Here is a 72,089-nt window from a genome sequence, read left to right as displayed (position 1 = left end):
GATGTGTGATGGTGTGGGGGTGCTTTGCTGGTGACACTGTCTGTGTTTTTTTTAGAATTCAATGCACACTTAACCAGCATAGATACCACAGCATTCTGCAGCGATATGCCATCCCTTCTGGTTTGCGCTTAGTGGGACTATCATTTGTTTTTCAACAGGACAATGACCCAACACACCTCCAGGCTGTGTAAGGGCTATTTGACCAAGAAGGAGAGTGATGGAGTGCTGCATCAGATAACCTGGCTTCCACAATCACCAAACCTCAACCCAATTGAGATGGTTTGGGATGAGTTGGACCACAGAGTGAAGGGAAAGCAGCCAACAAGTGCTCAACATATGTGCGAACTCCTTCAAGACTGTTGGAAAAGCATTCCAGTTGAAGCTGGTTGAGAGAATGCCAAGCATGTGCAAAGCTGTCATCACGGCAAAGGGTGGATACTTTGAAGAATCTAAAATCTAAAATATATTTTCATTTGGTTAACACTTTTTCAGTTACTACAAGATTTCATGTGTTATTTCATAATTGTGATGTCTTCACTATTATTCTACAATGTAGAAATTATAGAAATTAAGAAAAACCCTTGAATGAGTAAGTGTGTCAAACTTTTGACTGGTACTGTATGTTTCCCTTTACAAATCAGACCCGACCTGAAACTGTTTGTACGTGAACGAGCATTAAAACTCTGCCTGGAAACACTCATCATTCCCAGGCAAAGGCAGTTTCTGAAAGAAAAAAACTATTGCAAATGGGAATTCAATGTTCTATATTTAGGTTTTTCCCAACCTAAATATGCTGCACTGCCCGCAAATTTTGCAACATTGTCTAGTAGCCTTTGTATACTAAATTCATTTTTACTACAGTTCGTCTGTTATTCTACTGTACATTATAAACCGGATGCATAGAGTAAAATAAGCTACTTGAAATAATAGCTATATATATTATATTATACTGGGGCTGATTAAATGAGAGATGCATGGTATTTTGCTGTTGGCTAAAGCTTCCTCGGGAATATAAACCCACCATGGCCAGAAAAGGTGGCGAGGAATTCATTCTGCAATGGTTTAAAAAATATATACATTATGTTTACAAATGTAATATTGTCTACTTGAGACATTTAAAATTACAGTAGGCTAGTCAGATGTAGGATATTCAGCCTAAAAAATGTACCTGGAAATGGTGAACCATCTGTTTTAGGTTAAACTGCGCTCTAGATCGGATCACATAGAGAAACATACTTAATAGTGTCTCTATTTACTACTGTGAAGTGGGTCCAATTAAATGAGAGATGGGACATTGTAGGCCTATAGGCTACTTCCCGTATTAACCAGCCGTCAGAAAAAGTGAGCAATTTATTCTGCATTGATTATGGAAATTTAATAGGAAGTACAGTACATGCCTATTTCTAACTATTTTAGAATACAAATCGAAAAAAAAACATTGTTAAATTTACCACATTTTTCTTTATTATGAATAAGCGTCATATCCACTGTCCCCACAAAATACTAGGCTACTTGCCTACTCGCAATGCAGTACTTTAACTGCTAGAAACTGTGCGTAGGCATGGTCTAAAGATTGCAAGAAGCTAAGCACATTCTCATGTCAAGTTCAGCTTTTTTAAAGGCCATCATTTGCGTGAACTGGCGCATGTTTTGGGGTCTATTTAGTACAACGTTAATAAATGAGGCCCCAGAGGACTGTCTCCTCCATACACCCAACACACACCCTTTGTCAAACGCAATGCTATACTCGGTTGACAGGCTGATCTGCAAATTGTGATGCAGCTTGCCTCCCTGCATGCTCCTGCCTGACCTGATGAGAGAGAGAGAGAGAGAGAGAGAGAGAGAGAGAGAGAGAGAGAGAGAGAGAGAGAGAGACATAGAGAGAGGCAGTGGTGAGAGAGATCGCTAGGCCAGCCTGTCACAGCAACAGCGCCCGGCTGTCCTTGGCACAACTGTGGTCCCCAGGCAACTGTAAAACATGTACACACAATACATTGCATGTCTCCCTCAGATTAACACATGCTGATCCACATGATGGATGGTGAAGACTAATTTGTTGTTAGTGTGTTCTCTTCACCAGGGGAGCGGGGAATCGACCCAGCACGCTTTGTCCCTGACGACTCCCTGGAGAACCAACTGTGGCCAACGCCTGCTCTCTTATGCAGCCTCTGGACGATACCGGATTATGATGTGAATGAGGCGCACTCACCGCCACCACTGACCTTTCATTCATTTCTTGGCTCATTGATTTAGCTATCTAGCCATTTCAACTTACAACCATGCAGCTAATCTATAGCTCACATGTAGAAAAATAATGTTCAGATAAGCAAAAGAGGGTTAAGCCTGTTTTTGTGCAAGAAAGATGTCTCTGTTGTGGGGAATGGCCTGAATAAGGATGAGGGGAGACTCCAAAGGATAAGACTACACAGCAAATTTGAAAGTGATAATTTAACAACAGGTGTGTTAATGTTAACACTCATCCAGTATTTATATAGGTTCACTCTCATCAGTGTTAATGTAACACTTTTTGTAATGTTAATATTGAAACACTCTGAGTGATATAACACTTCAGGTGTTGTTCAAATGACGCATGGGAGTGATTTTTTTCAACGCTCATCTAGTTTTTATACAGGGCCACTCAGTGTAATTTAACACTTTTGGTAGTGTTTATATTGAATCACTTGGAGAGTTAAAACATAACACTTCAGATGTTGTTCAAATGACCCATGGGATTGTTTTTTCAACAACCTCAGTATTAAGCAGCGACACCTTTCAGTGTTGAGGATCAACTCTAGAGAATGCATCCTGTAGGTGAATTGACACCAGGAAGTATATCAGTATATCACAGGCACCTCAGAATGAAATCAGTGCATCACAGGCGTATCAGAATGAAAATCTGTGCATCACAGGTGCATCAGAATGAAATCAGTGCATCACAGACGCCTCAGTACATGTACTAAGAAGTGACGTGAAGTGACGCTGCCAACTCCTCGCCACCAGTAAAATCACTCAGGGAAAATGCTTTCATTGTGATGTCTCCCAGTGATGACCTATAGCAAATTGGTGTTTTTTGGCAAGGGACTTAGAAATGTTCTTGAAGTTTTTGAGATGGATCTCAAAAACTTTTTTTCAACTTTTGCCTAAAATGACATATCCAAATCTAACTGCCTGTAGCTCAGGACCTGAAGTATATGCATATTCTTGATACCATTTGAAAGGAAATACTTTGAAGTTTGTGGAAATGTGAAATTAATGTGGGAGAGTATAACACATTAGATCTGGTAAAAGATAATACAAAGAAAAAAACAAAACTTTTTGTATTTTGTTTTGTACCATCATCTTTGAAATGCAAGAGAAAGGCCATAAGGTATTATCCCAGCCCAGGCGCAATTTAGATTTTGGCCACTAGATGGCACCAGTGTATGTGCAAGACAATCTTAGGGTCATCGTCACAGTAACCCATCTGAGCCTTAGACTTTCCTATCAAACAGAACTGGCAAAAGTAATGATGACTGAAGGACTGTCATGAAGTTGCCCTCTTGGGTGAGGATCATAGGCACGAGACCACCCCCCCCCCCCCCTCACCACAGTTTTATAATGTCGTAAATTCCATTGCATGTACTCTCTCCCACTCTGCAGAAACGGAAGTTGAAAATCCCTTTGTTACTACAGAGAGAGATTTTGCAGTACTGTATCATCCAAAAGTGGAGAATGAAAAAATATTTCTAATATAAAGAATGTTGGAAATGGTAGGAGGGACTTAAAGAACAATCATGTTAAATTCGTTACTAATTTGTGATGTAACTAAGGACAGTAGAACAACATAACTGTGTATATTTCTCAGTTATCAGATTTACATCTAAATGTTGTGGAAATTATATGATTAAACACAAAACGATTTGTGTGCCAGTTCTCTTCCCTCCTGCTCATAGCGGGAGATGAAGCGGTAACAGTAGGGAGGTCATATCATTGTCCCAGTCTGAGGGCAAGCAGCAGCAGCAGGGAGGACATATCATTGTCCCAGTCTGAGGACAAGCAGCAGCAGCAGGGAGGACATATCATTGTCCCAGTGAGGACAAGCAGCAGCAGGGAGGACATATCATTGTCCCAGTGAGGACAAGCAGCAGCAGGGAGGACATATCACTGTCCCAGGCTGAGGACAAGCAGCAGCAGCAGGGAGGACATATCATTGTCCCAGTCTGAGAGAGCAGGAAAAGGAAAACATCACATAAAACAATATACAGTGGCAAGAAAAATATGTAAACCCTTTGGAATTACCTGGATTTCTGCACACATTTTACATCAAATTTGATCTGATCTTCAAGTCACAACAATAAACAAACACAGTGTGCTTAAACTAATAACACACAAATTGTTTTATTTTTCTTGTCTATGTTGAATACATCATTTAAAAATTCACAGTGTAGGTTGGAAAAGTATGTGAACCCCTAGGCAAATGACATCTCCAAAAGCTAATTGGAGTCAGGAGTCAATTAACCTGGAGTCGGTTGGAATATTATTGCTATTTTACGAGAAAAATACCATAAAAATTGATTTTAAACAGCGTTTGACATGCTTCTAAGTACGGTAAAGGAACATTTTGAATATTTTTGTCTCGAAATGCGCTCGCATGTTACCCTTTGGATAGTGACCTGAACGCACAAACAAAACGGAGGTATTTGGACATAACTATGTATTATTTGGAACAAAAACAACATTTCTTGTGGAAGTAGCAGTCCTGGGAGTGCATTCTGACGAAGATCAGCAAAGGTAATACACTTTTCTAATAGTAATTCTGAGTTTAGTGAGCCCTGAACTTAGCAGGTGTCAAAATAGCTTGCCGTGATGGCTGAGCTATGTACTCAGAATATTGCAAATGTGCTTTCACCGAAAAGCTATTTTAAAATCTGACATAGCGATTGCATAAAGGAGTTCTGTATCTATAATTCTTAAAATAATTGTTATGTATTTTGTCAATGTCTATGATGAGTAATTTAGTAAATTCACCGGAAGTTTTGGGTGGGAATGCATGTTCTGAACATCACATGCTAATGTAAAAAGCAGTTTTTGGACATAAATATGAACTTGATTGAACAAAACATGCATGTATTGTATAACAATGTCCTAGGAGTGTCATCTGATGAAGATCATCAAAGGTTAGTGCTTCATTTAGCTGTGTTTTTTTTTTTTTTTACATATATGCTTGCTTGGAAAATGGCTGTGTGATTGTTTTTGGCTATGTAGTCTCCTAACATAATCTAATGTTTTGCTTTCGCTGTAAAGCCTTTTTGAAATCGGACAATGTGGTTAGATTAACGAGAGTCTTGTCTTTAAAATGGTGTAAAATAGTCGTATGTTTGAAAAATTGAAATATTGCATTTGAGGTTTTGTATTTCGCGCCACGTTCTTCCATTGGATATTGGTGAGGCGTTCCGCTAGCGGAACCCCTAGATGTAAGAAGTTAAATAAAGGTTACATGTGAAACATGCCTTGAGCAAAAGAGATCTCAGAAGACCTACGATTAAGAATTGTTTCCTTGCATAAAGCTGGAAAGGGTTTCAGAAGTATCTCTAAAAGTCAGTCGATAAGACAAATTGTCTAGAAATAGAGAAATTTCAGCACTGTTGCTACTCTCCCTAGGAGTGGCGGTCCTGCAAAAATGACTGAAAGCGCACAGCGTAGAATGCTCAATGAGGTTCAGATGAATCCTAGAGTGTCAGCTAAAGACTTACAGAAATCTCTGGAAGATGCTACATCTCTGATGATGAGTCTACCATACGTAAAACACTAAAAAAGAATGGTGTTCATGGGAGCATACCATGGAAGAAGCCACTGCTCTCAAAAAAAATCATTGCTGCACGTCTGAAGTTTGCAAAAGTGCACCTGGATGTTCCACGGCGCTACTGGCAAAATATTCTGTGGACAGATGAAACTAAAGTTGGGTTGTTTAAAAGGAGAAAAAGATTGAAAAAAAAGGCACAGCACACCAACATAAAAACCTCATCCCAACTGTAAACTACAGTGGAGTGAGCATCATGTTTGGGGCTGCTTTGCTGCCTCAGGGCTTGGACAGCTTACTATCGACGGAAAAATGAATTCCCAAGTTTATCAAGACATTTTGTAGGAGAATGTAAGGTTATCTGTCCGCCAATTGAAGCTCAACAGAAGTCAGGTGATGCAAAAGGACAACAACCCAAAAGACAGAAGTAAATCAACAACAGAATGCCTTGAACAGAAGAAAATACGCCTTCTGGAGTGGCCCAGTCAGTCCTGACCTCAACCCGATTGAAATGCTATGGCATGACCTCAAGAGAGTGGTTCACACTAGACATCGCAAGAATATTGTGGAACTGAAACAGTTTTGTAAAGAGGAACGGTCCAACATTCCTTCTGACTGTTGTGCAGGTCTGATCCGCAACTACAGAAAAAGTTTGGTTGAGGTTATTGCTGCCAAAGGAGGGTCAACCTGTTATTAAATCCAAGGGTTCACATACTTTTTCCAACCTGCACTGTGAATGTTTACACAGTGTGTTCAGTAAAGACATGAACAATTATAATTGTTTGTGTGTTATTAGTTTAAGCAGACTGTTTGTCTACTGTTGTGACAAAAATGTTATGACCAATTTATGCAGAAAACCAGGTAATTCTAAAGGTTTCACATACTTTTTCTTCCAACTGTAGCTGAGTTTGAAACATTGCACTACCCACGAGGGAATCCACTTACTGGTTTCGCTGACTTTCTCTGGCAGTTTTTCTGCAGACTTCAGGCGACGCAAATCGGTGGTCGTAGTCAGGGATTTTTCCAGTTTGATGACTTTACACTTCCATACAGTATCCCACTTTTCAAGGAGCTTAGAGGATGTTTCATCGTCGAACATCAGCAAAAAGTTCTGATAAACCTAAAACAAAGTGGATCAACTCAACTTCATGACCAACACAAAATCATGTTCTCAATCAGCCTGTAGTTCTGATTCCAAGACATAGTTCATACTACATCACTAACCGATACTTTGATGTCCAGAAACCTGGGAAAGACTAAGGACATCTGTGCTTCTGTCTGGACTATAGACTAGCTCCTGGCGATACTGGAACACCTCCTTCATCTTCTGATAGATTTGTTTTTCATCGGCCGAGTGGACAATGAATGATATAGCCTCCTTGCAAGCATCACCAACAAGCTGGTGGTCCAGGTAAGTCTTCCTCCTATGGGTTGGGCCTCCCGACTGGGGTGAAATACTCTTCTTGATGGGTCGTAGGTCTTCCTTGATACTTTCTTCAGACGATAATTCTTATATCCTTTGCCCATGTCAGGATCATAGAAATGTTCCTTAGATGTGGGAAAAGGTGACCAACATCGTAGTAAAATGGTTATTATTTTTAGACTTGATTATATGACTGTTTGATGCCCCTTTCAGTCCAAAGAACAAGTGTCCAAATATAAAAATATTAAAGCAAGCATGCTCTACCAGCACTTACATAGCCTTTGGCGGATAAAGGATCTCTCAACAAAGATAAGAGGGTCAAAATTCCAAGAGCATAATGTTCTCTCTGTTGACAAGTGGGAAGCCTCCTGCTCAAAAACAGTAAAGCATACACATGCCAAATATGTTTAACTAAAGTTTTGTTGATGAAGGTACTCTATCTTTCTACAGTCTCATAATGATGCCAAATAACATTAATGTATAGTTTGATTGTTTTGATCCATTGTTTGTGGTCAGATTGGCTAATGAGAAGCTTACCCATGCATCTCTTTCATGTGGCTGACTAAGATGGCAATCATCTCTCTCTTGGTTCTGTGGTCCAATGTTTTGGTTGTCTGGTACTCATCTAATTCGTCTTGCCCACCAGTTCTACTAGTCAGGGCATCTCGGACCATCTAAGACAAGAGAAAAGTTCAACAATTTAGGGTTGGTTTATGCTGTCGGAATCTCCATGAAGAGCATACACAGAAATGGGATTACCAACATCCAATATCAGTTATCATTATACATCTTTTGCTGCTGCAGAGTCGATGGCCTCATCTCCTAAGGTTGTGTTGGCCTTTTTAGATGGTCTTTCTGGAGATCTCAGGTCTAAATCACTTGACGAGAAGGATAATGTGTCTGTGGACGAACTAGGTGTCGAACAGCCTGCAGAAGAAAAGTCTGAGCACAAACAATGGATCAAAGCAATCAATCTATAAATTCATGTTATTTGATATCATTATGTAAGACTGTAGAACCATACCTTCATCAAGATCTTTGATTGTGAGGTACAGGTCTGGATGGTCCTCCATCGGGTCCAGCAGGACATTCTCCTCCACCTCAGTTTGTGATCATCAAAAACGTGTATTTTTGCTGCAGAGGGCAGTCCAAACCTATTTTGGACTACAAAAAAAGAGACCAATCAGAATACAAGGAGATAAGCCACCTAGGGGGCAACAGAATGGGTCTGACCCAAAACAAGCCCAAGGGTTCAATTAAGAAAATCCATCAGACAGTTCACCTTGATTGATGACATCATCATAAGAGAACCCAGGCTGCAACTTCATGAACTTCTTGCATGTTTGGTATTGGACCTTTACCAACATGTTACACTGCACTCCTGCAAAATGCAATTACACACAATGTCATGTTTAAGTTACATTTGGTTGCAAACATTTTATGGTGTAGCTGTACGTATAGAAACAGTCACACAAAATGCCCCCTTATACCCTCTCCCCTTTGTCTTCCCTACAGTGGATCAACCATTTGTTCCAAATGCCACTTTAATATTAACAGGTGTCTGCCTGCCTGAGGATCTGGGGCTTGGCAAGGCAATATTCCACTGAAATCAACCAACCAAACTAGCTAGTTATCTAACTAGCTACAAACAGTTACCACCACCACTCAAATCTACAGGAAAGAAAGTGGCCAATACATTTCAAGCCGTATTGGCTTGAATACAATGTTTGATCTGTGATTAACAACAAGCACACACCAAAGACATGTTAATCTAAATGACAGAGGACAACCCTATCATGTTAATCTAAATGACAGAGGACAACCCTATCATGTTAATCTAAATGACAGAGGACAACCCTATCATGTTAATCTAAATGACAGAAGACAACCCTATCACGTTAATCTAAATGACAGAGGACAACCCTATCACGTTAATCTAAATGACAGGAGACAACCCTATCACGTTAATCTAAAAGACAGAGGACAACCCTATCACGTTAATCTAAATGACAGAGGACAACCCTATCACGTTAATCTAAATGACAGAGGACAACCCTATCACGTTAATCTAAAAGACAGAGGACAACCCTATCACGTTAATCTAAAAGACAGAGGACAACCCTATCACGTTAATCTAAATGACAGAGGACAACCCTATCACGTTAATCTAAATGACAGAGGACAACCCTATCCCGTTAATCTAAATGACAGAGGACAACCCTATCACGTTAATCTAAATGACAGAGGACAACCCTATCACGTTAATCTAAATGACAGAGGACAACCCTATCACGTTAATCTAAAAGACAGAGGACAACCCTATCACGTTAATCTAAATGACAGAAGACAACCCTATCACGTTAATCTAAATGACAGAGGACAACCCTATCACGTTAATCTAAATGACAGAGGACAACCCTATCACGTTAATCTAAATGACAGAGGACAACCCTATCACGTTAATCTAAATGACAGAGGACAACCCTATCACGTTAATCTAAATGACAGAGGACAACCCTATCACGTTAATCTAAAAGACAGAGGACAACCCTATCACGTTAATCTAAATGACAGAGGACAACCCTATCACGTTAATCTAAATGACAGAGGACAACCCTATCACGTTAATCTAAATGACAGAGGACAACCCTATCACGTTAATCTAAATGACAGAGGACAACCCTATCACGTTAATCTAAATGACAGAGGACAACCCTATCACGTTAATCTAAATGACAGAGGACAACCCTATCACGTTAATCTAAATGACAGAGGACAACCCTATCACGTTAATCTAAATGACAGAGGACAACCCTATCACGTTAATCTAAATGACAGAGGACAACCCTATCACGTTAATCTAAATTACAGGAGACAACCCTATCACGTCTGGCCACATGCGCTAGCTAGCTAACATTAGCGCTAAGTTACAAGATGTTGAGGTCGGTGTTGTAGCTATATAGCTAGCTAGCTATCAAACCATTTTGGACCAGACAAACATTCTTAGTTATATGCGTTTTGAAGAACACATTTTTAGATATTAGCCATGTTGTTACATTCACTTCCTGGCTAGCATTATACTGCACCAAACGAGGCTCAAATTGATCAGACTAGGTCACACCCCAATTAACACCATGCACCTGCTGCACCACTAATGTTAGTTGGCCTTGTGAACTCAACATGCACATGGTTGAAATCACCTAAAGGTACAGCCTAACTCTGATCCTTTTGGATTTCGATTAATTTTCTCAAATGTAATAGTTTACAAATTTTTGCGAACTAATGAAGGTGAAACAAAGTTCCCGCTAACATTTAGCTAGATAGATAATTAATCTAGCGCTAATGTTAACTAACCACGTTAGCTAGCTAGCAATCTTCTAAAATGAAAGTTATCAGATGTAGCTATATCTACAAACAAAGATCTCGACAATTCACTTAGCCAATATGACAAGTTTGTCCACCAGTTACCTTATTAAAAAATGAACATATTTCTTACCTTTCACTGCTGCCAATCCAGCTACCCTTGCACCATCGGCAATTAGATGAAAAGGAAGTTTCAAGTTAAACCTGGAAGCTCAATCAACACTGCTCAGTGCCACTGCCCTACCTCTGTACAGTAACTCTCCCCTGGGAGTTATATTAGCACAGATGGTGTAAAAACAACTCAACACCTCTTAACACTAAAAATGTAACACCAAGAAAATGAACACTTGTTAACACTGGACAATTTGCTGTGTACTGGAAATGTAATATAGAGAAAAGAGGGTAATTCTCACATGTATTTTACTCTACTTTCTCTATTGCAGAACAATGATCTAGAAGCTAAAAAGCTAAGCTGTCACAGAAATGATGGAAAGTAATCTCCCTGTAGTGACCCTTCACCAAGATCTAAGTAAACATGCAGGCCAAGGTCATAACATAAACACCTTAAGGACGATGACGGGCTTTATAATGATGTTCCCCAAATCTAATAGCATTTCTGTACGAACATGATAAACAAATTACATCAGGGGTTTGCTGGCTGTACTTTACAAGATTACGGTGAAAAAGCCCAGAGGCTCAGGGGATTCAAAGGTCAGTGTTCCCGCTGGTCCATAAAGATTTGGGAGACTGGTTGCTTTAGTGCAATACAGTCCTATAGCCTAGCCATGGCTGTTTTCTGTGGAAACTGTTTCATTTCTGATGTTGGAAAGAGAGTCCGAATTTCCAACTGAATTTCCAATGAACATGACAGAAAGTGTCATACTTTACACAGTGTGTTTCAACTGTATATTTCATGTTCAGTTTACCCTGTAAAAATGAATCTGGCATGTTTGGTGAAAAGCGACCTGAGACAAGCTCCACGGCCAATTTAAACACTGTATCCTGAGATTGAATCAAATAAATATGGGAGAATGTTAAACTCTGGATAAATGTATTCTAAACATGTTAACCTCTCTAATGGACTTGCCCGCACTTGTATGGCTCTAGCACACTGCAGTTTACATGCAAAACATTCCTACTGTAAATGTGTCTCTTATTAAATATCTCCAAGGGAAAATAAGTGGGTTGTGGTTTAAATTACAAATATACTGAACAAAAATACAAAAACCACAACATTGTAAAGTGTTGGTCCCATGTTTCATTATCTGAAATAAAAGATCCCAGAAATGTTCCACACGCACAAATTCTATCAAATGTTTCTTCTTTGCCAAGATAATTGATCCACCTGACAGTTGTGGCATATCAAGAAGCTGATTAAACAGCATGATCATTACACAGGTGCACCTTGTGCTGCGAACAATAAAATAAGATTTTATCCATGGCAATTTCAATGCACAGAGATACCGTGACGAGATCCTGAGGCCCATTGTCGTGCCATTCATCCGCCGCCATCACCTCATGTTTCAGCATGATAATGCACAGCCCCATGTCGGAAGGATCTGTACACAATTCCTGGAAGCTGAAAATATCCCAGTTCTTCCATGGCCTGTATACTCACCAGACATGGCACCCATTGAGCATGTTTGGGTTGCTCTGGATTGATGTGTACGACAGCATGTTCCAGTTCCCGACAATATCCAGCAACTTCACACAGCCATTGAAGAGGAGTGGGACAACATTTCACAGGCCACAATCAACAGACTGATCAACTCTATGTGAAGGAGATGTGCCACGCTGCATGATGCAAATGGTGGTCACATCACGGCCCTACCTTTTTATTAAGGTATCTGTGACCAACAGATGCATATCTGTATTCCCAGTCATGTGAAATCCATCGATTAGGGCCTAATGAATTTATTTCAATTTGCTGATTTCCTTATATGAACTGTAACTCAGAACATTTTTTTAAATAGTTTCATGTTGCGTTTATATTTTTGTTCAGTGAGCCAGACAGAACTAGGTTTACATAGAGAGAAAAAATGGTCTCTGTTTGAGGGCAGAGTGACGACATTGTAATGATCTGTGTTCGGCTCAGATAAGAGTTTTCCTCCTCTCAGAACACTCTTCAGTTGAGGAGAGATGCTCATGGTGATGATACATGGGAAATGAACACAAAGGATGTGTACATCAGGAAGGAGACCACAGATCTCTGGAGATAAGGTGAGTTAACATTAATGCCAATTGGCATCTTCATGGAATGAAAAAGATGTTTCATTATGATTAACAGCAATGTTTCATGTTAGGAAAGTTTATTAGATGAGCTGCCTACAAAATGTTGGCCAAATGAAAAAAAGTTATTCTAAGAATGTGAGAAGGAGAGATGATTCAAAGTGGCTGAATTGTAACAGATCCAAGTTAGAAATAGCAAAAATGTGGATACACACCTCAACATATAATGTATGGGCCATTTTTATGGTCAGGAAAATGAGTACTGTATGAACATGGAGCACACAGAAGCTAAACAGAGGTCTGAGCATATATGAACTGTTTTGAAATGTGCTATTGTTTCAGTTATGTAATGGACTAACTTACAAGTCATGGCAGTACTATGTTTGTCTTGTCAGAATGAATCAAGGTTTACTAATGTTAGCATTTTTACATTTACATTTAAGTCATTTAGCAGACGCTCTTATCCAGAGCGACTTACAAAGTTAGCAGACTTGAGTGGTTCAGTTTCTCATTATTCATGTCCAGTATTTCACTTTTCCACTGTTAAAAGTAATATGTATGACCAGAGAGAGCAGGAAACACTCCTTATGTGGGTTCCAGAGGCTGGTGGGGGGAGCTGTAGGAGGACAGACTCATTGTAATGGCTGGAATGTAATTAACGGAACGGTATCAAACACATCAAACATATGGAAACCACATGTTTGACTCTGATCCATGAACTCCATTCCAGTCATTACAATGAGCCCCTCTTCCTATAGCTCCTCCCACCAATCTCCACTGGTGGATTCTCATGTGCTGTCTCTTTTTTCTAAGGATGTTGCAGTTCAATGATCGTTCCAACACGTGAAAAAACATTGAAAAAGACAGATAAAACATTATTTCCCTCCAGTTTCCCAATGTTCCTGAACACAACCGAGGGTCTCTTACCCACTGAGGGCCCAGACTCAAAGCTGGACTGGACCGAGTTGGACACCTATAACTGTACCAACTACACAGCAGCCTGGGACTGGCTTTCCTCCTACCAGCCGGTCTACATGGTTCTGCTCAGCGTGGTGGGCGTAGTGGCCAACGGTCTGGTCCTCTGTGTCTTCTGTTTGCAGAGGAAGCCATGCACCGTGGCTGATGTCTACCTGGGCAACTTGGCAGCTGCAGACCTGGTCATGGTGTCCTGTTTACCCTTCTGGGCCGCCACCATCGCTAACAACTACCACTGGGAGTTTGGCGAGCCCATATGCAAGCTGGTCAATGTGGCCATCTCCATGAACTATTACTGTAGTGTTTTCTTCCTGGTGCTGGTCAGCGTCGACCGCTACCTGGCTCTGGTCCGGCCCATGTTCCAAAGCCGACTGCGGAGGACGGCCTGGGCCAAGCGCATCTGCCTGGGGATATGGATCGTGGGGTTCCTGCTGAGTCTGCCCATCCTGGTCTTCCGCAGGGTGAAATACGTGGCCAAGGCTGGGGTGATGGCCTGCGTCCTGGCCTACCCCCATCCGGACTGGGAGATCCAGCGCAACGTCACCAATAACGTGGTTGGGTTCCTACTTCCGGTGATAGTTGTGTCATACTGCAGCCGCCACATCGTGACCAGTCTGAAAGACGGTCAGATCAGAAAAACTCCCGGGGTGAGGTCAGAGAGGAAGGCCACACAACTGGTCCTGACTGTCCTCATGGTCTTCCTCATCTGCTGGACGCCCTACCAGGTGGTGCGCTTCCTGGACACGCTGGATTACTTCCAAGTCACGCCAGGATGCCTCTGGGGTCACATTCTGGACATTACCATACAGCTGTCCACCTACCTGGCGTACGCCCACAGCGCCATCAACCCTTTCCTGTACGTCATTGTGGGGAGACAATTCAGGAAGAGGGCAAAAGAAGTGTTCGGGACAATGTTAAAATGCAGGTTGTCAGATAAATATTTCCTAACGGTAAATTTCACCTCCAGTGGAAGACTGGCCACTCAAAGGATACAATGTACACAACTTATGAAACAAACTGTGACATGACAAGAGTCTGTCTGGATATCCGTCTGTCCTCTGAAAGAACTGATCCAGACTGAAACATTTCATCTTCAGCTGGTTTTGCTTATTGTAAATATGTTCTGTCTTGAAACTGAATGGATCTCTGCCAGTTATTGCTGAGAAATCAAATGAGGTGAAAAAGTGATCAGGGATACACAGCTGACTTCTGTCTTCGTTTAACTTGTAATTACCGGCAGACATCTGTTCCCAATCATCAGGAGGTTTATTTCTGCAAATAGTCAGTTTGGCTGTCTACAATATTTGTTAGCTTTATCTAACTCCTGTTGTAATTAATTTGTTGATTTATGTAGAGTTATTATGAATAGCTACAGACTCCATTCGGGTTCACGATCCTAAAGATTATTTATGTGGTAATGATGGCACTAAATAACAACTGTCTGGTGTAGAAGATTCATCTAAATGTGATCTAGGAAGTATTTTATTGTCATAGAGCTCCTTTTAACTTTGATAGAGCGTGCTATTATGTTACATTATTATCCTAGAGAAGGACTATGAATGGGATATGCTGACTAATTGAAATCTTTTAACTTTGATAGAGCGTGCTATTATGTTACATTATTATCCTAGAGAAGGACTATGAATGGGATATGCTGACTAATTGAAATCTTTTAACTTTGATAGAGCGTGCTATTATGTTACATTATTATCCTAGAGAAGGACTATGAATGGGATATGCTGACTAATTGAAATGTAAAAGGTAATATTGTCTTTTGAAAAGCTCATGTTACTTTTTCTTCTTGGACACTAAATTGAAAGAGGTTATGGTTTAAGCTTCACTATTTCTTAACAATTCTGCTGAAAATATGTATGTATTGCATAAAAATGACTTTTGTATGTATCAAAATACTGTTCACTATAATGTGATGCTATAAATAAATCCATGGCGTGTTTGAGTAAACAGTGCTCTATTTCTCAGTAGTCTATGTGCACTGTTGACACAGGCTGGTATTTAGTCCTTTGTCATCCTGCAGACAGGTTTTCTACTGCATACCCCCGTTAGCTCCCAGACAGATGGACAGGTTCTGCACAGATTCGGTCAGGCCACTGTAAAATGGGCACACTGGCTCTGCCAATGGAAGCCATTAAACATGGCCTTAAAGAAGTCTAACAGAAACTGGCACAGATTGCCATGCATGTTTGGGCATGCGTAACATTTTGAGGGATAACCAAGCCATTCAAACCACTTCTAATCAGGGCGGAATACTGTTTAACTCAAACAAATATATTTACATTAAAGAAGCACAACACCCCATAGACATATAATGGCATCCAATGCTCTGGTGCTCATTGTATGAGAATGTACTGAGCTACTCAGATAAGCAAACTTCCACAGTGTTCTATGTTACAATAATGGTGAGGAGGCGGAGCTGTCCATCAATATGCCTATGATTAGGTTCTTATGTTCTTCACATGCTAAACAGGACGATACTATTCTCCTATGCCCCCTTGGGGCGACACACTGGCCATTAACATACTGTATTATAATGTACAAATAATGATGTTGGAAGAGTCTGCCATGATGCTGTCATTAGAGATGCAGTCCTGGAAATAATAACAACCACATTATTGGGGCTCGCTGTGCTTCACAGCTATGGGTTTATCAATTAGACTGTTATGGATGGAACTCATGAATAAAATGAGCTCCCTCAGGGCATCTAGTTGTATTGGGTTATAAACTGGGTCGTGTTCAGTAGTTAAAAAAAACGTGTTGAAGTAGAGTGAAACGGAGCGGTACTACCTGAAAGTGTCCAATAAGAATGCAGATATTTGTCTTCTGTTGCAAAATGTTTTGCTACGGAATGCGCCAGCCATTAAGCATGACCCTGATGTCAACCCAGAGTACATATATTCTTAATTCCATTCCTTTACTTTAGATTTGTGTGTATTGTGTGTATTGTTATGAAATTGTTCGATATTACTTGTTAGATATTACTGCACTGCTGGAGCTAGAAACACAAGCATTGCGCTACAACCGCAATAAGTCTGCTAAACACGTGTATGTGACCAATACAATTTGATTTGATTTGATGAGTGGAGATGGACTTGGATCTGACAGCGGTTCTGAAGGTAGCCTCCAGAGATGAGTATGTTACCACAGATTGCACTAATAACTACATTGAAATGCACTCATGAAATGAACAAAATAAATTCTGTGAAAATATCAACTATGCTATAAAGGATCATATTGAGATTACTTAGTGTTGACACGTTAACTGCATGAAGGAAAACAAGGCGGTGTTCCTTTTTGGCATTTTAAAGGTCAAAACACACATAGGGACTCACTACATGAATTTACAAAATATGTCTGTTTATATAGCATATCAACTCATATCGCAAATGTTCATAACTACTTTCATAACATTTGTATGTATCAAAATACTGTTTACTATAATGTGATGCTATAAATAAATCCATGGCGTGTTTGAGTAAACAGAGCTCTATTTCTCAGTAGTCTATGTGCACTGTTGACACAGGCTGGTATTTATTATGGCAGCTCCTAACGGTGATATATGGAGCACTTTGCTTGCACCAACAATGGGCTTGTTTCAGACCACACTGTGCTCGCAATATTTCTGGCTACAGTATTCCCCTCTATGAACCCAACCAAAACGTTGTCCTTATTCGATAAAATGCACACACAACTCAATGTCAAAACAATACATTTATCAGCCTAAATCCTCTCAAATGTTTCCCCTTCAAAGTGAATGTTATTCCAAAAATGAGAACTTGTATGAGCATAAACAGCAAACCTGTGGGACTCACTCTCTGACGCAATCCATGAAACATGCTCCGAATTCAATGAACCTTCAGAAACATCTCACTGTCCTCTGAGTTGGAAGCTGTTTAAAGGATGTCACGGAGAAATGATCAGAAAGTTCTTTCTCGTTTGTCGTCCTGCAGGCAGGTTTGCTACTGCATGCCCTCGTTGGCTCCCAGACAGATGGAGATGTTCTGCAAAGGGTCAGTCGGGCCACTGTAAAATGGGCACACTGGCGCTGCCAATGGCAGCCATTAAACATGGCCTTAAAGAAGTCTAAAACTGACACAGATTGCCATGCGTGCTTGGGCCTATGTATAATTTTGAGGGATAACCAAGCCATTCAAACCACTTCTAATCAGGGCGGAATACTGTTTAACTCAAACAAATATATTTACATTAAAGAAGCACAACACCCCATAGACATATAATGACATCCAATGCTCTGGTGCTCATTGTATGAGAATGTACTGAGCTACTCAGATAAGCAAACTTCCACAGTGTTCTATGTTACAATAATGGTGAGGAGGCGGAGCTGTCCATCAATATGCCTATGATTAGGTTCTTATGTTCTTCACATGCTAAACAGGACGATACTATTCTCCTATGCCCCCTTGGGGCGACACACTGGCCATTAACATACTGTATTATAATGTACAAATAATGATGTTGGAAGAGTCTGCCATGATGCTGTCATTAGAGATACTGTAGATCTGGAAATAACAATAATAATTATTATTATTATTGGGGCTCACCGTGCTTCATGGCTATTGGATGTATCATTAGGGGTTCAGCAGAGAAGCTGGTGAAACCCTATTATATTTGCTGGTGTTCATTATTATTATACAGGGTTCTTCCCCCAAGGAAAATAACATTCAAATTATCGTGAGATGATAAGCCCTAGACCACCCCAACTTGGCATGATGGTAAAGGCACATGGGCCACACCCTCTTATGCAATACCATGCCAATTGGCTACATGGTGGAGCTATAACAAGTGACTGAAAATGCAAACTTTGAAAGTTCACGCCACTCATCCATTTTGAGCTAGAGTCCTGTTTTAGTATGTAGGTCCCTCTCCTCACAAGGAGCAAATTTGCCTCAAGGACCCATAAAGTCCACCATGATACATTTTCCACCATTTAGAATTTTGTGAAAAATACTTAAAACGCTACTCCTCTGGCAACGAATTACCGATCTGCACAAAACATGATATCTGTCATCTAAGGACCAACGTCTCTCAACGCACTGTTGTTCGGGCTAGTATGTCAAACAACATGGCCGCTAGTCACCAATAAACATTCACATGGGTGTGATCTCGCACAGAAAGGCCTATACACCAGTCACAGATAGTTGTATTGTAATAAAACTTAGTACACATGTTGCAAACAATGTCAAGACTCAACATATGCAAGCACCTTCATATCGACCATACGGTGGCACTGTATCAGGCACATTTTTATCTCTTGATCTGTGAAATTTGGCACACATGCTCAAGGATTTAAGTCTAGTTAAACTCTAAAGTATGGTTAAGTTTGGCCACATTGTGGCGCTGTTGGACAGGAAAAAAACATTAATGTGAGTTCAATGGCTCATAGCGGCCATATTGTTTCAGCTAGAGTCTTGGAGTCTTGGAAAATGCGAATGAAGATGTTCATCCATATATGCTATTTACCAAAATGTGGTGCCGAGCCGGTCCAGCGGTTCAGGAGAAGACCACGAGCCGGTCCAGTGGTTCCCGGGAGAAGACGACGAGCCGGTCCAGCGGTTCCCGGGAGAATACAACGAGCCGCGCCAGCGGTTCAGGAGAAGACCACGAGCCGGTCCAGTGGTTCCCGGGAGAAGACGACGAGCCGGTCCAGCGGTTCCCGGGAGAATACAACGAGCTGCGCCAGCGGTTCAGGAGAAGACCACGTTTTAAGTAGTCAACATCATTGAAAATGGTCCAAAATACATCAAAGCATATTACATTGAATGATAAGTTTGATTTTGAGCTCTGATTTGGCAAGCGTGATAAACAGTGCAGAAGTAGCTCATCCTAGAGCAATGCAGAGCTGACAACTCACGCATTCGCCGTGAGACATGCATTTGACCCTCTTCTCACGGAGCACCTCTTATATCTCACACATTGTAAAGTAGTGCTTTTATGTTTCTAATTAGTCCATTCTATATTCCGCGTGTTAACTTTTCAATTGTGCTCCAAACTGTTTTGAAATCGGACCATCTGTGCCTGAAGTGGAACCTCTATCATTGTCCTGTCTTGCCACAGCACCGTGAAGAGCGGCACTCTGAAGCATTTGATTAGTCAAGTTATGTAAGGGATCAAGGGGATTGGATGCATGTTTTAAAGAAAAGCCCCTCAAGATTAGAGAGGAACTTAATGGCAAGAGAGAACGTTCTCTGTTGAGTTTAGAAAAACTTGAAAAAGAGCAGCACGGTAGCGTTGTTTTATCTACAATGTTGTCAACAAAATTACATTGCTGTCCCTATTGCAGAATGCAGCCTTTCGACAGCATGTACTATAGATTATTTATTCTACACTTATTAGTCCCCTCGTTTGGTGATTTGCGTTTATGCTGTGACAACGAAAAGGCAGCAGACAGATCTAGAGTATGTTTTAACAGGGAAGTTTGGTGACCTGACTTAATTTTGTCAAACAGATTGTGAACCCAAAAGTGTACGTTTGATTCTGGAGGGGGGACAATAAATAGAAACATCATTTTGTTAGGGTGTAGGGGAAGATTTATGTCATCATGTCTTCAGGAGATTGTATTATTTAGTTACTTTATTTAGTCTGATCAGTGGAACAGTTATCATTCTTAACAATGGGCTAATATATAGGGTAATTACTGTGCTTGTCAGCAGGAACACTACTGTTATTCTCCACACTTATTTTAGCTTTAAAACTAAAGTTCTGTATAGGGGTTGTGCCAGGGGGCAATGAAGTTCACATAGAAAAGCTCACTCCAAGCTTTCTTCAAAAGTTGGCAGCCCTGGCAATGTGTCCAATTTGTCCTGATGGTGGCACCGTGGGCACACAGCTGAACCCCGGCAACGCTGCTTGCAGCTTTAATTCAGACTGTTATGGATATAAGACATGACTAATATGAGCCACCTCAGGGTATGTAGTTGTATTGGGTTATAAACTGGGTTGTGTTCAGTAGGTTAAAAGCGTTTTGAAATGGAGTGAGATGAGGCGGTACTGCCTGAACACTACGGTGTGCCCCACTGAGCATGACTCTGATGTGGAGATTGACTTTTTATTTTATTTTACCATTATTTTACCAGGTTAGTTTTTATTGAGATTAAAAACCTATTTTGCGAGAGTGATCTGGCCACAAAAATATAAAAACATAAAAATACAAAGCATGACAGTTCACAAACGTCCGTTTACACATTGAACAGGCACATTTGATTTGGGAGTAGTTCAGTAGGCAGCAGTTCAGTAGGCAGCAGTTCAGAAGGCAGCAGTTCAGAAGGCAGCAGTTCAGAAGGCAGCAGTTCAGTAGGCAGCAGTTCAGAAGGCAGCAGTTCAGAAGGCAGCAGTTCAGAAGGCAGCAGTTCAGAAGGCAGCAGTTCAGAAGGCAGCAGTTCAGTAGGCAGCAGTTCAGAAGGCAGCAGTTCAGAAGGCAGCAGTTCAGTAGGCAGCAGTTCAGAAGGCAGCAGTTCAGAAGGCAGCAGTTCAGAAGGCAGCAGTTCAGTAGGCAGCGGTTCAGAAGGCAGCGGTTCAGAAGGCAGCGGTTCAGAAGGCAGCGGTTCAGAAGGCAGCGGTTCAGAAGGCAGCAGTTCAGTAGGCAGCAGTTCAGTAGGCAGCAGTTCAGAAGGCAGCAGTTCAGTAGGCAGCAGTTCAGAAGGCAGCAGTTCAGTAGGCAGCAGTTCAGAAGGCAGCAGTTCAGAAGGCAGCGGTTCAGAAGGCAGCGGTTCAGAAGGCAGCAGTTCAGTAGGCAGCCACCAGAGGTCCGTTGTTACCAGAGATTGCACATGATTGAATCTCATGAAAGAAGCGAAATAAAAATTGGTCAATAAAATAACAACCATGTAATAGGGACTGTTTAAATTCCCAACTCATATCACAAAAAAAAATCATAAATAATGGAATTATTTTCAAAACTGCTTTTCACTAAGGACAGCGTAATGGTATATATGTTTTGGGGCGTTATAATCAATGGTTTGATCATGAACAGGTATTTAAATAACTTGAAATAGAATTTCACAGGGCCTCTGTATTCACTTGCATTCATAGCTCTGACTTCACATACCACCTCAGGGCAGTCTGGCCAATCAGGCTTTGGCACATCTGGAGTTATATATATAATGTACTTCTCCATTGTATACTTCTCCATTATTTAGATAGTATATGCTGCCCCCTAGTGCTTACAGAGTACAATAGCACAGTCTATAATGACAGATCTAGATACCACTCATTCATTTATTGATTTGTATTTATTCAACCCTTCTTTTACCAGGTAAGTTGAGTATACAAAACATTAGGAACTCGTTCCATGACAGACTGACCAAGTAAATCCCTGTGAAGGCTATGGTCCCTTGTTGATGTCACCTGTTAAATCCACCTCAATCTGTGTAGATGAAAGGGAGGAGACATGTTGAAAAGTATTTTTAAGCTGAGAGGGTGAATGGGCAAGACAAAATATTTAAGTGCCTTTGAACTGGGAATGGTAGTAGATGCCAGGTGCACTGGCTTGTGTGAAGACCTGCAACTCTGCTGGGTTTTTCAGGCTCAACAGTTTCCGATGTGTACAAGAATGGCCCACCACCCTAAAGACATCCAGCCAACTTGACACAACTGTGGGAAGCATTGGAGTCAACATAGGTCACCATCTCTGTGGAAAGCTTTTGACACATTGTAGAGTCCATGCCCCGACAAACTGAAACTGTTCTGATGGCAAAAGGGGGTGCAACTCAATATTAGGAAAGTGTTCTTAATGTTTTGTACACTCAGTGTATGTGATAAGTATGCATTTACATACTCACATATAGACTTTTCTTTTAGACATATACACATAATCTATATTTGGACTCATAAGACGCCATTCAAGGATTTCCAATGCAAATTCTAGTGGACTAGCACTCCTGAGCTTCAGTTGCATAGGATTTCAACAGGTTTGCTGAGGAGCTTGTGTCTATCTGACCACCACCATTCCGTGGAGGCAGTGAGCTGTTGGACACAGATATCGCCACAAAAACACTATGATTGGCAGACGACTAGGCTCCAGTTGCCTTGGTAACAATATGCAGATGTCTGGCACATCATCACAAACAGATTTTTAGAGCTGTGAAAGTCATTGCAGCTTGTTGTCTCTGTCTCTGCCACCTTGGGTGTACATCTTCCCTCAGTGTAGCGGAAGAGTAATATATAGTCTAATCGATTTCATATACTATCCCTCTCTTTTCAGATCTTTACTGGGCCTATGAAGTAATTTATAATCCAATGGGGGTTTTGTAATGTACAGGCAATGTGCTGGAGGTTCAGTTGAGTATTTCTTATTCTGTGGTATAGCTTTTGCAGTTACTTTGCTTCTTTTTGTTTATCATCCAAGGACAGGAGTCTCCTTACTTAATGGCATCAAACACAAAGTATATATATATATATATATATATATATATATATATATATATATATATATATATATATATACAGTATCTGAAGACAAATCCTGAGTCAGACCTAAAGCCCTGTTTAAATCCACTCCTCTGCTCCAGTCTCCGTTGCTGTGGGCTCCTGAGTTCCTTCTCCTTCATTATTGCAGTACAGAATCCCCAGAAAAGCCAGGTCTGAATTGGATGTTGTTATTAAGATGGACAGCCTGCGCTGTTTTTTGTCTGTTTTTGTCAACAACCAAGGGAGTGCCTCAAGATGTGTAAAACCTCCATCTTAACCCCAGGGTAATACCTCCAGCCTAACCCCATGGTGATACATCCAGTCTAACCCCATGGTGATACATCCAGTCTAACCCCATGGTGATACATCCAGTCTAACCCCATGGTGATACATCCAGTCTAACCCCATGGTGATACATCCAGCCTAACCCCATGGTGATACATCCAGCCTAACCCCATGGTGATACATCCAGCCTAACCCCAGGGTAATATATCCAGCCTAACCCCAGAATAATACATCCAGCCTAACCCCATGGTGATACACCCAGCCTAACCCCATGGTGATACACCCAGCCTAACCCCGTGGTAATACATCCAGTCTAACCCCATGGTAATACATCCAGCCTAACCCCAGAATAATACATCCAGCCTAACCCCATGGTGATACACCCAGCCTAACCCCATGGTGATACATCCAGTCTAACCCCATGGTAATACATCCAGCCTAACCCCAGGGTAATATATCCAGCCTAACCCCAGAATAATACATCCAGTCTAACCCCATGGTGATACATCCAGTCTAACCCCAGGGTAATAAACTTAGCCTACCCCCAGGGTAATACCTCCAGCCTAACCCCATGGTGATACATCAAGCCTAACCCCCTGGTGATACCTCCAGCCTAACCCCATGGTGATACATCCAGTCTAACCCCAGGGTAATATATCCAGCCTAACCCCAGAATAATACATCCAGTCTAACCCCAGGGTAATACATCCAGCCTAACCCCATGGTAATACCTCCAGCCTAACCCCAGGGTAATACATCCAGCCTAACCCCAGAGTAATACCTCCAACCTAACCCCAGAGTAATATATCCAGTCTAACCCCAGGGTAATACATCCAGCCTAACCCCATGGTGATACATCCAGTCTAACCCCAGGGTAATATATCCAGCCTAACCCCATGGTGATATATCCAACCTAACCCCAGGGTAATACCTCCAGCCTAACCCCAGGGTAATACCTCCAGCCTAACCCCATGGTAATACCTCCAGCCTAACCCCAGGGTAATATATCCAGCCTAACCCCATGGTGATATATCCAACCTAACCCCAGGGTAATATATCCAGCCTAACCCCATGGTAATACATCCAACCTAACCCCAGGGTAATACCTCCAGCCTAACCCCAGGGTAATATATCCAGTCTAACCCCATGGTGATACATCCAGCCTAACCCCATGGTGATACCTCCAGCCTAACCCCATGGTGATACATCCAGTCTAACCCCAGGGTAATATATCCAGCCTAACCCCAGGGTAATATATCCAGCCTAACCCCAGGGTAATATATCCCCGGGACCGGGGTAGTGAAAGCACAAACAGGTCTGGGACCGGAGAAGGGAAAGCACAAACAGGTCTGGGACCAGGGAAGGGAAAGCACAAACAGGTCTGGGACCAGAGAAGTGAAAGCACAAACAGGTCTGGGACCAGGGAAGGGAAAGCACAAACAGGTCTGGGACCAGGGAAGGGAAAGCACAAACAGGTCTGGGACCAGAGAAGTGAAAGCACAAACAGGTCTGGGACCAGAGAAGTGAAAGCACAAACAGGTCTGGGACCAGGGAAGGGAAAGCACAAACAGGTCTGGGACCAGAGAAGGGAAAGCACAAACAGGTCTGGGACCAGGGAAGGGAAAGCACAAACAGGTCTGGGACCAGAGAAGTGAAAGCACAAACAGGTCTGGGACCAGAGAAGTGAAAGCACAAACAGGTCTGGGACCAGGGAAGGGAAAGCACAAACAGGTCTGGGACCAGAGAAGGGAAAGCACAAACAGGTCTGGGACCAGGGAAGGGAAAGCACAAACAGGTCTGGGACCAGAGAAGTGAAAGCACAAACAGGTCTGGGACCAGGGAAGGGAAAGCACAAACAGGTCTGGGACCAGGGAAGTGAAAGCACAAACAGGTCTGGGACCAGGGAAGGGACAGCACAAACAGGTCTGGGACGAGGGAAGGGAAAGCACAAACAGGTCTGGGACCAGAGAAGTGAAAGCACAAACAGGTCTGGGACCAGGGAAGGGAAAGCACAAACAGGTCTGGGACCAGGGAAGGGAAAGCACAAACAGGTCTGGGACCAGAGAAGTGAAAGCACAAACAGGTCTGGGACCAGGGAAGGGAAAGCACAAACAGGTCTGGGACCAGAGAAGTGAAAGCATACCCAAACACATTTCAGCCCCATTTGGAGAAAAAAGCTAATCAGATGCTTGATTGAAGTGTGTATGTATTTAGAAATATTGAAATTAACCTGAATATGTTTGTATGTGGTTGCATGGCTCTATTGAATGTCTTAATTATTGATTAGATGGCAATGGTATGGTCCAGGTGAGATCCATACTGGGGGAATAGATGGGTTGGTGGACAAAGTCACGAAAATGATGTGCTCCCATCGATGGGGGCGGAATCAGTGCTTTGTTATGATTTTGAATGGTCAGAGAGCTAGTAACTATGACAAGAAACTGCTATGTGAGGAATTGTAGGTGGCTCGTTTCATCAAGATGTATCTTGTTTTTGATACCGTGTCTTGTTTTGAGATGTTTTAAATGATTTCATTTCAATGCTAATATGGCTAAAAAAAATTGCTAGGTAACTAACCAACAACTGTAACAATGTATTTGAGAGACAACAAGTGCTCATTGTGCAAATGTATTTATGTTTTCAATAAACATGTGGAGACAAAATATAGTTGACATGTTGTCAACAATCTAAGCCAACACCGTCTTTTTTGCCTCGTAGTTGCACAAGCGTCAGTTTTGTTGCTAAACAACCAACCCGTCTATAGGCCAAAACGTATGGCTGTTTGTTTGTCCTGTGAATAAACTTTCTTTATTTTCCTGGGTAGTCACCTGTTGAAGCATCCCACAGGAAGGAATGCTGTTTTGGATCTGGGACCAGGCTAAGAGAATAATGCATCTTTTTTCTTTTTTCTCTTCCTCATTCATAAAATGGATTTAATTTAATGGTTATCATTTTCCACAGGAACTCTTGTGGTCACAGCCCAGCAGTAGCCACCAAGTGAGTTGGATGGATGGATGTTTTTATTCTCCATTGTATGTCCTTCTTTGTTTTGCTGTGGATCTCTCTCCATCTCTCCCTCCCTCTCATTCTCTCCATCATTGTTCGTATGATGTTCTGTGGCCCTCTCCCTAAACGTCTCTCTCCCTCACTCTTTCATCCCGCTGACAGTGGCTTTTTGTCTTTGATATTTTTTTCCCCCTAGAATCTATTTCCAAACCACTTTCTCTAGTTTTCTTCTTCTGGCTAAGCTTCACAGAGGACAGCTCCCTTTGTTCAACTATAGATGAGGATGAGCCTCTTTTAGTTTCTATTGATTTACCGTGCAAAGAGAAAGACCTCATCATCACCTCCTACTCACACTAACCTCCATATACTGACAGGTAGGAGAAGTGATATATATATTCGCCCACGGGGGGTACAGGGGCCCGTGTCCCCTCAGACTTGTCCTTTTTTAATATATCTATATATATATTTTTTTTTTTAAGTGTTTCTCTGTAATACTACTAGCTACCTAGGAATTTAATGAAGTGGCCCAGATTGGTTCCCAAACTCCCAACCTCATAACTAGCTACCAAGAAGCCATTTCAGGCTATCAATCAAGTTAGAGTAGCTAGCTTTTTTAACTATCTTAGCTGGCATGTCTGCTGGCAAGGTTGGTAGATGGTAAGCAATAAATAAATGTACTGAATAAGACTCCTTCCAATCTTTTACCCAGATTTTAGCAGAGATGCAAAGAAGCATATTTAGTATGCTTTGGGAGGATACAGATAGCTCAAGAGCTTAGATATGCAGAAAAATGTACATATATATATATATTATATATAATTCATTTTTTACAGAAAATTAAGCAAAAATTATTATGCCTCTAGATTGCTGGAAAAAAATGTTTCAAATGTTTGAAAAATGCAAAATTGTCCAACCACCGGCAGATACCTGGCTCGGCCTGTGGCCTCTACTTTACAAACACGTGACCATCCTCTGTCAAGCCTCTCTGTCATTTTTTCCCGTTAACGTTACGACCGTGGAAATTGTTGATTCTAAAGGAAAGCTTCGTCAAGATTTAACGCAAACTCTCAACACTTACATCACAAAAAAGAGAAGAAAGATAACTTCATTTTGATTGGATTTCATTTTTTGTGGAATTGAAAAAAGTTATACTTTAATGCAGTTCAAATGTTTACAAATTAGATGCGGTGAAATGAAAGAAAATCGGAAAATGAACACTCTAGAAAACAATGTAAAGTGTGTTTAGATAGATGTAATCTAGAGCCATGCATGTTGATTTTTAATCCAAGGGTATCCTGCTATTGACACACTTGTTGAATAATGCAACAGAACGTGACAACAACAATAATTAATGAGGCAGTCTAGACAGTGCAGGTGAGTGCAGGTAGGGTAAATAGAACAGGTGAGTGCAGGTAGGGTAAATAGAACATGTGAGTGCAGGTAGGGTAAATAGAACAGGTGAGTGCAGGTAGGGTTAATAGAACATGTGAGTGCAGGTAGGGTAAATAGAACAGGTGAGTGCAGGTAGGGTAAATAGAACATGTGAGTGCAGGTAGGGTAAATAGAACAGGTGAGTGCAGGTAGGGTAAATAGAACAGGTGAGTGCAGGTAGGGTAAATAGAACATGTGAGTGCAGGTAGGGTAAATAGAACAGGTGAGTGCAGGTAGGGTAAATAGAACAGGTGAGTGCAGGTAGGGTAAATAGAACGGGTAAGTGCAGGTAGGGTAAATAGAACAGGTGAGTGCAGGTAGGGTAAATAGAACAGGTGAGTGCAGGTAGGGTAAAACAGAACAGGTGAGTGCAGGTAGGGTAAACAGAACAGGTGAGTGCAGGAAGGGTTAACAGAGCAAGTGTTTTGTGGTTGCAGCCATGTTCCTCCTCTTTATGTTAATGTTGTCATATATGCAAATACACCCAGTGTGCAAAGATGTTGATGGAGAGGCAGGCGTGGGGGGGTCTTAGTGAGATTGAGACTCTGGGCGACCCTACCTCCATTACCGAGCATACTACTCGCCAATGTTCAGTCATTCGTGAATAAACCTTACGAACTCAGAGCGAAGATCTCCTTCCGGAGGGACATCAGATTCTGCAACATACTCTGTTTTTCTGAGACCTGGCTTTCCTCCGACATACAAACGGATGATATACAACCACCGGGTTTGACAGTTCATCGAGAGCATAGGAAGTGAGCAAAAGCGGAGGGCTCTGCTCATTGACCAATAACAAGTGGTGCGATGGAGGAAACGTACAGGAACTTCTGCTCTCCCGACTTGGAATACCTGGTCATCAAATGTCACCCTTTTACCTTCAGAGAGAGTTCTCAGGGATTATCGCCACGGCTGTGTACATCCTGCCTAAAGCCAACACCAAAAATACTCTCAAAGATCTTCATTGGAGCCTGAACAAACTGGAGACTGCTTACCCAGAGGCAGTATTAATTGTTGCTTAAACAAAAGTAAATTGAGAACTGTGCTCCTGAATTACTATCAAATAAATGTACTGTCCAACACTCGTAGATTCTATGCTGGACCACTGCTACAAGCCTTTTCGACACGGGTATAAGGCCATCTCCCATCCTTCTTTCTTTCTTTTCTGACCGTGACTCCATTTTGCTCCTCCCCGCCTATAAACAAAGACTCAAGAGGGAAGTTTCAATGGTCAGGTCTGTACAATGCTGGTCTGACCAATCAGAATCCTTGCTCCAAGACTGTTTTGATCGTGTAGACTGGAATATGTTCCGGGTCACTCTGGGGATAACATCAATGAATACGCTGACTCAGTAACCGGATTCATCCAAAAATGCATAGATAATGTGATACCGATATTGTCTTTCAAAACTTACCCGAATCAGAAACTGTGGATTGATGGCAGGCTTATCAGGAACCTGAGGGAGAGACCAGGGACAATTGTATGGTTAAACTGTACAAATACGACCTATGCAGATTGATCAACATGGCGAGACACAAGTATAGAGACAAAATGGAGGTACAATTCAGCGGGACGGATACGAGGCGTATTGAATGTCATGCCGTGGAACCCAACACCGCCTTACCGGACGAGCTAAACAGCTTTTTCTCACGCTTCGAGCAAAATGACTCTGAGCTGCCGAGGAGAGCCCCTGAGGACAACAAGGGTTATGTGCTTACGGTCTCCAAGGAGGACACTTGGAGGTCATTCAAACTTTAACCCTCGCAAGGCTGCCGGCCCAGACGGCATCCCTAGCCGCGGCCTCAGAGCATGTGCAGACCAGTCAGTTTTTTAGTTTTCTGACATTTTCAATCTCTCTCTAGCTCAGGCTGTTATGCCTTCAAGATGTCCACTATCATCCCCATGGCCAAGAAAAAGAAAGCAACTGAACTGAATGACCACCGACCCGTAGCACTCAATTCCATCATAATGAAGTGCTTTGAGAGGCTAGTCAAAGACCACATCTCCTCCTCCTTCCCTGACACAGTCAACTCTCCAATTCGCTTACCGCCCAACAGATCCATGGACAACGCAATCACCATTTCATGGCACACTGCCCTCACCCACCTGGACACGAGGAATACATATGTAAGGATGCTGTTCATAGACTAAAGCTCGGCCTTCAATACTATAGTGCCCTCTAAGCTAACCAAAAGGTTCACGGCCCTAGGACTGAACACCTCCCTATGCGACTGGGTCCTGGACTTCCTGACGGGCCACCCCCAGGTGGGGAAGGTACAGTAGACAACATTACCTCCTCCACACTAATCCTCAACATGGGGGCCCCACAAGGGTGCATCCTCAGTCCCCTCCTGTACTCCCTGTATACCCACAACTGCGTGGCCTCACACAGTTCTAAGTTCGCTGACGACACGACAGTTGTAGGCCTGATGACGAGATGGCCTACAGGGTGGAGGTAGACACTCTGACATCATGGTGCCAGGTATATAACCTCTCCCTCAACTTCAGAAAACAAAAGAGCTGATTGTGGATTTCAGGAGGAACCAGGCTGGGCATGCCCCCACCCTCATCAACTGGGGAGATGATGTGGAGACGGTCAAAAACATCAAGTTCCTCTGTGTACACATCTCAGAGGAGCTGAAATAGTCAAACCACATGGACACCGTGGTGAAGGAAGAAATTCGGCCTGTCCCAGAGGGCCCTCACAGTGTTCTATAGGAGCACCATCGAGAGCATACTGTCAGGCTGCATCACAGCCTAGTACAGCAACTCTACTGCCTCTGACTGCAAGGCGCTACAGAGTGTGGTACACTCTGCAGAACCCACCATTGGGTGCACGTTGGCTGCCCTCCAGGACCCCTACAACACCAGGTGTCGCAGGAAGGCCAAGAAGATCATCAGGGACCTCCCACCAAAATCCATGAATTCCATTAATTGTTTGTCTGTGCCAGTAAAATGTTTTATGTGCTATAATTCTGTCGATATCTGATGGAATATGACACTTCTAAGAATATTTTCATCCATTGTCCAACTGTTGAATTTATTAGAATTGTATTTAAAAATCTTTTTAACAATTTCGATGACCGTTGCTGGGAAGATGCAACTATCACTCTTTTTAACTATGTCCTTAAACATCTTGATGGAAGTAAGACCCATTCCAGACTACTATTTGTTGAATTCTCTTCAGCTTTTAATTATATACAATCACGTCTCAGCGGAAAGTCTTTTGTCCAATTTTGATCTAACATAGTCAGCTGGTTGACTTTTGAACCAAAAGAACTTTAAGGCTGAGAGTCAATGGTTCCCTGTCCAGCACACTATCCTCCTCAACTGGTTCACCACAAGGGTGCGTCCTTTCCCCACGGTTGTTTGTACCGCAGAGTAATCACAACTAGTCATATCATGAAGTTTGCAGACAACTCAGTTATCGTGAGTTTTTTACAGGATGAGGAGGCGAGCCATGACCCAGTGGTGGAGGAGCTTTTTGGATGGCTTGACCGTTCCAACTTAGAACTTAATGTCAAGAAAACCAAGGATATGACTATTGACTGCCACAAATACAGACTGTGATAGATGGTGAGCCAGTGGAGACTGTTGATCGATTCAAATATGTTGGCACTTTCCTTGACAGCAAACTGAGTTTTGAGGCCAATGTGGATGCTATCTGTGCAAAGTGAAATCAGTGGTTCTTCCTGATGGAAGATCCTTCCTGGTAGATAAGACGCTGATGACAATATTTTACAGGTCATTAATTTAATCCATTTTAACATTTGATCTGCTGTTTTGGTCATCTCAATGTAAAGAGTAAGAGCAGGCTGGGTAACATTGTAAAACTATGAAGCAGGATTATTGGTAGGAATATAACTGGCCTTTCTCACCTGTGTCAGACACTAGTCACACTGTGCAGGACGGCACAATCCATTCCGAGGGACTCTCAGCATCCCTTGTTTGAGTCATTTATGTTGCTTCCCTCAGAGCGCAGATACAGGCTCCCCATGTTTAAAAACAATAGGCCTAAACTGTCGTTCTGCTATCATCTTCCTCAATGACCTGTAGTAGTACTGCTAGTTGTGTACATGTTACTGTATGCCTTGTTTTGATGTGTGTTCAATGTGTTTTTACTACGTGCTGCAAAATAAATTCCCCCCGGGGATAATAAAGAATACTCTACTTAAGGCTGAGGACATCTCCATGTGCTACACATGGATGCATTAGGGATTGCGTTTAGCATCAGAATCTGCATCTGTATGTCTACATCTGTATGTCTGCATCTGTATGTCTGCATCTGTACGTCTGCATCTGTATGTCTGCATCTGTACGTCTGCATCTGTATGTCTGCATCTGTATGTCTGCATCTGTATGTCTACATCTGTATGTCTGCATCTGCATGTCTGCATCTGTATGTCTACATCTGTATGTCTGCATCTGCATGTCTACATCTGTATGTCTGCATCTGTATGTCTGCATCTGTACGTCTGCATCTGTATGTCTGCATCTGTATCTGTACACTCTAATCAAAGTTATTGTAATTTATTTTATAAATGACAGCAATAGGTGTTCTGAATAATCTGATATAGGGGTTGCTGTATAGTGGTATTATAAACATGGAACACTTATCCGTCATTACAGAAGCATTGATCCTCTTTGGGAGTGAAGAAGGGAGGAGCCATGCAAAGAAGGGGAAGCGACCCTTTTTTCTCAACCTATTATTTTCCTTCTCTTGTTATGTCTGTTGCAGCAGGCTACCCAGCTGTGTTCCTCACTGTGGCTGCAGACAAGACAATGACAGGCATGTAATGAAACAGGGTAATATTTGTACAGCTATATGGTTTATATTCCATGTCAGAGATTGGCTGGGATCTGTAACCTTTACAATTGCGCTATGCAGAAATCTCTGCACCATTTCCTGGTTGCTAAAACTCAAATAGTTTGTCTAATTTCAGTTTATGTGACAAAATAGGCGTGAGGAAGGGGGGTATGACACTGCCATGGTGGAGAGGCCTGTCTAGACACTTTACAGGAAAAGAGCACATCTTGTCCTCTGAGACAGAGGTGTGGCAAGGCAAGACTCAGCCTCTGTACAGATATTATACTTAATGCACTGTATTGATTTTCTTTCATCTAACATGTTAACTATTGAAAAGCCCTGTCCATTTTTTTACTGTGGTGTAGAAAGTGTTTGCGTGGGTGAATGGTGAGTTTGTCGGCTTATCATGGAAAGGCAGAAACTCACTCAGCCCAATTGGCTGAGATTTACACGGATAACGGTTTCCATGGCAACCACACACCTTGCCGCATCACACATTGTGTGATTTCTTCGGCGCACCTTGTCAAGGACTCTAAACCCTGTGTATGTGTGTCTTCATGTGAGTGAGGTGTGTGCAAGTCCCTGTTAGAGGGTGGCGTTGTAGATCAGAACACAGAGTGCTGAGATAAAGCACAGATCAAGCTCATGGTCAAGTCAGCCAAGTCAATGTGACTCTCGAGTCTCTGATCCTTGTACATTCTTCCCAGTTCTGTCCCTCACAGGACCACTGCTTTGTTCTGCTGCAGTGCTAACATAACACTGTCAGAGTTGGCTACACTCGTAAGTCGTGACTGGCGAAAAGCAATCATGATTCTGTGACTGTTCCCCTACTGACAGATATCCTGGGAGTTGATAGAATGAACCTACTGACAGATATCCTGGGAGTTGATAGAATGAACCTACTGACAGATATCCTGGGAGTTGATAGAATGAACCTACTGACAGATATCCTGGGAGTTGATAGAATGAACCTACTGACAGATATCCTGGGAGTTGATAGAATGAACCTACTGACAGATATCCTGGGAGTTGATAGAATGAACCTACTGACAGATATCCTGGGAGTTGATAGAATGAACCTACTGACATATATCCTGGGAGTTGATAGAATGAACCTACTGACAGATATCCTGGGAGTTGATAGAATGAACCTACTGACAGATATCCTGGGAGTTGATAGAATGAACCTACTGACATATATCCTGGGAGTTGATAGAATGAACCTACTGACAGATATCCTGGGAGTTGATAGAATGAACCTACTGACAGATATCCTGGGAGTTGATAGAATGAACCTACTGACAGATATCCTGGGAGTTGATAGAAGAAAATCACCTCAGTCCAAGCTGCTAAACATCAGGATTCATTCATCACTTTGAGACATCGCTGAAGGAGGAGGCCTGAGGTGACCATATGGCAGTGAGGCATAACAGCTGGTCTTCAGTCTACATGACTGGTACTGGCTGGCACTGGCTGAGTGACTGAGGGTTGAGGATGTGAAGGGTGAGGGAGCAGAAGTCAGGACAGACAGTGTTTCACTTCAAACTTCCTTAGGGTTAGGGTTTAGGGAAAATTGGATTTTGAATGGAATTTGAGGTCCCAACAAGGATAGTATAGCATATGCTGTTTGTGTGTGTGTGTGTGTGTACATGGGTGCTTATGCATGCACAAGTTTGTAAGTACCTGTGTGTGTGTGTGTGTGTGTGTGTGTGTGTGTGTGTGTGTGTGTGTGTGTGTGTGTGTGTGTGTGTGTGTGTGTGTGTGTGTGTGTGTGTGTGTGTGCGTTCACTGTTCAGTGATATTCCCTCTGTCCTCATAGCCACACTGCCAAGGCAATACCTCTGTGTGTGAACACCCAGCAAGTCGCTGACCTGTGGAACATTAATATTAGTCACAGATAGACTGACAGTGTGGCCAGTGAGCCTGCGGAATGATTGTTTTAGGTAGCAGGAGCGGTAAAGTTCACCAACACTTTTAATGATCCGAAATATTATATTTGATGTGCTTCCCTGCAGAGATTTGTGTTTAGTTGGCTGTGGATATAGTTGGTGGTTTATTCAACAACACGTCTCCCAGGTGGGTTAGAACTGAATTGGTGCTGTGACCTATAACCTGAACCCAGCTATGTTCCTCACTGTGGCTGCAGACAAGACAATGCCAGACATGTAAAGAAGCAAGGTAATATTTGTACAGCCATGTGATTTATATTCCATGTCGGAGATTGGCTAGGATCTATGACCTTTAAAATTGCACTATGCAGAAAGATATATTGTTTCAGCTGTCTGAAGCTGGAGTACAAAACTGAAAGTAAAGATGCAAAAACAAAAACTTATGAACGGGAAGCATAGAAATAGTGCACATAGAACAGACCTACAGCTTCTTAGACTTGCTTTCAAGTAGAATGATAGATCTATAACCCATATTTCTATGTGAATTTGGTCAAGTTGACCAAAAAGTTACATATTGCCACTTTAATATAATAGAAAATCTGATAGGTTTGATGGCTTGATGTTTAACAGCTCAAGCGTTAAAAAAGTGGATGAAATATCACACCTGCTTGTAATTGTTTCTTTCCATTCCCTGATTATACACTAGCCAGGTTTACATCAAAATACACAGGAGCAATCACTGTTAATTGAATGTCTCACCCAAGTCCTCGGCTATAATCTGTAAGCCTATTTCTAGCAACCTCACAGGAAGAAAGCTCAATAGATGTGATGTTCTTGAATCAGTGGTGTTGTTACCACTGCTCTGTAGCTGTTGACGAGGATAGACATAATGTAGGAGGATGTGTGTCTGTAAGAACTGCCAGTGTGCGATCTGTCTGAAATGGGTACTAAAACTCCCATCACATCTTGGAAATATGCTAATTTCAACCTTATGCCCCGAAGGCCTGCTAATTTCAACCTTATGCCCCGAAGGCCTGCTGAGATAGTTACAGCCCTTTATTGTAATTCAAATTCATGATATATACCTATTGATTTTTGAAGAATATCACTTCTAAATGCCTCATATTTTGCTCAGTCAAGCTGTATGAGTTGATTTACCTGACCATTATCAGGCAAGAGGAACACCCATCTCCGTCTACAGCGCAGTTCGTTCAAACTCAGGCAACAATGAAGGTCATTAATGTCAATAACACTGACAGGTTCCGGCTTCTTTGAGCTTTTCATGGCTCAATAACGCACATAGCTGCCAACACTGGCACTAGATCTCTGTTTGTTATGGAGGTGTCCCTGTATACCAGCCCGATAGATAGAGACAGCAACGCAGCACAATCTTGCACTACATTGGCACCCATCCTCTTCAATTAACCTGCAATTGATCTGCATGCGCTCTGTAGTTTCCATGTTCCATTGGAAATAAAACACCAAAGCTCCTGCTTCAATCTGCCATCTATCTCTCAGCTTCGCAACAACTTTCATGTGAGACCAAGAGTACACTTTTTGTAGTAGCTAAATAATTTAGCTTTCCTCTGCTTTAAGTATAACTCTTTGCTAGTGCTGTTATTACCTTCAAATTCAATATTCTACAAGACTGTACATCCTCTAAGATGAACAGCAACACCTAACTGGGATGGGAGATAATGATCAGTATAAAAGAGGCTTTTATATAAAAATGATCTATACATGGTTTCATAGCAGGAAACAGCCCTGAAGATTAAACAGGGGGTGTTTTGAGGGGCAGACACAGATGGCCTCAAGAGGGGATTGTTTGCTTGTGTTCCAACAAGGCCATTGCCAATGAGAGTGAAAGCGATACACGGCTGGATACATCCTTTTTCCATCTCGATGAAAACCTCTGATAAGGTAGAGTCAGAAATAGTGATGTTGGCAACACAATAACTCTACGCTCAAAGGAAAAAAACAAGCAACTCCCAATAGCACTTCATTCAGTGATATTTATTTCCAAAAGGCACTCACTACATTTAATGTAATGGTGGCACAAGTAATACTGTGAACAACGTCCAAATACTGAGCAGGTGTTGCCCATGCTAGATCAACATGGGCAGTTAAAAATGCTATGCTAACCATCCTCTTCTGAAGCAAGTGGTGGTATACAATCAATACCATATAGCATTCATATTTTTGCAAAATAGCATGCTTTTGTGTTCCATGTCTTTTTTAATACGCATTTCTTTGTTGCGTTATAACATTGAGAGTCCTTTGCTGCATTCACACCATGCTAATTCTGCACCCATATCAATGCAAACACAAGGAATGAAAAGACTGTGTACATACGTACAAATTTGGGTGTGTATATGCCTGTGTGAAGTGTGCGCGTGCGAGTGGGTGAGAAATTGAGGGAGATATACATAGAGGTAATGTTATTTAACCCATGCATCTTAAAGGGTTTGTAATTAGATTATTATAATACTATTAGTAAACCACAATTGAAATGCAAAGTTGATTCGTGCATGTTGTCAGTGTCATTATCCCTCCTCTGTCAGAACACATCAATGTTCTTTATAGAACACATCAATGTTCTTTATAGAACACATCAATGTTCTTTATAGAACACATCAATGTTCTTTATAGAACACATCAATGTTCTTTATAGAACACATCAATGTTCTTTATAGAACACATCAATGTTCTTTATAGAACACATCAATGTTCTTTATAGAACACATCAATGTTCTTTATAGAACAGATCAATGCAACATGGTACACTCTGTATAACAAAGATGTCGTCTCAGAGTAACACATTGTGTTCAAGCAAATTCTTGGATTTTTTGTATCATACAAGTTATCGCCAAAAAACCTCTGTGTCCCAAATTCTCAAATTTGACAGTATCCTGTCTAAGCAATTAGGGGCATTTCCTCCTTCCTTGCATTGTGGCTAATCTTCCGTTCCATTGTCATAAACTGTCACCTTCAGAAAGCCATTCTAGGTGCAGCCAAAGCTCCTCTTTTACAAAGTGTGAATGCAGCATCCTTTAGTCACATTTCAACGACAACATTAGGACCACAAGCCCTGAGATTCAAGTTTTAAAGAAAGTTCATGAAGTTGGTAGCGTAGTCATACACTTAGACATTAAACAGCTTAGCTCATGTAACATGCACACACAATGTGGCTGTGTTTATTCATTTTTTATCCATTTTTCATAGAGTTTATGTATTGTGTTGGAATGAGAACAAATGACCAAATCCGAGTTACTCTCCAGTCTTTCACATTGTTTGTTCTTCTCTCAGCAGCTCAGTTCTCTGGTCCTAAAATGACCTCAGATAGGGGACTTTGATAGTCCTAAATAGTATGTGCATATAGGTCCCAGACTCCCCAAAGAGACATCATAGCAGTCTGCTACTGCATCTTATTTGCTTTATCATTGACTCTTCTGATTAGCAGCCATCTTCTCTTCCCTCAAAATAAACATGACCATCATTTTGGTTGTTCTGTACCACAAGAACCCGGAATCTCAATATTTTACCACGTGATTGTAAAAACTGATGATGCCCATGTCTTAACTTCAGGTTATTACGGCACAGTGAATATTGAATAACATTACATAGCACACAGGGACACAACTGTTCCCCCAATATCAAGCACACAAAGGAGTGAGAGAGATGTAAGGCACATACGGTAGTGATGATTAAAACTTATTTTTCTCAGGAGGAACAGCCAACAGTCTTAAGGATCCATCTGGATATGCAGCTCCTTTTCTTCAAGTTCAAATGTCTCCTCCTCAGTTTCTTTATCTTTGGTCTGTAGTGGTATGAATGGTACTGTAAAACCGTTCTGGGGCTTGCACACTTCCACGAACAGCGGCAGATCGGACAGGCTGGTATTGAACTCTTTGTCTAACCCCTCATCTTCCTCCTCCTCCTCCTCTTCCTCCTTACTCTCCCCCATCTCCATGGGCGGAGTACTATAGGGCCTGCATCGTAGTTCATCTGGGATGTTTTTCTTCAGCTCGCGGTTCTTGTTCCTCTTGGCCAGCTTGGTGACAGAGCCCAGGCGATTAAAGATGTTGTCCTCCGAGGCGGCCACATTGTCGGACCGGTGTGGATCACACTCGGCCCCTCTCAGACGCAGGTTGTTGAGCTTGGTATCAATGCTCTCCTGGGACGAGGTCTTGTAGGGGTTGGTGTCCAGGCTGTTGAAGACGGCACGGCGTTCAGGGGAGAGCATGTCCATGGAGACGGCCCGCTGGTCCAGGCCCAGCTGACGGCGCTCCATGCTACGGATGGTGGCGGCCCGCTGGAGCTTGTCGCTGACCTCCACGCTCAGACGCCGCCGCGTCTCCCGGAACTCGGCGCGCACGTTGGCCTTCCACTCAGCCGCGTGGGCCTTGATCTCACCGACCTTGTGCATGTCAAGATAAAACCAAGGTCATTTCACACCATGAAATACTATAACGCATGACAATCCAAATTAACCGACTTTTACCTTATTAAAGGAATAGTTTACAGAATTGATGGAAGTAACTACCCACTGGGCATATACGTCAGTTCAACTAATGTGAATTCAACGTGAAATCCACAAAACATTTCACATTTTCATTGGATTTAGGTTAAAAGTTGGATGAAAAAAATGAAATACATAAGCTCGTGTAGTATTCAACTACAACATTCCAGTTCTTTACCATAGTAGTATACCGTAGTCATATAATCTTACCTCCTCTTTTGTCTTCTTGGACAGAACCCTCAGCCAGTCACCGATCATACTCAGCACTGCAGCGAAATAGGCCAAACCCACCAGGATCCAGAACCACACCAGTGGTCTATACCAATTACGATACTCCACCCTCCGGTCCCCTCCTGTAGGATGTAAACCAACAATGAAACATTCAGCATGATGAGAGACCTGGGTCATGTTCAGGAGTGCTAACCATATCAAAATATGTTTAAACTGAAACCAAAAATGTGTGTTTGTTATTGGATAAGTGCATGCAGCAGTCCCTCCCTGTTTCAGTTCATTTTCTTCTGTTTGGTGCCTAATTAACACAACCCTGAGTCACAGATTATTTTGGCACATATTTATTTTATTATAATTTATTTTTTACCCCTTTTCTCCCCAATTTCGTGGTATCCAATTGGTAGTTCCAGTCAACAATAGAACAGAAACGACCAAAGCTAATTTTCTGAAGATAAGCGTTTGTGTGTCAAAGAGCGATTGGAAAATAAATAATAATTGTGGTGCGGCAGCAGCTCTGTCAGAGAGATCGAGCTAAGACAGCCTGGTAATTGACATCAATTTCACTAAGGCAATAGACAATTGCTTTTCACATTATGAGCCCTCTCCACGTTCACTAAGACCCCTCCATGAATGATAAATATATAGCCACAGTAGAAATGGCACAGCAGGAAGAAATGACAGACACCTCCTCCCACCATAATAGAGTTTAAAGCTAAATGAATGGGTACAAACAGTTGTTAGAATGATAAATGTGGTAATATTTCAAAAAAGGCACAAGCACATCGGAGCTATCTTTTTGGCAGGTGCATGGTAATAGTTGAATAAGATGAGAAAAGAAACCCGCACACTGCTCTTGATAGTATCACTTCTCTTTAATAAGCTTTACGTATCGACCTCAAGGCCTTCGTCAGAGCAAGAGCAGTGTGCGGGTAACACTTTAATTGAAATGCTTTATTAGTTGTTTTAAGCATGTACTGTATGAGCCTTTACGATGTCTTAGTATAAAGCTTTTAACGTGATGTCTGACTCAAAATGGCAGCAATTTAGAGATCCTTATCAGATAAACATCTGGTTATGGCACCTTCACTGCCTAAACCTTCAATGCCTAAACCTTACAGTACAGAAATATGCTAGCTCTCACCTGCCACATAGTCTCCTATTCCAATAGTTGTCAGAGTGATGACAACAAAGTAAATGGCCTCCAGTCCTGTCCAGCCTTCTATGTGTTTGAAGATGACTGCAGGGATGGTGACGAAGAGGATGCAGCCCGCCAGGATGAAGAGTAACGTGGAGGCCACTCGGATCTTTGTCTGGCTGATCTGGTTCTGTTTGCGCTGGGGGAGGAGAAGAGGACACACACACGAACAGGCGCACACACACACAGTGGAGGCGATGGAGGTCATTTTAACAGAAGGCGCACAGTGTGTTGTCGTTCTGTGGTGGCATCCCTACTAAGTTCTAGTAATGACATTTGTGACTCTGACAAGGTGGCATCTATTTATCCACTCTGACACCGCCTGGTGATGAGCTAAAGATGCATAAGATGCCTGATTAGATCAAATGAGACGTAACGGTGGCTGTGGCTGTGGGCTGTCACAGAGGCATAGCTCACTCAGTACAGCTTTCACCCCAGGGGTATATTCATTATGCAGATTGTTGCAAAACATTTAGTCTGTTCAAAACGTTTTGCAACAAAAACCGTTTACTCAAAATGGAAAATGTTTTGCAATGAATATGAGAGTTTCTATTGCACAAATTCAGGTATGTCCCTACCCATTTCTTTCCGTTTGGTTCTTAAACAGTAAATGGTTCCGTTGCGAGGCGTAATGAATACCCCCCAGGTATTCCTGTTTGACTGCAACACTATAAAACCCCACAGGGCAGATTGGAGCTGTTGGGTGAATCAGTGTAAAGCATGACAGCCATCGCCGCCTGCTCATTAACAACCCATAATGTAGACCCCATACATCATTAACAGAGGATAATACCTCACTCAGTATGGGCAAACTTTCACTTTCAATTTGGAAAACCCCCAGATCTCTCTAATCTCTAGTCCAGGGGTATTCAACCTTTACCCTACGAGGTCTGGAGCCTGCTGGTTCTGTTCTACCTGATCATGAATTGCACCTATCTGGTATCCCAGCGGAGCAATTAGAAAATGCAGTGGAAATGGCTTGGAGGTCCAGAGTTGAGTTTCAGGTCTCTAGGCTATCACTATCTCACATTTAAAAGTTATTTTGATGATAATCAATAATTATTCTTATAGTACATCAAAATAGCATCATTATTATTCATATTGTTCATGCTGTGGATTACTGTATGCTGTGAACTTACTCTGAACATTTTCTCCACCTTCGCGATGCTTTTCACAAAAATGGTCCCTAGCTGGTCCCCCACACCGGCTAGCAGAAACCCAAACAGAGGGATGCCGAATATTGCATACAGGATACAGAAAATCTTCCCGCCCTCCGTGCTGGGGGCAATGTTACCGTACCCTGTGGAAGGAACAGAGAAGGAGAAGAGGATGTTTTTCGGATGTGAAAAGCCTTAAACCTCTATATCCTATCAACGGCAGACAACCACAGTGGGTTTGTGCAACACCAAATCCATCTCCTCTTCCCCATAGACTTATACACACACTGCTATCTACAAAAGTCTAACATGGGCTGTCTGTTAGCTAAGCTTCTGTCCCTTTGTCCACCGCTTGCAGAGTGTCCGTTTCCATTTGGAATCACAGAAGTGGGTATAGGCTAGTCCAACTCTTCTGATTTAATTAGAGCCATGCCACTGAACTGAAAGTGAAAGACCTCCTTCCGCCCCTCCATCAAACTAAAGGCCTTCCGCCCCTCCATCAAACTAAAGGCTAATGGTTTGGAAGGTTCTGTTGAAGACAATGCTATGATTGATGATCTGATTCCACACCTATGACACAGCGGCAGAGCAACACAGAGACAGTTTCCTGGACCCTGACTATGCCCATTCCATTTCCTGGACAGAAATTAACTTTCAATGCATATTCTCCATTGAGTGTAGTTTTTTATTCCAGAAGTAGACTCAATCTGGTTCGAGGAAACTGGCCCATACGGTCTAATGTAAATGGCACTACCTCAGGTAAAATGTTAGAATGTTTCATCAACCAATGCGCTTGACTTGAACTACAGCAACACTGCCTGATAACTACTCCAAACATCCTCCAAATCATTCCTAATCCTGTTGAAAATGAATAACAAACACAAACAAAGCAGTAACGAACCACGAAGGTGAAACGTGGTTTAGCTACGTCAGCTTTCCACCGTCGTCAAGGAGATAATGGAGACCATTCCTCACTCTGACAGTAGCATGACTCCCAGGAGCAGAGCAGCTCACTTTATTTCATCTGACAGGAGCCTCATACTCACACATTGATCTCATATTAAAACCCCTGAGAGGCAGTTTGCTGGTATGGACCTTATTCACAACTGAACGTTCTCCCAGCTACGCGGGTAGCTAATAAACGATCCTGTCTTTTCAAATCAGTGAAGTTGACAATACCATTCTTGTGAGTATCCCAAATGTAATACTATTGTTTTAGGTGTGCAGAGGTTTTAGTCACACTTTACTTGGATAGTCTGGATAGTCCATCTGTAGATGTTCTACAGATAGTATGACCATCTGTTGATAGGAAACTGCTTGCTGAGGTTAGGGTTAGGTTTAGAATAAGGGTTAAGGTTATGTTAGACCTAGGGGTTAGGTTTAGAATAAGGGTTAAGGTTATGTTAGACCTAGGGGTTAGGTTTAGAATAAGGGTTAGGGTTAAGGTTAGACCTAGGGTTAGGTTTAGAATAAGGGTTAAGGTTATGTTAGACCTAGGGTTAGGTTTAGAATAAGGGTTAAGGTTATGGTTAAACCTAGGGGTTAGGTTTAGAATAAGGGTTAGGGTTAAGATTATGTTCGACCTAGGGTTAGGTTTAGAATAAGGGTTAAGGTTATGGTTAAACCTAGGGGTTAGGTTTAGAATAAGGGTTAGGGTTAAGGTTATGTTAGACCTAGGGTTAGGTTTAGAATAAGGGTTAAGGTTGTGTTAGACCTAGGGTTAGGTTTAGAATAAGGGTTAGGGTTAAGGTTATGTTAGACCTAGGGTTAGGTTTAGAATAAGGGTTAAGGTTATGGTTAAACCTAGGCATTAGGTTTAGAATAAGGGTTAGGGTTAAGGTTATGTTAGACCTAGGGTTAGGTTTAGAATAAGGGTTAAGGTTATGTTCGACCTAGGGTTAGGTTTAGAATAAGGGTTAGGGTTAAGGTTAGACCTAGGGTTAGGTTTAGAATAAGGGTTAGGGAAACGGTTAAGGTTAGATATAGGGTTAGTAGTTAGTTGAAATGTTACTGATAGTCTATGTTTCACAGAATCGTGACTGGATGACGACATGGATATTCTGCTAGTGGGATATACAATGCCCCAGCAAGATAGAACAGCACACTCCGGTAAGACGAGAGGGGGGGGTTGTCTGTGCATATTTGTAAACAACAGCTGGTGCACGAAATCTGAGGAAGTCTCTAGATTTTGCTCGCCTGAAGTAGAGTATATTGTGATAAATTGCAGGCCACACTACTTGCCTAGAGAGTTTTCAGCTATACTTTTCATGGCTGTTTATTTACCACCACAGACAGATGCTGGCACCAAGACAGCACTCTGTCAGCTGTATAAGGAAATTAGCAAACAGGAAACCACTCACCCAGAGGCGGCGCTCCTAGTGGCCGGTGACTTTAATGCAGGGAAACAAATCAGCTCTACCAAATTTCTATCAGCATGTTAAATGTGCAACCAGAGGGAAAAAAATTCTAGATCCCCTGTGCTCCACACACAGAGACGCGTACAAAGCTCTCCCTTGCCCTCCATTTGGTAAATCCGATCACAACTCTATCCTCCTGATTCCTGCTTACAAGCAAAAATTAAAGCAGGAAGCACCAGTGACTCTGTCTATAAAAAAGTGGTCAGATGAAGCAGATGCTAAACTACAGGACTGTTTTGCCAGCACAGACTGGAATATGTTCCGAGATTCTTCCGATGGCATTGAGGAGTACACCACATCAGTCACTGGCTTTATCAATCTGTGCATCGAGGACATCGTCCCCACAGTGACTGTACGTACATACTAGAGGTCGACTGATTAATCGGAATGGACGATTAATTATGGACGATTTCAAGATTTCGTAACAATCGGTAATCGGCATTTTTGGACACCGATTATGGCCGATTACATTGCAGTCCACGAGGAGACTGCGTGGCAGGCTGACTACCTGTTATGTGAGTGCAGCAAGGAGCCAAGGTAAGGTGCTAGCCAGCATTAAACTTATCTTATAAAAAACAATCAATCTTAACATAATCACTAGTCAACTACACATGGTTGATGATATTACTAGTTTATCTAGCTTGTCCTGCGTTGCATATAATCGATGCGGTGCCTGTTAATTTGTCATTGAATCACAGCCTACTTCGCCAAACGGGTGATTTAACCAGCGCATTCGCAAAAAAAGCACTGTCGTTGCACCAATGTGTACCTAACCATAAACATCAATGCCTTTCTTAAAATCAATACACAAGTATATCTTTTTAAACCTGCATATTTAGTTAATATTGCCTGCTAACATGAATTTCTTTTAACTAACTTAACTTTTCTTGCATTCTGTGCAAGCAGAGTCCGGGTATATGCAGCAGTTTGGGCCGCCTGGCTCATTGCGAACTGTGTGAAGACCATTTCTTCCTAACAAAGACTGTAATTCATTTGCCAGAATTTTACATAATTATGACATAACATTGAAGGTTGTGCAATGTAACAGCAATATTTAGACTTATGGATGCAACCAGTTAGATAAAATACGGAACGGTTCCGTATTTCACTGGAAGAATAAACATTTAGTTTTCGAAATGATAGTTTCCGGATTTGACCATATTAATGACTTAAGGCTCGTATTTCTGTGTGTTATTATATTACAATTAAGTCTATGATTAGAGCAGTCTGACTGAGCGGTGGTAGGCATTCATTCAAACAGCACTTTCCTGCATTTGCCAGCATCTCTTCGCTGTGCTTCAAGCAAAAGGAACACTTATGTGAGAATGCCATTCATTGACTACAGCTCAGCGTTCAACCCCATAGTACCCTCAAAGCTCATTACTAAGCTAAGGATCCTGGGACTAAACACCTCCCTCTGCAACTATATCCTGGACTTCCTGACGGGCCGCCCCCAGGTGGTGAGGGTAGGTAGCAACAGATCTGCCACGCTGATCCTCAACACTGGAGCCCCCCAGGGGTGCGTGCTCAGTCCCCTCCTGTACTCCCTGTTCACCCACGACTGCATGGGCAGGCACGACTCCAACACCATCATTAAGTTTGCAGACGACACAACAGTGGTAGGCCTGATCACCCACAACAACGAGACAGCCTATAGGGAGGAGGTCAGAGACCTGGCCAAGTGGTGCCAGAATAACAACCTATCCCTCAACGTAACCAAGACTAAGGAGATGATTGTGGACTACAGGAAAAGGAGGACCGAGCACGCCCCCATTCTCATCGACGGGGCTGTAGTAGAGCAGGTTGAGAGCTTCAAGTTCCTTGGCGTCCACACCACCTACAAACTAGAATGGTCCAAACACACTAAGACAGTCGTGAAGAGGGCACGACAAAGCCTATTCCCCCTCAGGAAACTAAAAAGATTTGGCATGGGTCCTGAGATCCTCAAAAGGTTCTACAGCTGCAACATCAAGAGCATCCTGACTGGTTGCATTATTGCCTGGTACGGAAATTGCTCGGCCTCTGACCGCAAGGCACTACAGAGGGTAGTGCGTACCGCCCAGTACATCACTGGGGCTAAGCTGCCTGCCATACTGGACCTCTACACCAGGTGGTGTCAGAGGAAGGCCCTAAAAATTGTCAAAGACCCCAGCCACCCCAGTCATAGACTGTTCTCTCTACTACCGCATGGCAAGCGGTACCAGAGTGCCAAGTCTAGGACAAAAAGACTTGTAAACAGTTTTTACCCCCAAGCCATAAGACTCCTGAACAGGTAATCAAACGGCTAGCCGGACTATTTGCATATTAAACAGATTGAATGGTCAAGAATAACAGGTAATGTAACTACAGATGTGAATGATCACATAGGCCTCAATGGAAATAAACAGATAGCGGTGACCAATGCAGGTGTGTGTGCAACAAGATGAGCATTTCGCTAAATATGTGTATGCGACCAATAACATTTTATTTGATGCTATTACCTATGGTTGTGATGACTGTTCCGGCGAAGAAGAAAGCACTGCCCAGGTCCCAGTGACTGGAGTTATAGGATGTGTCTCCTATTGGGCTGACCCCAGCATTCACAGCATCTACAGAGTGCTGGACACACAAACGCAAAAGACATTCACCAGTTTAAAAGGAATTAGACAACTTCATGTGGATAAAGATGATGGTATTATGTTCAAAATGGCAGCATTGTTTGGTGGTACAGAGTCTCTTGAGAGTTTCTCTTTCAGTTATCCTACAGCTATAAAAGCATGTGTTGATTGCTAAACCATAACATAATTTGCATGTTGAATAGCTGAATTCTCAGGGGGGCTTTGGCATAAGGATCTGTCAAACCTTCCCTTGTGATTTCCTAAAGGAGCCAGTTGCGTAACATATGACTGCTGTGTAGCTTAGCGCTGATGACGCCTCTGCACGGTGAATCATCAGGACAGTGCCACACACACAGAGAGAGAGAGGGCACGTGGGGCGGGCGGGGCACATGATGCCCACGATGTCCTGAGCAACCCTCACACTCTGTGCCAGTCTTCCAGTCTACTCGTCAGGAAGCCGGCATGCCAGATGGAACATCGGCGTGTCGCGCCACAGGAAGTAGCTCAGGGTGTGAGGGATGGTGGGATAGGTGGAAATGGCTGAAGGCCAAGTAAACAAGAGCAGAGCAGGAAACACCATGACAGTCCAGAGGTAGGGGGACATAGGTAGGGGAAAGAGGTAGGGGACAGAAAGAGGACAACGCGAGAAGACAGAGGGAGAGGACAGAGGGACCTGATTGTATCTGATCATCACTGACCATGCTGATAGCTGCTTGTGTAATGGAAGTGGATTTTCAAACCATGCTTGAGTGTTGACTAACCTTGCCTGAGACCTGAAGAATTTTGTTACTGTAGCTACAGTGGGCTAACACAGTATCGTGATGCGCAGGAGACCTGGTTTTGAACTCTGGTTGGTTACACATGCAATCAGCTCCTCTTTCCAAACTGACAGTCTAATCATAGCTTATGTTTGATGAGTAGTTACTGTACATCTGCCCCAGGCTTTGTTTGTATCATCACTATATAATGAAAGAAATCTGACTAAGATCTTTGGACACGCTAAACTTTGAAGCACAAAATACCTTCTAATTTCCTGTGTTAAGAATCTACTAGTCATTCGATGCCTCTCCTCTCCCATGTAACAGGTTGTTGCAATGCATGAGAATGGTTTCTCAATCAACTTATCTAGTAAAATAATGTAAAAAAAAAAGCCCCATCCTATTTGAAGTGAGGAGGAAATTCAGCAAGTCTTGGAGGATAAAAATGATTATTCATTGTTAAAGCATTTTGGGTTGCTTTTAACAATAAATAAGCATGTTTTTTATCAACTTCCAGTGTCCTCCAAGAGTTGCTGAATTTCCTGTTCACTTCAGTATGCTCCTCAATTCATGCACCTTGGTTGGAAAGCAAGGATAGCAGCTGTGATCCTTTCCCTGAGCCCCATCCTTTCCACAGATTATTAATGACATCTAAATGAAACCCCTGCCTGTATCAGAGGACTGGTGAAGACCTGGCACTGGGCAGAGCAGCAGCATGCCTGGATAATGAAAGGTGACTCAGCGTTTCTATCAGAATGGGTTTTGCTTCAGGACACCTTGAATAAGTTCCAAAGAGATCAATGTCATCTCCTTTAGAAGCAGCCAACACCATCAGGGATCTGCACCCTGAAATACAGATACAGGTATAGGATCTTAATCCTGCACACCAGGAAATGCAAACTTAGTGTATTCAAGGTTTGAAAAGGCTTCTAAAGTTTGTAATTTCCACTTTAAAAATGTCAGACTTGATTTGCCCTAACTAAAAATGTATCAACCTCGACAAAAATCTCCATTAATTATAATCCACACAAGAATTCACATTTCCTGTTACGTTATTATCCTGCAGTGAGAAACTGGTCGAATTAAGATCCTATATCTGTTTGCATTTAAAACATAACATATGTAGGATCTGATAGATCTTTCAGACATGTTTTACTCCTGTGTTAAGGCAGAGTGGGTTGTGAGGTCCTTCTTTAGCCTCTGTTAAACCACATGGTCTGTATTGCTTCTATAACATCCTATTCATACAGATGTAGGATCTTAATTTGAGCCAGTTTGCTATAGCAGCAATTTAATCATGCAGCAACAGGAAATGTGAATTAGTATGTGGATTATAATTAATGAACATTTTTGGTAGGGGTTTAAAAAAAATTTATCAGGGCAAATAACACTCATTTTCTCCTAATGTGCTTGCGTAGACATTCTTCTGCTGAACCTTGTCTGTTTATTGAGGGCCTTCTCAGTTAACCAATACATGCCACATACATTTCTCTTTTTGTCAGGATGCACAGACAACACATGCAGTATTGTGTGAAACTTGCCAAGATATCTTGGTTATATTGTTACATTTTGTTATTGCCACTTGTGCATTGCAGCAAGAGACTAGTACTAGTCATGAGTTGATATAGGGGGACTAGATTCTGTAGTGGATGTAAGCTCAAAGTCACTCCCTACCCCCATAAACAGTGAGAGAAAAAGTGCTGTAGAGATTCCACAGAAGAAGGTTGTCACTGTGTTCACCACAGAACTGACACAGAGTACAGGGGAGAGATATACAGATATACATCTCCCCCAGTACTCTGGCCCAAACCCTGCTCTTCCCGGCCCTGCCCTGCGCTGCCTGTCCTGTAGGCTATACCTCAGGGCTAAGAAACTAGAGAAGCAGCCTGGCACACATCCCAGCACTGCTTATCATCTGCCCTTTTCTCTGCCAGAGAAATCACCTTTGACGTTGGATTGGAGGAGGATGTTTACGATGCTGTGTGCATAGACGAAGAGCGGTGGGGTGATAGAATCATAGCCATAGTATTGGGTAATTAATAAAGGCGCCAGGGTAGTACCTCCGTGGGATGGAGTAACACGCCAGGGTAGGACCTCCGTGGGATGGAGTGACACGCCAGGGTAGGACCTCCGTGGGATGGAGTGACATGCCAGGGTAGGACCTCCGTGGGATGGAGTAACACGCCAGGGTAGGACCTCCGTGGGATGGAGTGACATGCCAGGGTAGGACCTCCGTGGGATGGAGTGACACGCCAGGGTAGTACCTCCGTGGGATGGATTAACATGCCAGGGTAGGACCTCTGTGGGATGGAGTGACACGCCAGGGTAGGACCTCCGTGGGATGGAGTAACACGCCAGGGTAGGACCTCCGTGGGATGGAGTAACACTCCAGGGTAGGACCTCCGTGGGATGGAGTGACACGCCAGGGTAGCACCTCCGTGGGATGGAGTGACATGCCAGGGTAGAACCTCCGTGGGATGGAGTGACACGCCAGGGTAGGACCTCCGTGGGATGGAGTGACACGCCAGGGTAGGACCTCCGTGGGATGGAGTAACACGCCAGGGTAGGACCTCCGTGGGATGGAGTGACACGCCAGGGTAGGACCTCTGTGGGATGGAGTGACACGCCAGGGTAGGAACTCCGTGGGATGGAGTGACACGCCAGGGTAGGACCTCCGTGGGATGGAGTGACACGCCAGGGTAGGATCTCCATGGGATGGAGTGACACGCCAGGGTAGGACCTCCGTGGGATGGAGTGACACGCCAGGGTAGGACCTCTGTGGGATGGAGTGACACGCCAGGGTAGGACCTCCGTGGGATGAAGTGACATGCCAGGGTAGGACCTCCGTGGGATGGAGTGACACGCCAGGGTAGGACCTCTGTGGGATGGAGTGACATGCCAGGGTAGGACCTCCGTGGGATGGAAGGGATCGAATGACACACCATACACACCAGCCTGCACCCTGCCTCATGTTTGACAATGCTGGCTCAGTTGTTGACAACAATATGATCTGGCAAAATACAGTACTCAAACAATGAGTCAGAATAAAAGGCAAAGTAACCCAATGGCTTCAGAAAAGATGAAAATGGTCTAATGATCCTCTAGATTCAGTGTGATGGAAAGACCTAGTCACCAGAGTATTGTGGGTACTGTAGTAAATCAAGCTACACTTATAACATGATGTGGCACATTACTGGACTTTGAGGGACAAGATACTGTAATGAGTAACCTGTTCAATCCCAAGCAGCAGTAATCACACCAGAGCAGAGACCCTGAGAAACAGTTGACATTCTCCCAGCCCACTTCCATACATCCTGGGTCCTCCAGGACAATAGCCCCTAATGAATAATTCATTCCACAGCAGATGCTTTTAAGACTTGCGGCATAATTTAACCTCCCTGGGCTGAACATGTAGGCAATTATCTCTGCTTTACCAATGAAGAACATGCCTGAAGCCACTTTTTAAATGTTAAGCACTCCAAAGATGATGGTTCAATTTGAAATCCCATTTTAGCTTTTAGATTACAAAATACCTTGCATGCTGCCGCATACGAGTCACAAAAATCCACTCAGGAAACAAAGTACATCTATGTCTAACACTCCTATGTCAGCTAATGTCCGTGTAGAAATGTAAAAATGTACACTACCGGTCAAAAGTTTTAGAACACCTACTCATTCAAGGGTTTTTCATTATTTTTGACTATTTTCTACATTGTAGAATAATAGTGAAATCAACAAAACTATGAAATAACACATGGAATCATGTAGTAACCAAAAAAGTGTTAAACAAATCAAAATATATTTTATATTTGAGATTCTTCAAATAGCCATCCCTTTGCACACTCTTGGCATTCTCTCAACCAGCTTCACCTGAAATGCTTTTCCAACAGTTTTGTTGGCTGCTCATCCCAAACCATCTCAATTTGGTTAAGGTCGGGGGATTGTGGAGACCAGGTCATCTGATGCAGCACGCCATCATTCTCCTTCTTGGATAAATAGCCAATACAAAGCCTGGAGGTGTGTTGGGTCATTGTCCTGTTGAAAAACAAATGATAGTCCCACTAAGCCAAAACCAGATGGGATGCCGTATCGCTGCAGAATGCTGTGGTAGCCATGCTGGATAAGTGTGCCTTGAATTGAAAATAAATCACAGACAGTGTCACCAGTAAAGCACACCCACACCTCCTCCGCCATGCTTTTTGGTGGAAAATGCACATGAGGAGATAATCTGTTAACCCACACCGCATCTTACAAAGACATGGCGGTTAGAACCAAAAATCTCCAATTTGAACTCCAGACCAAAAGGAAAAATTTCGACCGGTCTAATGTCCATTGCTCGTGTTTCTTGGTCCAAGCAAGTCTCATCTTCTTATTGGTGTCCTTTAGTAGTGGTTTCTTTGCAGTAATTCAATCATGAAGGCCTGATTCACACAGTCTCCTCTGAACAGTTGATGTTGAGATGTGTCTGTTACTTGAACTCTGTGAAGCATTTATTTGGGCTGCAATTTCTGAGGCTGGTAACTCTAATGAACGTATCCTCTACAGCAGAGGTAAATATGGGTCTTCCATTCCTGTGGCGAACTCATGAGAGCCGGTTTCATCATAGCGCTTGATAGTTTTTGAGACTGCACTTGAAGAATCTTTTAAAGTTCTTGAAATGTTCCGTATTGACTGACCTTCATGTTTTAAAGTAATGATGGACTGTCGTTTCTCTTTGATTATTAGAGCTGTTCTAGCCATAATATGGACTCTTTTACCAAATAGGGCTATCTCCTGTATACCACCCCTACCTTGACACAACACAACTGATTGGCTCATACGCATTAAGGGGGAAAGACATTCCACAAATTAACTTTTAAGGCCGCAACCTGTTAATTGAAATGCATTCCAGGTGACTACCTCATGAAGCTGGTTGAGAGAATGCCAAGAGTGTGCAAAGCTGTCATCAAGGCAAAGGGTGGCTATTTGAAGAATCTAAAATCTAAAATATAATTTGATTTAACACTTTTTTGATTACTACATGATTCATGTGTTATGTTATAGTTTTGATGTCTTCACTATAATTCTACAATGTAGAAAATAGTAAAAATAAAGAAAAACTATTTTGACCAGTAGTGTATATTTTTAGGGGACAACGTATTTTGGGTTGCAGATACTCTATATACACTGAAACATGTCAATTAATGCCGAGTTGCCTATTTAAACTCTGCAGTAAAATATCCATTCTGCATTCTAAGCATTACAGGGCCAGAGCATGCAGTGAGGCATGGCAACTGCATTGGCATCCCTCCATCCCCAGCACCATTTTCCAGAGAGGAATTAATCCGAAATGTCACAGCCCTCTGCTTTAGCCCGTTTCCCTACTGCGTCTGAGTTCTACTGTAACTAAGATAAACGACCACCTCGTTTCACAGTTAAAAAGTTCAAACAAAAACAATTACAAACGCTCTCACTTCCAATCATTGCCCAAACCCGAGATCCTTGAGTAATAGCGAGCGAAGAGTATCCAAGTCATTAATGATTACAGTTCACACTGGCATCTTTGTGTTTCACTGTGTATTAGTGAACCGGCCAGCATAAACTCCGCTTGGCTCCCTACCTGGCAATTTGTTTCCCTACACCAGTGGGACTATGGCCTGCATTGTCCTGCATTATCCTGTCCTGTATTATCCAGTGTTTCACAGCTGAGGGGTCAATATCTGGCTGATCCAAACACTGTTTTACGAGGAGCTGGGAGCGTTCAGCCCTGAAAACTCTGCTGGCGCTTGCAGAAGTGAGAGCGCTGCAGGATAAGTCAAATAAAGCTGTTTATTAGGCTTCTCCTCACCAGATTCACTACTTCACGGTTTTCATTTTCCAGGAGGTGAAACGTTAGATTGAAGAAGCTATTGTTTTCTGGAAGCTGTTGTGAACTGGGTGCGAGAGGTTTGTCTCAATGGCCTGTGGACCTTTGTAGCTCAGTTGGTAGGGCATGGTGCTTGTAATGCCAGAATAGCGGGTTTGATTCCCGGGACCACCCATACGTATGCACGTGTGACAGTAAGTTGCTTTGGATAAATGTGTCTGCTAAATGGCTTATATGATTCTATCAACTAAAAGGGAGTAGGACTCTAAGAACAGGCAGGTATACCCTTTCAAGTCAAATGGATCAAGATGAATCTAAAAGAGGAAATCTATAGAATGACTTAATGTAAAAAGCATACAGTTGCATGATAGGGGTATCTGCCAACTTTCTTATTAGCTATAGATACACCTGATGAAAGAAAGAGAAGTCAGTATTGCTGCTGACAGTTACATAATGTATTCCTGGTTGTACGGACATCTATCATAGCTATGATACAGATTAAATAATGCCATACATCTGTGACGGACCGGGATTCGAACCTGATTCTCCCGTGCGCCACAAGACTGTGTTAGCCTGCTAAACTAAAGCTTAGGCATTAGCTTGGGGAGCTAACACAAATCTTCAGGATTCAGACTTACAATTCTTATCAATCATGCGTGCTTCAGCGAACCACCGCCGTTACACATCCACCTAGATGTAGTTATTGTCAGTTTGCCATTCTGATCACTATTCTACCACTTCTCCTCAGTCGTGTCTCTGAGCAGTTATTATGCCAACCACGTTCCCTGTGAGGCACTAGCAATAACGAGTGTCATTAGGCATCACAGTTAGGAGAGTCTGGCAGTGGTAGCCAAGGTCTGAATTACTCCACATGCTGGCACGCAGGCGTCTGGGCATAATGGCCAAAGTAGCACACACATAGGGCATTTACCAATCATAATGCAGAGTCACGCCCACAGTATGGTGGTCAGTGGTCGCTTTGAATTCAGTGTGACACACAGCTAGACTCTATAGTCATGTTATTAAACTAGCCTGTTTAGTGTGGTTCCTATCTTAGTCCAGGATGGCTGGCGGTGTTTAGTGTATAGTGTTTGTGTGGGGCTTGGCTAGCATTGGATCGATACAGAGTTCAGGTTTCCGGAGACCTGAGTCCCCACTAGGGACCCCAGACAACTGGAGACAGGAGAGCTCCAGTATCGACTGCAGACTGGCCTTGTGGCTGCTGCGGTCTTTCCTTACCTTGATGAGCGCCTCCAGCTCCGTCGGTGAGACACAGGGGTGTTTCTGCAGGAACGCTGCCTTCTCCGCTGTGATGGTCACCTTCTGGTTGCTCTCGAAGGGCTGCTCCAGGGCCCGGAATACCAGACCTCCCCCGACCAGATAGGCCACCACAACCACGAACACCGCCACCACCGTCTTCCACTTCATGACGGTAAACAGGGGCGAGCCGTCCTTGCCCACCGCCTCCATGCTGGCCACCATGCTGGCGGGCCTTGACGGAGAGAGTCGAGGAACGGTGCAGCCCATGGGGTTCTGCATGGTGGCCACACTGGCCTGCACCAGGCTGGAACTCATCATGCCTGGCTGGACCTTCTTTTGAGGGAACAGATTGGTCTGGGCTGCCACTGCAGATAATAAAATGATGAAACATTATTGATAGGAGCTGCACTATGGGTAAAGTTCAATTTGTAATCACACACTGGACAATCCAAAAATCTATGAAAGGAAGGGGTGGAATACACTACCGTATGCACGTTAGGAATAGGTGAATAACCTTGTAAGAATACCATATGGAACTGGGCTTGATTTCCTGGGCAGTTTGGGCTTCAGTCTATCAGTCCCAGGAGTATGACAATGAAACAGTAGTGGAGTGTGTCTTGATGCTTGAGGTTTTGAGATGGTAGAGAGCGAGAGAGACAGAGAGACATAGAGAGCGAATCTCAAAGTGTTCTATGGGCTTTCAGAAAACCCATTACGGTTAAAAGCAGGCATCTCAGAGCGCTATTTCAGCCAGTGGATTCACAGGATCTGGACTGGTATGGCTCGTAGCCTCAAGCAGGCTGAGAATGCTATGTTATTATGGATTAAAAAGTGAGCCTTCTTTATGAAACAATGATGGGTTGGTAGATGATGTCCTAATGCTGTACCGTCTGAATAATATTTCAAAAGAACACCGGGAGTTGATTTTCTGTTTGTCCCCTTGTGATATGGATTTGTAGTTATAAACATTCACAATTCATAGCCAAAGCATTGAAATATTTTTTCCAGCTGCATTGCTTCTTTTTCATGAACCTCATAGTCATACCTTCAAGATGCTCGTTTTCACCATCACATTATGTAAGATTATGCATATGCTCGTATTCATTCCTTTACACTTGTGTGTACTAGGTAGTTGTTGTGGAATTGGTAGATTACTTGGTAGATATTACTGCATGGTCGGAACTAGAAGCACAAGCATTTCGCTACACTTGCATTAACACCTGCTAACCATGTGTATGTGACAAATACATTTGATTTGATTTTGATTTGAAAGTCGTCACCGTTCTGGCACATCTCATGTGTACACACTATACAAAGAAGCCTTGGTTTTGATGATGAAAACCAATGGAATTAGTGCTGGTGATTTATGTAAGCATTTAATAATGTCACTGTAAGGAAAAACATTCACTACAGTGGTCTTGCAGGTTCAATGAATTTTGATGAGTAACACTGCCTGCCACAAAAAGGAGAATAATTGTATGTGCAACACTTGGCTGCATGTAGCCCATAAAACACGGCTGACATTTCTCCCAGAAGGTCACACTGATGATAGCAGCAAGACAGGTAAATCACTTGCTACACTGGTGGTTGGAAAGGCGGCTGGGTAAACATGTGACTGTGCACGAGAAGAGGGCAGCCGCATGGACGTGCCATACATGCAGGATTGGCGGGAACTACCCATGCAGAGCTCGAGCTCTAAGTCCGATGAGGTCATGTGTTTTTACCCCATCTCTCAATGGAGCCCTATACTGCAGCAGCTGTAACACACCAAGGTATCTTTAATGGCATTATATTAGCCATTTATCCTTCACTTCAACTGACTAGAGTGTGGCCATTGTCAGTTCCCCTCAAATAGAACATAAACAAGGGCATAGACCTTGGTGAGTGACTAAATTATGTTCACATATATTTATACATAAAAGGCCATAGGAAACATGGTTCCCTCTTCGGACTGGGCACAAACTGGTTGAATCAACGTTGTTTCAATGTCATTTGTCAACATATTGTGGCGTGGAATCTATGTGGAAAATACATTGGATTTGTAAAAAGTCATCAACGTAAACTGTTGTTTAAGGGTGAAATTTCAACATAGAATTATGTTATCATGGTAACAAATTTTCAACATATTTCACACAAGGTTTGGCTATGTTGAATTTGTACCTTTGAAACAATGTCAGATCTGCAACGTCATATCCACGATCAGAAAAAAAAGAACTGGACAGCACATCCTACTGGAGAGTTGATTTACCTACAACTATCCATTTGGTCTCCCATCCAGGATTTTAACCAAGCACAGCCATCCTTAGCTTTGATATTTGTCGCTGACAATTACCAATGTGCTATCATGAGAATGATAATTGAGAGGTCTCTTAATCACTAACTAGACTCCCTGATGCTATGGAAGTCCTTCGAAAGGGCATGTTTAACCGGGCAAACGAAATGCAACCATACATCATCAATGAGGCTATTTAGACCTATATAGAAATTGCGTAGTTATCAACAGCTATTGTTTCAATAGACAACACATATAGGCCTAGGGTTTCAAACTTTGGTTCAAGTTAATAATGGACATGTTGGATTCACGTCTCCATTTCAACCAAAATCTAAGTTAAAGACCATGACCACCTTAAATCTAACTTTATTTAAAGTGCATTTAGTTTGATTTGATCCTATTTTTGAACTTAGATTTTTGGGTGAGATGGAGACATATCAATTCTTAATTTGGAGACTGGATTTAAAGTCTGGGGTGGCAGGTAGCCGAGTGGTTAGAGCGTTGGAGCGTTGGACTAGTAACCGAAAGGTTGCAAGATCGAATCCCCAAGGTAAAAATCTGTTGTTCTGCCCCTGAACAAGGCAGTTTACCCACTGTTCCTAGGCTGTCATTGAAAATAAGATTTTGTTCTTATCTGACTTGCCTAGTTAAATAAAGGTTAAAAAAATAAAAAGTCAAAGTCAGTGGTACAAAATATACATCTCCTTCAAAATGTTGATATTTGGTTGCGTTGACAACCAAACACAATTCATTACCACTTTTGAAATAAAGTAAATAGTCTATTAACTTGTGGACAAGTTAACAAATCATGTTGGATTCACATCTCCAACTAAACAAAAATGTAAGTTAAAGAATAAGATTAAGCCAGTGGCTCAGATGAAACTATCTAAGCATTAGTTACATCTCTTTTAAATGTTAATATTTGGTTGCATTGTCAACCTAACACAATTCTATATGACTTTTGTAATACAGTAAATAGCCTGAAGGCTCTTACAAACTAATGTAACCATTTTTATTCAACCTTAAAATGAGTAACAGTAACCTCAATGTGGCCATGGATGAGTAACTATAAAAGTATTATGTTATCATAGAAAGTGTGCATGTTCAAGATAGCAAGTAAAGGTTACAGGTCTGTGGAGATCTACACAATAAATATCTGTGCAGAATCTCGAACATCATTGATCACTTGCACTACATACTTTTAATGTAATCTCAACTACAATCCAGGTCATTTGGTTCTGCTATTAGATGAAGCACAGTGATAAAACATTAAGTTGTATGAATAAAACATATGACATTGTATTCTCATTTGAACATTGTTGTTTGAAGTGCAGTGATAACACATTTAGATGACAACTATACCAAAAATCAGACATGGTTTGGAATTTGGTTGTGCTTTTAGACAATTGGAAGCATAGTGATAACACATTGGGAATTCAACAAACTTCAGGCTGTCTTTTTGAGTGTGTGAATAAAGGTTGAAATCTCATTGATCAATGTCTCAAACTAAAATGACCCACATTTCCACGTTGAAATGCCGTGGTGTGCCCAATGGGGTGTTTGTGAGGATGGGATGGGGAAATGCTACCAGCTAATAACTGCAAGGAGTCGTATCTGTGTAGTTAGAGTAACAAGAATTTAAGCTTTCTGCCCATATAAGACATGTCTATGTCCTGGGAAATGTTCTTGTTACTTACAACGTCATGCTAATACATTAGCACACGTTAGCTCAACCTTCCCGCGGGTGGGACACCGATCCCGTAGAGGTTATTTAGGGTTGGGATCATTCTGAGGAAATGTTCACATATTTAAAAGCAATAAAATGATGATATTTCTCTGTCCGCTTTTGTATATAATCTAGATCATGCATTCTATTGTACTAGGTACTGATTCATCAATTTTCTGATGTGTTTTCTTGCTTGATCATGTGACGTGCAATAATCCTTGAAATAGAAGCCAGGTGTGTGTTCCGACCACAGGAGGTTGGTGGCTCCTTAATTGAGGAGGACGGGGTCGTTGTCATGGCTGGAGTGGAAATAAGTGGAATGGTATCAAATACATCAAACAAATGGTTTCCATGTGTTTGATGCCATTCCATTTGCCTTCATTACGGCCATTATTATGAGCCGTCCTCCCCTCAGTAGCCCCCTGTGGTGCCAATATTTACACTGATGATGGCCTGAGGCCGAAATGTTTGTGTTTTGTTTTCAACTTACGCACTATGATTTTTTAGGCACCCTGATGTTTTAATAAAGATATTTCTTTTGCACTCAAGACTCAGTTTTGGATTTATATATTTTTTTGACAGTATGCAGGTCTCCATCTCTTCCAGTATTGTTATTCTGACTCCTACGCACCTGGAACAGACACTATTCAGTAGTAAGGTCCTTAAAAAAGAACAGACAACCTCATCATTTTTGAGTTGGGATCAGAGCCATAGCCAACAATTAGAAAAGAACTGAGGACCATTGTGTCGAGATCAATGCTGAGCTCACTGAGCAACCTGCTAGCAGAGGTGGAGAAACCTAGAACATACTGGGGGAAAAAACGGAAAATAATTATTGATCAGAGATGGACTGGCCACCTTGCCACGGTATCAGTCATTCTGAAATCAAGTGAACATCACAGAGATGCTCAGTGAAATCAAATCTACTCACGCATATGGCACAGATGTAAGCCAAGCTTTAAGTTTATTGCTAACATATCTCCTCGACCCTTCTAACAAGTTACTGCAGTCAGAAGCTACGGATCTGCACACCGGTGTCAAACTTTTCCGCAGTGCATATGGGTGTGTTGAAAAACTGCAATGTGGTGCTGGATTCGAAAAGCTTAGCGAGGCATGCCAGTAGGGCACGAGCACACCAGATCCAAGCAAACAACTGAGACTCATGAGTAAAACTCTGCAGGAATATGGAGTTGAAAGCAAAGTGGGTAAGCATGATGATGGAAGCGAGAGGAAGTGTAAATGTGCTGTGCTGGGGAAAATGTCATCACGATTTAGCAAAGGAAATAGTCAACTGGTGGAAGCTCTGTACCATGGATCCCGAGAACCCAAACTTTTTGGATGTGAACAAGGTCAAGCCACTGTTGGATCTAACCAAAACTGAACCAGTGGAAGCAGAGTTTATTGTGGCTGGTACATTCTTGCAAAGTGAAATCGCAACCACAGCCAGCAAAAACCAATGGACCCCACTCAGTGTTTTTCAAAGATACGGTGGGCCTTTGTCAGCAATGTCGACTGTGCTGTTATCACTGAAACATGGATTAACATTTTGTGCATCTACAATAATGTGTGAAAATTCCTTCTCCACTAGGGCTGGGAGGTATACCGGTATTGATGCATGGACTGGTTTGGATTTTCTCTCTCTCTCTCTCTCTCTCTCTCTCTCTCTCTCTCTCTCTCTCTCTCTCTCTCTCTCTCTCTCTCTCTCTCCAATCTGCATGGTCAATGCAGCATATGCAACAATGTTGATGACAACGATGCAGTTGACACTTTTCTTAGCAAGACGTTCCTAAATCTTGTTAGCCGCTAATCGCTAGCTAGCTAATAAATGTACTGCGTAAGAGCAAACGTAAATAGCTATACAGCCTGAAAATACCAGTGATGGTGTAGACCTAAATCAGCATGTTTGTGCAACAGGATCTTCTAAATTAGAGGTAAACGCAAAGCAAGAATATGTTAGCTACATGAAGTAACTAAGAGAAAACATTCAATGTAGCCAAAGATTATAGGGTCCCATAGGAAACACCTATCAACACTTTAGTTCCTACCCTGTCAAAATATCTCCTCCCTGGCATTTTCATTCGTTGTCATGTCAAACACTGTATTAAAAGTGCCCAATATTATATAATTAGAATAGACATTCTATTTCCATGATTCCAAGTTAGCCCTAGTGTTTTGCTCTAAATCGCAAGTCAAATTGCAACATTTGGTTAAAAATAAAGCCCAGATTGCTTTCCCATATTGTGCAGCACTACGTGGCAGTGTGGAAATGATCTCAAATGCAGAAATTGATTAAAATTATGACTTTTTTGGGGTTGAAGTGCAATTAAACAGTGTAAAACAATCAGAATGGAGAAAGACCCATTGAAATCACTTAGAATATATGTGTTGCCGCCCCAAGGTCACGCACTACTCAAAGAACTTCAATTATTAAAAAACATAAAATACCGTCAAATCGTCCTTTGTTTTTTTAATACCATGATATAATATTTGGGCCATATCGCCCAGCCCTATTCTCCACTATGAAGAACATATTCAGTGAACACAGACACAGCATGTTACATCAATGAAAAGCTCAGCTTGTCCAGCTGGCATTTGAGAGTAATCTGACAAGTACATTTCACCAGGAAGGAGAATGGAATCAGAAACTTCAAAACCTTATCGAGTAGGCTGCAACTCTTCTAAATGGTAAGTTACAACATTTATGGCCCTGGCCACCATGCAAGAATTATTCATTCCGATTTTTTTATGTAATGTTTAATTACATTAGTCCTATGCTTTTTACTTCAACGCATACTAGATTTATCTGTGATTCTTCATGTCCAATCGATGGTGCTGTTTTAAATGAGCACATCTTGGGCTACCAGTCTTCATGGGGCTTCTCTTCAAAATGGCATGCTTTCTTATGTACAAAATTACAGTTGTGTATGTGGCAGCATTTCAGATACATTTTTATGTCGCAGTACTATAGGACCAATATAATTTGTTTAGCCTACTAAAATAAGTAATCAAATGTTCAATCGGTTATCATTAATTTGCATTACAGTCGTTGTGTGATAGGCTACTGTAAAACTGATGTCAATACCATGAAAATGACACATAGACTATTTTTTTGCGTGTGTGCGGTTTGGTTTTACTATGCTTGTGGGTACCACAAGTCAGACAAGGACGATTTGGACAAGTGGGGACATTTTGGGGGTTAGGTTTAGGGTTACAATGAGGGGTTGGGATTAGTTTTAGGGTTAGGGTTTGGTTTAGGTTAGGTTGAGGGTCAGAATTTAAGGGTGAGGATTTTGAACGGTAATACATTTCGTGGTCCCCACAAGGATAGTAAAACAAACGTGTGTGTTGCTCTCTGAATGGGAATTTACTTTAATTTGCGGCAGATTGAAAGTGGCTACTGTCATGTTGGGCATTTAACATCAGATATGAATATAGAATAATGACTTGGTTTGAATTAGTTAGTTTATCTGAAACTCTCCCACGGAAAATAATGCGCACATGGAGAAGTGGCGACTTGGCTTACTATAGGTTACGTTCATTGCGTAGTGAAACAAATTCGACAGAAATGTAGCCTGTAGCTCTAATGATTGAAGTTTAAGCTATGAAGCCTGTAAGAATCTTTCATAAACTAGTGGTGCTCATCGTGTCGAGCTGTTCTGTGCTTGTTGGTAGGCGCAAATTGTGTGTTGGCCTATGGCAGCTAAGGCTGCATTTCAGATAAACGTGTGTCTTAATGGGGCATATATTTCGTGCGTTTTTATATAAAACAACGGTTGTTGATGTGTATGGCTACATTTCAAATCCATTTTTGTACATTCGAACAGCAGTAGGACTAAAGCAATACTAGCTGATTTAAAATGCCCCTCAGGCATGTCATCCTGGTGCCAGGCCTAGATGAAATGTATCCATAATAAGTAACAGTTGTGGTAGGCTATGCGCCATTCCTCGTTGGATAGTGGTCATGCAACACATGCTCCTGTACGTGGTGTACACATTCACTGCTGTCATAAATTGACGTATGTCAATAACATCAGATTTATGGTTATCAATACAGTTAAAGTTTCACCTATAGTCCAATTACATAAAGGTTAGGCTATTTCAAGTATGTTTAATTAAACAAAAAAGCCTATAGTACACGTAAGGTAATCTTGGAAGCTTTAAACTCAATCGATCTGTTTTTATTGTTTTATTGATTACCAACAAACGTTCCAATACAAACCTGGCGAAGGGTTGGCGTGCCCTGGTTTTCTTGGGTTCTCTGTGGGAAATTTCATCTTGATTTTCGGTTTGCCACAATGGACCGAACCCTTGGCGAAAACAACTGACTGGAAACAAAAAAAAACCTTGTCTTTATGTGAAATCTTTCAACGCCCTTTCTATTGAATCCTTTGTTTTTAACCGAGAGAGAATGGAGAACGGTAGAGAGTAAAAACACATCATCCGTGTATTATTTTGCTGGTCAGTGAGAGCGAGGTGTACACCCGGGTAAAAAGCTCATTACAAGCTCCCCTCTCCCCGCAGCAGCCTCGACTCAAGGATCACCAGCGCGGCGCTCACTCGATATTGCTCGTTGCACCACATTCCACGCCAGTCCTTTTGTATTGTAAACAACTACAACACGTAGGAAGAGACCGGGCTCCTACGGCGTTGACGAACTTCACGATTACATGTTCAAGAATTGCTGTCTCTACCGCTGTAACAAATGTAGACTTCAGCAAAGGAGTAGGCTAATTGGGTGATGGCGCGTATGTCTCCCGCTCTTTTTAATGCTAGTGCGCCAAGAGGTGGCGATCTTACGGCAGCACTCCAACCCCGGGAGGCATATGCCATCCACGTTCAACATGGAGAAGTCAGGTTTGCTTGCATTTTAGATGGGCAAGGCATTGATTAATACAGTTTGTCTTGTTAGCCAACCTTTCCAAAAAAAAACGAGGCTTGTATAGGCTGTGTAGAGCATGGAGCTCACGGACAAAAGCTCCCCTTATGAATGAGGTGGAATGCGGCAGCCCCCAGGTATTGAATATACCAGGTGGTGGTAGCTGATAGTGGATATAGTGGTCCCTGCGACAAAGCTTTATCATAACTCCCTGTGTTTCTGTACACATCATTACAGTATCCAAACATGCAGAAGAAATCAATCACCGGTGGGTATCTCTGCCCACTTCTCATTTTGAGTTGGAACAGAAATATTTTTGGCGTACAACGTACAGTATTTTTAGGTCAGACAAAGCATTGGCATGAGTCATATTTCCATGGTGCAAAGATTAGGAAGTCAATTAGAGATATATTTTTATACAAAAATAGGCTACTATATTGTTTTTCAATTTGCCTAAAACGACGTTTTGTATAGTTGATGTGTAGTGGAGTTGGCACAAGCGTAGCCTAGTGGTTAGAGCGTTGGACTAGTAACCGAAAGGTTGCACGATCAAATCCCCAAGCTGTCAAGGTACAAATCTGTCGTTCTGCCCCTGAACAAGGCAGTTAACTGTTCCTAGGCCGTCATTGAAAATAAGAATTTGTTCTTAACTGACTTGCCTAGTTAAAAAAATAACCAAAGTTGTTGGATTATTGGCCTAATAGCGTAGGCTATTTGCCATCGTTCATAGCCTACTCACAATGTCAATGGATTTATGACTTAAAAACGTACTGTAACTACATGGATGTATACTAGCGTAGCAGAACAGCGGATATGAGCACCCTTTGAACTGGATATGCATCAAGTTATTTCAGCACCATGGACAGCTCCTACGTTGGGAGAATGGTGCGCTGAGGTGTATCCATCCTTTACACCTCTCTCTCGCATTCTACATGAACACAAACACACTACACAGAACAATGGACTTTCATTAAAAAGATTATCAGACTTCAGAATACCTTAAATCCAAATGTCCAGTGAGTCAACTAAGTTTGCAGTGGGGAAAGTACACATAATGACTGGGGGTGGATATGATGATGAGGATGGTGATGATGAAGATGATGGTGATGATGGTGGTGGTGGTGGTGGTGGTGGTGATGATGATGAGAAGAAAATAGATTCCTTGTGGTCAAAGTGCAATGTTCTGCCCAGCAGGTGCATCTATCAATGTATGATTTATTCAACTCATTTCAATAATGTTTGAATGAATCTGTGGTGAAAAAAAAAAAAAAACTCTGAATTTCAGACAAAGCTATACCGTTATGATAAATAATTCCAAGATGTGTACACTTACCTGAGATTATTGTGCAGTGATGGAATGTACTTAAGTAAAAAATACTTTAAAGTACTACTTAAGTAGTCTTTTGGGGTATCTGTACTTTACTATTTAGATTTTTGCCAACTTTTACTTTTACTTCACTACATTCCTAAAGAAAAGAATGTACTTTTTACTCCATACATTTTCCTTGACACCTAAAAGTACTCATCAACACTTATCAAGAGAACATCTCTGGTCATCCCTACTGCCTCTGATCTGGTGGACTCACTAAACACAAATGCTTAGTTTGTAAATTATGTTGGAGTGTGCCCCCGGCTATCCGTAAATAAATAAATAAAAATAAAATGGTGCCGTCTGGTTTGCTTAATTAATATGGAATTTTAAATTATTTATACTTTCACTTTTGATACTCAAGTATATTTAAAACTAAATAATGTTTTATTTTTACTCAAGTAGTATTTTACTGGGTGACTTTCACTTTTACTTGAGTCATTTTCTATTAAGGTATCTTTACTTTTACTCAAGTATGACAATTGAATGTTTTGTTTTGTCCTGAAGAGTTGTAGTCATGTTCATTGGCTGACATTGAGAGGTGGTGTTGTTGATTGATGACAATCTTTGGGAATGCTCTCAGAAAGAGAGTGCAGGAACCATCTCCAAGTCCATGCCATAACAATGTCTTCCAGTGGGAGAGGAGAGCAGGTGAGCATGCCATCTTCTGGCCATCCTGAGAGATACACAATAGAATGGTCTGAATGTGAATGACGGTCTCCCTCCAAGAGTTATGCCAACGAGAACTGACCAAGATAAAGTATGAAACCAATATGGACACATGCCGTAGTATAGATTGATGCATAATCAGCGTAATGTGGAGTATTTGAGAATAGGAAAAAGTTGAGCTCACACACACCACTATTAAGATTGTTCTATACATCAGTTGGGGTCTCTATAAGCTTCAATATAACGTCCTAAACCTAGCATGAAGTATAGTCCAACTTTTTTGCCTTGGGGTAAGTTAAGCAAATGGTTGAGCTAATGGCAAGTTAAGCAAGAGTTTTCTTCCCAGGCGTAATGTAACTCATTATCGATGGGATACAAGGTCACTACAGGGTCACGCTTATATTACAAACACCAAGTGTTTGTTCGGTGTTAAGTCTGTGTTAAAATATGTTTAAAATGTTGATAAGACTGTTTGGGAAATAAAGATAGACACGGTTTTAAAAGGTAGTGGTAATATTTCATTAAGTAGGCAGCTTAGCTTACTCTGTTCCATGGCTCAATTTAGCTATGTTATGTTTTCAAAACTGTTATGTTTACATGAATTCTGATTATTTACAGGAATACACAACATCCTGAAATAAACTCAGCAAAATAAGAAACGTCCTCTCACTGTCAACTGTGTTTATTTTCAGCAAACTTAACATGTGTAAATATTTGTATAAACATAACAAGATTCAACAACTGAGACATAAACTGAACAAGTTCCACAGACATGTGACTAACAGAAATGGAATAATGTGTCCCTGAACAAAGGAGGGGGGGTAAAAATCAAAAGCAACAGTCAGTATCTGGTGTGGCCACCAGCTGCATTAAGTACTGCAGTGCATCTCCTCCTCATGGACTGCACCAGATTTGCCAGTTCTTGCTGTGAGATGTTACCCTACTCTTCCACCAAGGCACCTGGAAGTTCCCTGGACATTACTGGGGGGAATGGCCCTAGCCCTCACCCTCCGATCCAACAGGTCCCAGACGTGCTCAATGGGATTGAGATCCGGGCTCTTCGCTGGCCATGGCAGAACACTGACATTCCTGTCTTGCAGGAAGTCACACACAGAACGAGCAGTATGGCTGGTGGCATTGTCATGCTGGAGGGTCATGTCAGGATGAGCCTGCAGGAAGGGTACAACATGAGGGAGGAGGATGTCTTCCCTGTAACGCACAGCGTTGAGATTGCCTGCAATGACAACAAGCTCAGTCCGATGATGCTGTGACACACCGCCCCAGGCCATGATGGACCCTCCACCTCCAAATCGATCCCGCTCCAGAGTACAGGCCTCAGTGTAACCCTCATTCCTTCGACGATAAACGCAAATCCTGTCTGGTCCAGCGATGGTGGGTTTGTGCCCATAGGCGACGTTGTTGCCGGTGATGTCTGGTGAGGATCTGCCTTACAACAGGCCTACAAGCCCGCAGTCCAGCCACTCTCAGCCTATTGCGGACAGTCTGAGCACTGATGGAGGGATTTTGCGTTCCTGGTGTAACTCGGGCAGTTGTTGTTGCCATCCTGAACCTGTCCCGCAGGTGTGATGTTCGGATGTACCGATCCTGTGCAGGTGTTGTTACACGTGGTCTGCCACTGCGAGGACGATCAGCTGTCCGTCCTGTCTCCCTGTAGCTCTGTCTTAGGCGTCTCACAGTACGGACATTGCAATTTATTGCCCTGGCCACATCTGCAGTCCTCATGCCTCCTTGCAGCATGCCTAAGGCACGTTCACGCAGATGAGCAGGGACCCTGGGCATCTTTCTTTTGGAGTTTTTCAGAGTCAGTAGAAAGGCCTCTTTATTGTCCTAAGTTTTCATAACTGTGACCTTAATTGCCTACCGTCTGTAATCTGTTAGTGTCTTAACGACCGCTCCACAGGTGCATGTTCATTAATTGTTCATGGTTCATTGAACCAGCATGGGAAACAGTGTATAAACCCTTTACAATGAAGATCTGTGAAGTTATTTGGATCTTTATGAATTATCTTTGAAGGACAGGGTCCTTCAGTTTTATATGTAGATATCTTTGCTAGAAGTATACTATATTTCCCTTGATGGAGTGATGCTGAATGTCAAAAATTTATAAACTTACCCCACTGTCCCCAATTTGTCAAATAATTTCTACATTGAACCCAGTTCAAATTCACACTAAGCAATGCACTTATCAACCGTTCATGTTGTGGAAAGCAGCAATTAAAATATTACACCCTTTGAACAAGACTCTGACACAAAAAGACAACCCTCACAGTCCCAACTCTATGTTGTTATCTTGTAGATAATTTACGCTCATTCAAACAGACCCAACATGGCAGGACAGTGACACTGTGCTCCCCATTTATCTAATTCGGGCATGTGCCACTGACATGCCCAGTGAGCCAAGCAGCATCTTTTCCCTCCGGCCCTGAAGAGAGACTGGCACTGGGGTTTAAGCATTTGATTGGCTCTCACTGGTGTCAGCAGGGCAACATAATCAGAGTGCCACTTCATTCTGACGCCTGAATAAAGGCACCAAGCACTGGGAAATGTGAACAAATATGGGTCTGGAGTTGCTAGACTGTAGGAAAACGGCAGCATGTAGGCAGTGGGATTGAGAAGCATTACAAGAGAAGAGAAGCATTACAAACATAGGCACAGACACATGCATACACACATACGACAACATGTACGTACTATACACACATGTACACATGTCATTTGAATGAGGCCTGAAGGCACACAGTGTGTTGTGAAATACGTTGTGAATGTATTGTAATGTTTAAAAAATGGTATAACTGTCTTAATTTTGCTGGACCCCAAGAAGAGTAGCTTCTGCCTTGGCAGGAACTAATAGGGATCCATAATAAATACATATACAAACATTGGTGCTTTTATTTTGTTATTTTTCCTCTGTAGTTGTTGAAACGTTCTATGTGTTTTTAGCAGATTGTTTATGTTATGCTCTATGGCTGATGTATAGTACAACACCATTAAATGTCATTGTGAAGTAATACTGTCATATGGCCAATAGGTGGTGGTGTCTAGCTGCTGGACAGTAGATCTTGCGGACTCAACATAGCCAGCAGGAGGCTCTCCAATAACATTCAGGCTACTGAGGTGACAAACACTAGCGTCGTTTTCATGTACCAGAATTTATGCCAATGATGAACATGCCAGAGGTAGAAAACCATTATGACCTTTTAAGTACATCTCTTAAATGCACCGTGTTAATAGCTCCCAACTACAACATTACGATGAAACATCCTCAAGTCAACCATTTTGCCAAGTCTTTTAACACACAGTGCTAAACATGTTTGATTGTGTGAAAGGTGAACTGTTGAGGTTAAGACAGTTTTATAACACAGTTTTATAACGATCGTCACGTGGTTTAACAATCTATTTAAAGTTGTGAATGAGTGCTATGTTGTGAAATGAAATGAATGAATAAGGATTTTAATAGGTCTATGAGCTCTTCCCTAAAGCTATGCCTAGTTAAGTAGGTGGACACTGCAAACCCTACTTCTGCTATTGTTAAAGCCTTAAAATGTACAGATCCACACAGCAATTAATGAGAGTACATCTAGCTACATTGTTTTGCACAGTTCTTTAACAGTAGGTATATATAAGCAAAAAGGCCCGAGGAGGTGTGGTATATGGCCAAAATACCACGGCTAAGGTCTGTTCTTATGCTGGACGCCACGCGCACCACAAACCCTTATTGCTATTAACTGGTTAACTGGTTAACTATTAACTGGTTACCAACGTAATTAGAGCAGTAAAAATACATGTTTTATCGTACCCGTGGTATGCGGTCTGATATACCACGGCTGTCAACCAATCAGCATTCAGGGCTCGAACCACCCAGTTTATAATACTCTATACAGCACACAGACTTCCTCTAAATGAGTGGACTTTGGATAATGCTATCAGTCCCTCCACTTCCACGTCAGATCCTTATTGAAGAGGGGTGAGGTGTTGCAGAGCGACACACTCACACACACACACGCACGCGCAAAGTTGAGACGTGGCCCACAACAGAAGTGGCCACAGAGACAAACAGTCTTTGTTTAGGATTAACAATTAAAATGCTCCAAAGGACCCTTAATGAGCTGGCTGGCTTCTAGCCCAAAATTCCCCAAGGGAGGAGAAAACACACCCCAGCACATTGAATGGTTAATGACCAACCAGATCCTTACTGACAGTAGAAAGCACAGGCATACACGTAATCATAAATATGGACTTACGGCGCTAATGTTTTGTAGCATTTGGGATAAACATTGTTGGCAAATATTTAGCAATTCATTAAAAGGTGTAAGGAAAAACTAGAAATTGTTATTTGGAGGTAGGATTTGTTATTGGGACAATATGGGAATATCTGGTGCTTCTGTTTTGGTGTTTAAAGTGTACATTCATAACACATACTGTACATAACTCATACTGTATATAACTCATACTGTACATAACTCATACTGTACATAACACATACTGTATATAACTCATACTGTACATAACACATACTGTACATAACACATACTGTACATAACAAATACTGTACATAACACATACTGTACATAACTCATACTCTACATAACACATACTGTACATAATACATAATGTATATAACTCATACTGTACATAACTCATACTGTACATAACACATACTCTACATAACAGATACTGTACATAACACATACTGTACATAATACATACTGTACATAACACATACTGTACATAACACATACTGTATATAACTCATACTGTACATAACACATACTGTACATAACACATACTGTATATAACTCATACTGTACATAACACATACTGTACATAACGCATACTGTACATAACACATACTGTATATAACTCATACTGTATATAACACATACTGTACATAACACCTACTGTACATAACACATACTGTACATAACACATACTGTACATAACAAATACTGTATATAACACATACTGTATATAACTCATACTGTACATAACTCATACTGTACATAACACATACTGTACATAACTCATACTGTACATAACACATACTGTATATAACTCATACTGTACATAACTCATACTGTACATAACACATACTGTACATAACACATACTGTACATAACTCATACTGTACATAACACATACTGTACATAACTCATACTATACATAACACATACTGTACAGAACACCTACTGTACATAACACATACTGTACATAACACATACTTTACATAACACAATGTAGAGCAATGCATAATAATGTCAAACTCCCTGTAATACTTGCACATTTGCAGCTTTTTGGATTTTAGTGGGAGTTTCATGAAATATGAAATACTTTTACACGTGTTTTGTAATGTGGTGAGGTAAGTAGTATTGTCATTTGTATCATTCAGGGAACCTTTCAGAAGTGATTTGGCTTTAGCTTTATTTCTAACGCTGTTTGCTCCTAGCAAGAGGCTTACCTCACCTCTGAAAATGTACTGATTGAGGTTTCCTTGCTACACCTAGCCGTTGAGGTGCACACCTCACCCGTGATCACTTAATGTAATCTCACTCTGATTGAACTCACCATTATCCCAGCACTATTCAGCTGAGCATGTATTTTTTCTTCCTGCTCCTGATAGGTGTCTTATGGCTTGCCAGCACTAAAAGGAAACACCTGCATTTGAAAATTCTCCTTTCCTGTGTACTTACTGTGATCTTTCGATAAAGGCAGTGGCTGGGAAGTCTGACCTTTACAGGGCGTGGTCTACAGATAGGTGGCAGTGTGACTCATGTGGTTTTTGTTTTTGAATGGACTCCACCTTAGTTTCTTTCACTCTACCTCCCTGGGCAAATCTTGTGGATTTGTTGTGGTTACTTAGCACTGTTTTTACTGTCGTAGCTGTAGGGGTGATAATTGACCAAGCACAACACAACTGTGAGTGTGGATAAAGCTAGCTTTGATCTCACTGCTACTTTAAGACGTGGTCCTGATAGCCATTGTTGTAGACGGCACTTGTTCACATTTTTTAGGATATTAAATTATATACGATTAGACAGTTCATTTTTCCTGGCTCGGTGTGAGATAAGCTTTCTAAGGTTTCTGAATGAATAGAAGGTGATTTTCTTAGACTGCAGATTGGATCCTGTGCTTGGCTCTTTCCGTGGTGGGTGACTGCTACAGGGTGATTAATGTGTTCATTTCCTATTATTAAAGACCAGTGCTGCAGGCTACAGATATGGGGCCCGTCATAAATCTTTGCCAAATGAACAGTCAAATAATCGCACATCGTAAATGAAATCTAGGCTCATTAATACTGACACCCAGACAACGGGAGAGTACACACATGTCTGGTGTGTCGTGTGTCCTGTGTGTGTGTGTGTGTGTGTCGTGTGTGTGTGTCGTGTGTGTATGTGCGTGTGTGTGTGTGTGTGTGTGTGTGTGTGTGTGTGTGTGTGTGTGTGTGTGTGTGTCTGTGTGTGTGTGTGTGTGTGTGTGCGTGCGCGTGTGTGTGTGTGTGCGTGTATGTGTTTGTGTGTGTGCGTGTATGTGTTTGTGTGCAAATTTCAATTATA

General features: G+C 42.0%; 2 protein-coding genes across 2 annotated transcripts; one reads left to right on the top strand and one right to left on the bottom strand.

The window, feature by feature from the left end:
• The first annotated feature begins 13,690 nt into the window (after positions 1-13,690).
• On the top strand, positions 13,691-17,813 carry LOC115168405 (B2 bradykinin receptor-like). The gene is made up of 2 exons (XM_029727316.1): positions 13,691-14,625; positions 17,735-17,813. Exons 1-2 carry the CDS (start codon positions 13,691-13,693, stop codon positions 17,811-17,813), a joined length of 1,014 nt encoding a protein of 337 aa, XP_029583176.1.
• An 18,801-nt stretch (positions 17,814-36,614) lies between these two features.
• LOC115161948 (potassium channel subfamily K member 10-like) lies at positions 36,615-63,444 on the bottom strand. The gene is made up of 7 exons (XM_029712842.1): positions 62,823-63,444; positions 54,585-54,970; positions 46,626-46,743; positions 41,711-41,871; positions 40,518-40,710; positions 39,356-39,498; positions 36,615-39,043 (listed from the first exon to the last, which is right to left on the bottom strand). Exons 1-7 carry the CDS (start codon positions 62,875-62,877, stop codon positions 38,369-38,371), a joined length of 1,731 nt encoding a protein of 576 aa, XP_029568702.1. The 5' UTR covers positions 62,878-63,444; the 3' UTR covers positions 36,615-38,368.
• Between the last annotated feature and the right edge of the window lie 8,645 nt (positions 63,445-72,089).

Source organism: Salmo trutta, chromosome 1 (genome assembly GCF_901001165.1).
Source record: "Salmo trutta chromosome 1, fSalTru1.1, whole genome shotgun sequence".
NCBI lineage: Eukaryota > Metazoa > Chordata > Actinopteri > Salmoniformes > Salmonidae > Salmo > Salmo trutta.
Note: the sequence above shows the minus strand (reverse complement) of the source record. Positions and strands in the feature narration are given on the sequence as shown.

Excerpts from the sequence above, each read along its gene's own strand:
- LOC115168405 (XM_029727316.1), top strand. The coding sequence starts at position 13,691 with ATGTTCCTGAACACAACCGAGGGTCTCTTACCCACTGAGGGCCCAGAC. Across the intron at positions 14,626-17,734 it reads AGCGCCATCAACCCTTTCCT|GCAGGTTTGCTACTGCATGC; the intron begins GTACGTCATTGT and ends GTCGTCCTGCAG.
- LOC115161948 (XM_029712842.1), bottom strand. The coding sequence starts at position 62,877 with ATGAAATTTCCCACAGAGAACCCAAGAAAACCAGGGCACGCCAACCCT. Across the intron at positions 41,872-46,625 it reads AACAGTCATCACAACCATAG|GGTACGGTAACATTGCCCCC; the intron begins GTAATAGCATCA and ends TTCCTTCCACAG. Across the intron at positions 39,044-39,355 it reads CCAAGAAGACAAAAGAGGAG|GTCGGTGAGATCAAGGCCCA; the intron begins GTAAGATTATAT and ends GACATGCACAAG.